The sequence below is a fragment of the Salvelinus namaycush genome, chromosome 19 (genome assembly GCF_016432855.1).
Source record: "Salvelinus namaycush isolate Seneca chromosome 19, SaNama_1.0, whole genome shotgun sequence".
NCBI classification, from domain to species: domain Eukaryota; kingdom Metazoa; phylum Chordata; class Actinopteri; order Salmoniformes; family Salmonidae; genus Salvelinus; species Salvelinus namaycush.
Window position 1 is genome coordinate 42,819,247 of NC_052325.1, and position 72,089 is coordinate 42,891,335.

Genomic DNA, 72,089 nt, shown 5'->3' on the forward strand with positions numbered 1-72,089 from the left:
CCATCTCGGCCCAGGGAATGTATCTCGCCCACTCCCCTGGCCGGTCCTGGCAATAGGACCGCAGAAACCTACCCACCTCCTGGTTCACTCTCTCCACCTGCCCATTACTCTCGGGGTGAAAACCGGAAGTCAAGCTGACCGTGACCCCCAGACGCTCCATGAACGCCCTCCATACTCGGGACGTGAACTGGGGGCCCCGATCAGAAACGATGTCCTCCGGCACCCCGTAGTGCCGGAAGACGTGAGTGAATAAGGCCTCCGCAGTCTGTAGGGCAGTAGGGATACCGGGCAACGGGAGGAGACGGCAGGACTTAGAAAACCGATCCACAATTACCAGAACCGTAGTGTTTCCCTGAGAAGGGGGAAGATCGGTCAGGAAGTCCACGGACAGATGAGACCATGGCCGTTGTGGAACGGGGAGGGGTTGCAACTTCCCTCTAGGAAGGTGCCTAGGAGCCTTACTCTGAGCGCATACCGAACAGGAGGAGACATAAACCCTAACGTCCCGAGCTAAGGTAGGCCACCAATACCTTCCCCGAAGGCTCCCCACTGTCCTCGTCACCCCAGGGTGACCCGAGGAGGGTAGGACATGAGCCCACCGAATCAGTCGGTCCCGAACACCAAGCGGTACGTACTTACGGCCCGCCGGGCACTGAGGAGGCGCGGGTTCCGCCCGTAACGCCCGCTCGATGTCCGAGTCCACCTCCCATACCACTGGCGCTATCAGCCTCGAGGCGGGGATGATGGGAGTGGGCTCGGTGGTCCTATCCTCCGTGTCGTAAAGGCGAGACAGTGCGTCAGCCTTTACGTTTTGGGAACCGGGTCTGTAGGACAACGTGAACCTAAACCGGGTGAAAAACATGGCCCACCTTGCCTGACGCGGGTTCAGTCTCCGAGCTGCCCGAATATACTCCAGATTCTGGTGGTCGGTCCAGATGAGAAAAGGGTGCTTCGCCCCCTCAAGCCAGTGTCTCCACACCTTCAGAGCCCTGACCACCGCTAACAACTCCCGATCCCCCACATCATAGTTATGCTCCGCTGCACTGAGCTTACTAGAGAAGAAAGCGCAGGGGCGGAGTTTTGGTGGCGTACCCGAGCGCTGTGATAGCACGGCACCCACCCCAGCCTCGGACGCGTCCACCTCCACTATGAATGCTAAAGAGGGATCCGGATGCGCCAACACGGGAGCATCCGTGAACAGAGCCTTCAACCTGTTGAAAGCTCCGTCCGCCGCCGCTGACCACCGCAACCGCACCGGGCCCCCCTTTAGCAGTGAGGTAATGGGAGCCGCTACCTGACCAAAACCCCGGATAAATCTCCGGTAGTAGTTGGCAAAACCCAAAAACCGCTGCACCTCTTTCACCGTGGTTGGAGTCGGCCAATTACGCACGGCCTTTATGCGGTCACTCTCCACCACCACCCCCGAGGTGGAAATGCGATAACCCAGGAAGGAGACGGCTTGTTTGGAGAACACACACTTCTCAGCCTTGACGTATAGGTCATGCTCCAGCAGTCTGCCAAGCACTTTGCGCACCAGAGATACATGCGCGGCTTGAGTAGTTGAGTAGATCAGAATGTCATCGATATACACAACTACCCCCTGCACGTGCAGGTCCCTGAGAATGTCGTCTACAAAGGATTGGAAAACAGCTGGAGCATTCTTTAACCCATACGGCATGACGCAGTACTCATAGTGGCCCGATGTGGTACTAAATGCGGTTTTCCACTCGTCTCCTTTCCGAATATGCACCAGACTGTACGCGCTCCTGAGGTCCAGTTTTGTAAAGAACTGCGCTCCGTGAAATGATTCCACCGCCGAAGCGATGAGAGGTAGTGGGTAACTAAACCCCACTGTGATGGCATTTAGACCTCTATAATCAATACACGGACGCAAACCTCCCTCCTTCTTCTTCACAAAAAAGAAACTCGAGGAGACGGGTGAGATGGAGGGCCGAATGTACCCCTGTCCCAGAGACTCCGCGACATATGTCTCCATAGCCAACGTCTCCTCTTGGGACAAAGGGTACACGTGACTCTTGGGAAGCGCAGCGTTAACCTGGAGATCTATCGCACAATCCCTACCCGGTCGATGTGGTGGTAATTTCGTCGCTTTCTTTTTACAGAAAGCGATTGCCAAATCGGCATACTCGGGGGGAATGCGCACCGTGGAACCCTGGTCTGGACTCTCCACCGACGTGGCACCAATGGAAACTCCCAGACACCTTCCAGAACACTCCTCTGACCACCCCTGGAGAACCCCCTGTCTCCACGAAATACTGGGATTGTGCCGGGCCAACCAGGGAATACCCAGCACCATTGGAAACGCAGGCGAATCAATAATAAAGAGACTGATACGTTCCCTATGATTCCCCTGCGTCACCATGTCCAGGGGAACTGTGGCCTCCCTGACCAACCCTGACCCTAATGGCCGGCTATCTAGGGAGTGCACGGGAAAGGGAGAATCTATCGGCACAAGCGGAACGCCCAACTCTCGGGCGAGTCCGCGATCCATAAAGTTCCCAGCTGCACCTGAATCGACTAGTGCCCTATGCTGGGAAGAGGGGGAAAAATCAAGGAAAAAAATTGATACAAACATGTGACCGACAGGGGGTTCTGAGTGAGTTTGGTGCTGACTCACCTGGGGTGATCGAGAAGCGTTCCGCCTGACATCTCGACTCCCAGACAGACCCCCCCAGCACCGATCGGCCGTGTGTCCTCTCCGACCACAGCTGGTGCAGGGGAGGCCTCCTCCTCCGATACCCCTAGGCGCGGCCCCTCCCAACTCCATCGGGATGGGAGCCGGGGCGCTGGGTGGTGGAACGCACAGGACCCTCTCCGAACGCCCGCGGGCAGCCAGCAGATTGTCCAGTCGGATGGACATGTCGATAAGCTCATCCAAAGACAGAGCGATGTCCCGACACGCTAGCTCCCTGCGGACGTCCTCCCGGAGACTACACCGGTAGTGGTCAATAAGGGCCCTGTCGTTCCACCCTGATCCCGCGGCCAAGGTCCGGAACTCCAGCGCGAAATCCTGTGCGCTCCTCTTCTCCTGCCTGAGATGAAATAGTCTCTCACCCGCCGCTCGGCCCTCTGGGGGGTGGTCAAACACGGCACGAAAACGACGGGTAAACTCCGGGTAGTGCTCCTTCGCTGAGTCCGGGCCATTCCAGACTGCGTTGGCCCACTCCAGAGCACGACCCGTTAGGCAGGAGACGAGGACACTCACCCTCTCCGCTCCCGAGGGAGTGGGGCGAACAGTGGCCAGGTATAGCTCCAGCTGGAGTAAGAACCCCTGGCACCCTGCCGCCGCTCCATCATAATCCCTCGGGAGCGTAAGACGGAGCGCGCTGGAGCCGGGGGATGGAGAGTCCTGAGGAAGGGGAGCCGAAGGTGGAGAGAGGAGCCCACTCCTCTCCCATCGCTCCATTCTCTCCATCATCTGGTCCATGGCTGATCCGATCCGATGGAGGACGGTGGTGTGGTGGAGAACCCGTTCCTCCATCGATGGGAGAGGGTTGGCTGCTGCTCCTGCTGACTCCATTTTCTAGGTGCGGGATTCTGTAACGCTCTGAGTGTCGGGAGGTGCGAAGTCAGACGCAGGAACAGCAGAGCTTCAATATGTTGAGTCTTTTAATACTCAACTTGCAAACACAATGTCCAACACGGACGTACTGGGTGTCACACACAACGGTCCAACGACACGAGAAACAAACCCAGTCCACAATAATAACATCCACTCCCGAAATCCAAAAGCCACAATGAAACAATCCCGCACAAAGAAGCGTACGGGCTGGCTGACTAATAAAGCCACACTAATTAACAATTAACTGAACACAGGTGATACAAATAAACACATAAGGAGGGGGAGGAAAAAGAGTCAGTGGCAGCTAGTAGGCCGGTGACGACGACCGCCGAGCGCCACCCGAACGGGAAGGAGAGCCTGCCTCGGTTGAAGTCGTGACAGGAGGGCAGCTCATGACTGGAGGGCAGCTCATGACTGGAGGGCAGCTCATGACTGGAGGGCAGCTCATGACTGGAGGGCAGCTCATGACTGAAGGGCAGCTCATGACTGAAGGGCAGCTCATGACTGTAGGGCAGCTCATGACTGTAGGGCAGCTCATGACTGTCTGGCGGTTCTGGCAGCTCCTGACTGGCTGGCGGCTCTGGCAGCTCCTGACTGGCTGGCGGCTCTGGCAGCTCCTGACTGGCTGGCGGCTCTGGCAGCTCCTGACTGGCTGGCGGCTCTGGCAGCTTCTGACTGGCTGGCGGCTCTGGCAGCTTCTGACTGGATGGCGGCTCTGGCAGCTCCTGACTGGCTGGCGGCTCTGGCAGCTCCTGACTGACGGACGGCTCTAGCGGCTCCTGACTGACGGACGGCTCTAATGGCTCGGGACAGACGGGCGGCTCTAATGGCTCGTGGCAGACGGATGGCTCAGAAGGCGCTGGGCAGACGGATGGCTCAGAAGGCGCTGGGCAGACGGATGGCTCAGACGGCGCTGGACAGACGGATGGCTCAGACGGTGCTGGGCAGACGAGCAGTGCAGGCGGTGTTGAGCAGACAGCCGACTCTGACCTGCTGAGGCGCACAGTAGGCCTGGTGCGTGGTGCCGGAACTGGTGGTACCGGACTGGAGACACGCACCTCAAGGCTAGTGCGGGGAGCAGGAACAGGGCACACTGGACTCTCGATGCGCACTATAGGACTGGTGCGTGGTACCGGAACTGGAGGTACCGGGCTGAGGGCACGCACCTCAGGGCGAGTGCGGGGAGAAGGAACAGTGCGTACAGGGCTCTGGAGACGCACAGGAGGCTTGATGCGTGGTGCCGAAACTGGAGGCACTGAGCTTGAGACACGCACCACAGGGAGAGTGCGTGGAGGAGGAACAGGGCTCTGGAGAGGCACTGGAAGCCTGGTGCGTGGTGTAGGCACTGGTGGTACTGAGCTGGGGCGGGAAGGTGGCGCCGGATATACCGGACCGTGTAGGCGTACTGGCTCCCTTGAGCACTGAACCTGCCCAACCTTACCTGGTTGTATGCTCCCCGTCGCCTGACCAGTGCGGGGAGGTGGAATAACCCGCACCGGGCTATGTAGGCGAACCGGGGACACCATGCGTAAGGCTGGTGCCATGTAAGCCGGCCCAAGGAGACGTACTGGTGGCCAGATATGTAGAGCCGGCTTCATGGCACTTGGCTCAATGCTCAATCTAGCCCTACCAGTGCGGGGAGGTGGAATAACCCGCACCGGGCTATGCACACGTACAGGAGACACCGTGCGCTCTACTGCGTAACACGGTGTCTGCCCGTACTCCCGCTCTCCACGGTTAGCCTGGGAAGTGGGCGCAGGTCTCCTACCTGCCCTAGACCCACTACCTCTTAGCCCCCCCCCAAGAAATTTTTGGGTTGTACTTGCGGGCTTTTCGGGCTTCCGTGCTAGACGCGTCCCCTCATAACGCCGGTTCCTCTCTCCGGTTTCCTCCGCTCTCCGAGCTGCCTCCAGCTGTTCCCATGGGCGGCGATTCACATCAACTTTAGCCCATGGTCCTTTTCCTTCCATGATTTCCTCCCAAGACCAGAAATCCTGCTTCGTGCGCTGTCCGTTAACCCGCTGCTTGATCCGGGTTTGGTGGGTGGTTCTGTAACGATCGTCGTCATATTCCTCCTCCTCGGATGAGGAGGAGCATGGATCAGACCAACACGCAGCGAGATATGTGGACATAATGATTTATTAGACAAACGACAAAACACAAAATAACACTTTAGAAAAACAAAATAACAAAACGAACTAAACAGACCTAAACTTACGAACTTACATGAAACGAAGAACACACGAACAGGAACAGACAAACCGAAAACAGTCCCGTGTGGTAACATGTACTGACACGGAAGACAACCACCCACCACAAACAATGTGAAACAACCTACCTTAATATGACTCTCAATCAGAGGAAACGCCAAACACCTGCCTCTAATTGAGAGCCATACCAGGCAACCCATTAACCCAACATAGAAAACACATAACATAGACTACCCACCCAAAACTCACGCCCTGACCAATTAAACACATACCAAACAACAGAAAACAGGTCAGGAACGTGACAGCCACTCCTCTCCCATCGATCCATCCTCTCCATCATTTGGTCCATCGCTGACCCAATTCTGTGGAGAACACTGGTGTGATGGAGGACCCTCTCCTCGATCGATGGGAGAGGAGACGCGGCTGCTCCTGCTGATTCCATTTGGTGGTGCGGGATTCTGTCACGCGGGACTAGGTGGGTGAAAGAATCAGACGCAGAGAGAGAGCCGCTTGGGAAAAATATTCCTTTTTACTACTTCACAAAAAATGATAAGCCCGAACATACAGGGCGCAGAGAAACACTTGCAAAACCCAAAACACACGCACGTAACCAAAAGACAATCCCGCACAAAACAAGGGCGGGTCAAACTCCTAAATATAGGGAAGCTCAATTACGAAACCAAAAAAACCACAGGTGCAACTAATCAGACAAAACAAACAGACAAACGAAAAAGGGATCGGTGGCGGCTAGTAGGACGGTGACGACGACCGCCGAGCACCGCCCGAACAGGCAGGGGAGCCAACTTCGGCGGAAGTCGTGACATTCATTCCTTTCTCCAGCGCTGTCAGCAGTTTAATAAAATATGTTTCGCTGTGAAAACATGTTGCTATCTATGTTCCCAAACAGATTTCACTTGGTTTCCCATATTAAACACTGGGTAGCTGCAGGAACAGGTTTGTAGAGCCCATGGCATACAGAGTTTGGGCAGAATATCACCTGTCATGAAATAACCAGAGTAGCCTACCCTCTATGAGTGAAATGAACCGGTAGGAAAGTGGCCTCCACCCGCTATTCGAGTGCGTACAGATGACATGTCTTTTTCCCCTGCCTCTGTTCCTGCCCATTCGATAATAGGCCAATTCTAAATCTAAACTATTGTTACATATTAGTAAAGACCAGATTAAATTGAGAATAGTCTGACGGGTGAAAATATGATCACTTGATGAGAGAACAGCTGTGCAGCCTGAGGAAAGGAACAGAGCCCATATATGTTTTGATTTCTAAGACATTCTAAGGTGTGTATCATTCACAACTAAAGTTGTCAAATAACTCTAAATCTAGCATATAGGACCTGTTTGAAATGATCACTTTTATGCTCAACATAGCCACTTCATATGCACACTCTTGCTCCGGAATGAGAAAAATATCCTTTCTATTTCATTCAGCAAAGTTCAATTATATTCTTCTTACTATAAAATCATATAATATAAAATAATGGCACAGGACTTATAAGCATATCTTGTCTGCTAATTGAACAAGCCTACAGCCTATGGCATGGCGCATAGCCAGATAACATACAGTTGGCCAACTAATACTGTTCTTCTGAAATACATTTTCTTCATGTCATGTTTTTTTTCTGCCTAAAATAAATAATGTATTTAATGCAATACTGTATATTAAATAGATTTATTTGAAAAACATTTTTTAAATGTAGGTGTTCCAAATGTTCACATCAGCATCTTTTGCGCGGCTTAGAGATGCTAAAGGTGTTTATGTTAATTAATGGTCAATTACCGTGAGACCGGCAGGCTGTTGCATGACAATAACCCAAAAACTGTCTGACAAAATTTCACTGCCACAGCCCTAGGTCACACCAGACACTGACTGGTTTTCTGATCCATGCCCATACTCTGTTACCCGGTCATGTGAAATCTATAGATTAGTCCCTAACACATTTATTTTAATTGGCTGATTTCCTTATATAAACTGTAACTCAGTAAAATCTTTGAATTTGTTGCATGTTGAGTTTATAGTGTAGCTTTAATAGAATAGCAGGCTACCTTAGTGAGGATGGTGTGGTATACTGAGCCACTTCTCTTTGTCTTCCTCCCTCTCCCCCCTCTTCCCCCCTTTCTCTGTCTGTCTGTTTGTCTCTCTCTCTCTCTCTCTCTCTCTCTCTTTCTCTCACAGTACCTTCTCTCTCATTTCTCTCTGTATGGCTCCTAAAAGTTCTGTCTCTACCTCTATCTCTATCTCATGGAACCTTCTCTCTCATTTCTCTCTATCTCTCTCTCCCTCTTTCTGTCATCTCAGTGATGGACAGTTGTATCGATCCAAATGACCTCTGTGCCCGTCGAACTTCATTGTCTAATGACAGTCCCAATCCCTGTGTCACTGCCCTGCAGACAGTAACAATTAAAGAGGCCATCAATACTGTTTCCATTTGAGTCAAGTCACAGCGCATGTATGTTTAGGCACATTGTTTATTGCATATGACCTCTGTGCTCTTATGTGAACATTGTATGTATAGTGCATTGATTGAATTCTGGCCATCGTTCTTATATTCCAAACTCAATTACAGCAGGCTTTGGGGGTCAATTCAAATTGAAGTCAGAAATTAAATGAACATTGGCTTTAAGTAATAATGTGCATATACAGATCAGTGACATCAGTAAAAATTGCTTAGTATACTGTATGGGTTACAAAGAATGCAGCTAAACACATAATCGGCCATTGCAGATCTTTTATCCCAAGTAACCTATGAGCTAGATTACGTAACTCTGCATGTACAGTGGGGCAAAAAAGTATTTAGTCAGCCACCAATTGTGCAAGTTCTCCCACTTAAAAAGATGAGAGAGGCCTGTAATTTTCATCATAGGTACACTTCAACTATGACAGACAAAATGAGAAAAAAAAATCCAGAAAATCACATTGTAGGATTTTTAATGAATTTATTTGCAAATTATGGTGGAAAATAAGTATGTCATAGTTGAAGTGTACCTATGATGAAAATTACAGGCCTCTCTCATCTTTTTAAGTGGGAGAACTTGCACAATTGGTGGCTGACTAAATACTTTTTTGCCCACTGTACCTTTACTCCGGTTTGAGAAACACTGACCGAGGAAACATTTCTTAATGACTAACATTATGAAAATGTATGACATCGAGAGCTCCATCCAGATAAGCCCAGTAACATTCAAGTCCCCAAAAAATTATTCTTGAAATGGCTTTCGTCGGTGGAAGGAGAGGAGGACCAATGCGCAGCGTGGTACGTATCCATATTTATTTGAATACTTTTCAATATTGAACAAAACAATAAACAGACGAAAACCAACGAAGCGACAGTCCCGCACTAGTGAACACAGACAAACCAGGAACACACGAACAGGAACAATCACTCACAAAACACACTACAAAACAGGCTACCTAAATATGGTTCCCAATCAGAGACAATGACTAACACCTGCCTCTGATTGAGAACCATATCAGGCCAAACAAGAAACCCCACATAGAAACAGAAAACAGACTGCCCACCCCAACTCACGCCCTGACCATACTAAAACAAAGAAAAACCAAAATAACTATGGTCAGAACGTGACACTTCTGTCACAGCAATAATGCACATGTATACACATTCAACAAATCAACGTTAACTGTGTCAAAGAAAAGCGATTCAGCTGTATAGGAAATAAATACGGATGTAACGATAGAACCGATGCGGCGATTCACATATTTCTTGTTGTTGCTCATATTACTTCCTGTCTACGTTCCTTTTGACAACTGATGCCTCCTCTCCTTCAGTGTCAAACTAAGCATGTAACCTTCTGAACGGGGAAAACAGTAGATTTGATTTAGATTGCTCAGGTTCACCATCAACAGTAGTTTTGGAAGTTTTGCGTTAAACTATCAGTGTATATGGTCATTTTTACATGTACAGGGTAAAGCTGATAATTTCTCAACAAGGAATCACTTTGCGAGGCACACTGCATGGTCAAAGCAGGAGGAAAAAGAAAATCTTGTGCTATGCAGTATATTCATTGGCTATGTCATAGCTAATTTGTAAACAATAAATATTGATACGTTACTAGCTCAAACGCTTAATCTTCTAAAATGACAAGTTAATAAGTGGGTCATGATGATTTCTGAACCAAAGTGGGCCAACAAAAACAGGCTGCATTGCCGCCCCCTCCGCCTCCCAATCTCATAATGGTAGTGGGGTGGTAGATGCCTAGTCTCCCTTGTGGCTCAGATTAGGTGCCTATAGTACGTAGTATACCCCATAGGCATGCATAGTTTACTTATTTACATACTGACGCATGCACGCACACACGCACACATGCACACACAGTCAGCTCAGACAGATCCAGCCCAGCCCATGAGCTCCATCAGCAGCAGATCTTAATTTAGAACAATGAATGTCTTCATGCAACTAATGTGAGTGCATCGAATCTTATCGCATCGAACCAAATCACATCGATTCGTTCTCTAATCAAACTGAATTGCACCGAATTGTTACAAACTAAAACTTATCATTCCTTTAACGTATCAGAGCCAAGTATCTAGATGCATATCAAACCATCTTGAAAGGGAAAGATGCACATCCCTAGAAATGAAGTGTCTTTATTCCACAGGAAGAATGTTTTTTTTAGTACTGTCCTGTAATTCGACAAGGTTCAATGTTGATTGGCTAGGATAAGTGGTCCCATGTGGCTCAGGTTGTAGAGCAAGGCACTTGCAATGCCATGGTTGTGGGCTCGATTCCCAAGGTGCAACGAGTGCGCTGAGAGCCGGGGAGCAAGTTCAGGGAGTGAGTATTTTAATAAAATAAAAAAACTAAATACAAAACAAGAAACACAAACAACGCACTGACATGACACTGGAACAGAAACAATGACGCCTGGGGAAGGAACCAAAGGGAGTGACATATATAGGGCAGGTAATCAAGGAGGTGATGGAGTCCAGGTGAGTCTGAAGATGCTCAGGTGCGCGTAAAGATGGTGACAGGTGTGCGCCATAACGAGCAGCCTGGTGACCTAGAGGCCGGACGTGTGACACACGGGGGACCAGTACGAATGAAAATGTATGCACTCATTACTGTAAGTCGATTTGGATAAGAGTGTCTGCTAAATGATTAAAATGTCAATCATTTAGATTAACTTCTTCATAAATGTCACTCATCTGGCCATTTAGCGCTAATGATATGTGAAATGTTATAATCACAGACCCTATGAGACTCAACTGCTCCTGTAATGTGTCCCAAATGAAACTCTTTTCCCTTTATAGTGCAATACTTTTGACTTGGGTCCATTCAAAAGTAGTGGACTACAGTATAAAGGGAATAGGATGCCATTTAGAACGCATCCTTAGCAGCAGCATTGACCACAATGCAAAACAAGGCAGAGAAAGCTTGAGTTTACACGGTCAATTCTGTGCCAAATTAACTTTATCAATGAGAGCTGGCAAGTCCATAAGGAGAACAGTATCATGCCAAGATTTAGGTAGGTCGCTTAGACCAAGATGTGAGACAAAAACACTTTGGAGATTATGCTCTTGATCCATGCCTCACACATCTCTTTTTAGCCTTCCCACGGCACGTATAGCAAGCAAATCCCTTTCCAAACCAAAAAACTGCAGGGATTATCTTGTCATCACGGCTTTTTGGGTGCTCTGTCTTTTTCCTTTTTGTCAAAGTATTTTTAAACATGACATGTTGGAACCAACATGCACATTCTATGCACATAAAAAACCCTGCATCTCCATCCGATATCTGCCTACAACAGTGTGCTCGTATTTCTCGCTCCCCTATGTATTTTGTTCTTTTTGCACTTGTCAACAACTGCCTGTCTATTCTCCCTTTGAGTCATCCTCTCTTCATCTCCTCTTCAATCCCTATTGTTGAGGGATGGCTCCTATTGGAAAGACAAACTCCACAGTGGATATCTGTTAACACAAGTGGTTTTACATAATGCTACGTGCACTTCAATGGCAAATCGTCCAGGCTATGATACCACTGCTCTTTTCTAGTGTTGTCATGAGAGGCTAATGTGGTTTAAAAATCACTCCAACGGCCCCATGGGAGCCACTTATGCACCCGATGAGAGACAATGCTGCTTTTAATGTGCGGGGAGTCCAGTCACGACAGCTAAATGAGACCCTCGTGGGAAGCGGACGTAAATAATGGCTGATATTAGTGTAGGGTCATGTTAAACATCTGTAATGCCTTAACGTCGGTTCGATTGTTGCCCTTACTTTGCGCATACAAGTGGTTACCCTAGTATTGTTCTGTAATTGGCAGGTTTACAATACATTTGAATGAATTATGCAATGATGTCGCGTTAATCAGTGTACCATGGCAGTGTGTCAATGAGATGGCTTGCATGCCATCATAGCATGGAAACTATTGGATAGTAATTTGTAACTGGGAATGGGACCATCATTGTGCTAGCATGTGTTGGGCTAGCTTTGAGTCATATTAGCTTGGAACTCTATGGGTTATACTGCAGGTTACTGCTAACACTGGACTTTTGGCTGGGTCAGATAGATTCATGTCCTGTCCACTTCTGGCCAAGAGGTTTTGTTTCTGTCTGTGTCATAGAGAGAAGGCTTTGATGGGAGAGAGCCAGAAGAAGGGGGCTGCTGATTAATAGAAAACTCTGTGTGTGTGTGTGTGTGTGTGTGTGTGTGTGTGTGTGTGTGTGTGTGTGTGTGTGTGTGTGTGTGTGTGTGTATGTATGTGTGTGTGTGTGTATGTGCAGCCAAATGCTGGAGGTCAGGACCGGTTGAATCGCTGCTACCTCAATCCCTCAACCTTGGAAACCCTTGCACTTGATAGGTCCACCTAGCAGGTCTCAGCCAGAAGGGTTTATCACCTCGAAGGTGCCATCTTACAGAGGAGAAGCGAGAAACACACCCAGAAGACACCAATGCGAAGCTGATCATGCCATCCGACTCCCAATATACCTGTCCCGTGTGCGACAGAGCGTGCGGCTCCTGCATCGGCCTCCACAGCCACATGAAGTGCACTGGCACCACAGCCATAAGCGCTGACCCACCCCTATCCCCATCCACAAGAGGAGCATCATCATCATCATCATCATAATTTTTGATGGACAGCCAAGGTGGTGTGTGTGTGCGCGTGTGCAGACAAACATACAGACAGAGTGCTCCGACAAACCGGCAGACAGACAAACATATAAAGGCCCTCTTGTTTATGAGCTCTTGGCAGTGATGTGGCTGCTTACTGGCAAAGGGCCTCTATCTGATGTTAAAGGCCCGCAGAGGATCTTGTTTTAGGTGGTGGTTGTCATGGCGACTCCCTGGTTTCCAAAGGGGCCCTGGTTTACCACGGCAGGGGAATTACTTAGTCTGTCAAACAGCAGAGACTCGCAGGACGCAGTCCTCAATTTAAATATAGTTAAAGATGGTTTGTTTCTATAAATATTTTGTAATATACAGTCATATTACTTACCCAATCAACAGAGACAATCACTGTATCTCCTGGTAGTGGATGGATGCTATGGCCTTTCTGACATATTCAGCCCATTCATGTGAATATTGGCATGAGCTTTTCCTGCATGTCAACATTAAGGGGTTCAAATTTGAACCTCGTTTACTGCAGAAAAGAACAGAACTTAGCATACTCACTTTAACGCGTTTTAGATGGCCCCTAATACAGCTTTGTGTATGGATTAAGACTCATCACTAACAGCCTCTCTGGCAAGGGGAGACAGTCTTTTTCCCTTTACTTGAGGCCTCTCTTACTCTTAGCCCATTGCTCCACTCTGTCCATCCCCTCATACCGCTTGACCTCCCTCTCCCTCTGTTTATCTGCTATTCGATACGCTTCCCAATCATTTCCATGAGGATTTCATTTCACTGGTCCACGCTCTAGTTAGAAAATCATATTGGATTACAATCTGTGCTCCTTCCCTGTCTGCATCAGCCTGTGGTAAAGTTATTATGGAATATCTCTCATGCTGGTGTTGTGGTTGAGTAGCTGTCCAATGAAGTTAAATCGAACTCATGCATGATGTCACTCAGCCTTCTGTTTTTATTTTTTCCTCCTCATCATTCCAGTCCCTTGATATCATGATGTGTTTTTTCCATTTGTCGTTTTACAGGTTGGACAAGGCGGAGTTCACTGAACGGTGTGGAAACTTGTAGACTTGGAGGGCCTGTGATATGACTGGATCATCTCCTGATCTGCCTATGAGGTCCCAGAGGGCCTTGGTGAGTCACTCTGACACAGGGACATAGAGCTAAGTCCTCAGTGATTGAGCTCAAAGTCACCTCTGTGTGCAAGGATAGCACCAGTTGGAGGATACACGACAGCAGTAATCCCATGGTAGTAGTCCTAAGTGGGATCCATCAATAAATAAATCAAATGGTTTCTATAGCATCCTCCTCTGGCTGTACCAGGTAGAAGGTTTGGAGTACATATTCTATATAACACTCTGCACCAGGGAAACACAAACACAGGGGTACGAAAGGAGCAATGCATTATTTTCATCTGTCCTTCTCCGGCTCCCCTCAAGAGTACAGGGTCAGTCACCTGTGTCTTGCTCATGTCAAGGTTGCCCCTCTCTCCCTTCCTCCCCGTACTGCCCTCGAAATAGCACAGAATACATACACAGTACACTGAACAGCTAATTGCACTCCTGACGCATGCGTTGCCGGAGCAAATTCGATTTGTGTCCACTGATAAAGACCAAACTGTGTCGACCGACCTGCGTTCAGTGTAGGTATGCATAGAATGATAGCCTGACAGGCTATTTTCCCAAGACCGCATTTATGAGCCAGTTTGAAAAGTCATCAGTGAAAAGTAATCAAACTGAAGTTGTGGCCTTACAGTGGGAAAGAGTACTGGAGTGCACTGGCACGGCATGTCTTTATCAATGTGTGGGGTTGAGCGAAGACATTGGAAATAGATCTCAGCCACTGTCCTTAATACGTCTCTGAAAGGATCACTGATCTACAGTAATAGAGCTGCATGGGTGTAAGCAAGGTTCCCATTATATGACTTACTTATATCCGATTATGTTTTAAATGTACCCAATTGTTTCTCCAGTCAGTGGTCTAATGATGAAGGACGGAAGGATGTGTCTCTCATGTGGGTTGCTTTCTGTCGCATTCGTTTAGCTTTTGCAAATCTCAAGTGGCTTTGAATAATATACTGCTTTGAATAGACTCTGCGTTTCAGATGTCCTCACAAACCTGCATGTAATGCTACAGTGGCATCAGATTTACTCAGTGAAAATCAGTACCTGGGAATGTCCTTGATGAGAATGCAGTGTGAATGCATAGTCATGGTCATTCAATGAATTAAACTGTGTTTATCATTGCAAGGTAAAAGGCATTCAAGTACATTATTTCCCCTCTTGTAAAAAACATATATTTACCTCAAGAAACTCACAGTTACTAGTATTGATTGAGCAGGACCTACCACAACACACTGTAGCCAAGTAGCAAGAGTGAAATCTCGAGATGATCTTGAGACAAAAGTAACCCATTCTCTTTTGAGGACTTACCTGACCCACCCCAACGTACGTAGCTACCAGTTCTAGACTGTCACTGTACCCTGCCTCAACGGTCTCAATTTAAAGGCAGTTCTTGGAAAGTAATTTTGAATGCAGTTTTTGACAATTGAGAGGTCATGTCCGGTTTGTGTTTGTGCTGCTTGAGAGTCCCGGCAGAATTCCCCCTCTGTTGAATTATTGAGAGGAAGGCCTGGCCCATCCATCACAACAGAGCAATGCTCTGAGACTCCTGTCATAATCCTGACTGGAATGTCGCAGGAAGGCGTGGTGGGATTGGGGTGGCAGGGAAGAAGGAGTGGGACGCTCTCAGTGAAAGGGTGGAGGATGAGGAGAAGGGTTGTGTGTCACCTCTGTGCTCATTGATAGGTCATTGGAGAGCTGTTTTGCCTGCTCGTCTTGTCTCGTCTCTCTCTCCCTCTCATTGGACATCTCTGAACTGACTGTGACATGACTGGCAGCAATATGGATTAAATTATTCCGTGACAATGGAGTGATCATTTCAAAAGTAACAAAGGTCAGTCGATGCGATCACTCATGTGATCTTCACCACTAGTGTACCGTCATCGTGACTATTGGCTTGAAGACAACAACAAACCCAACCCAACTCAACCCCCAGCCACCAACCACAACACATCACTGCACTTTAAAACATTTCTCAATTATTATCCACGCCCGCGGACTTGTCAGTCATTGAGAATTCATAATGTTTGTAACTAACGGAGCGCGATGCACTGAGCAGCATATCTCATGTGAAAATCCGGTGACTAAATGAAATTGGCTATTGGCAGGGTTAGCCATGTGTTCCTGTATTGTTTGTTAGCACAGAACCCCCATGTGTTTTCCATACAGGGAAGCAGGTTTTGGAAGGAGAGGGGGAGGGGTTCTCCTCAGTATTATGTCTCCCTACACACACGCATGGACGCACATGAATGCACGCACACGCACATATGCACACACACATGCACATGCCCCTCCTGTTCCAAATTAACTACAGCGTCTCATTAATAGTAGCAGCTGAACTGTGCAAATCGCCGTGTCGGTGCACCGTGGCCCATTTTTGTCCCAATTAGTGGTACAATTCGCCATTTTGCACCTTAAATTGCCTCCCAGCGAGGCCTCTCGGGAAAGGAACTGTTGGGGTGTGGAAGAGCTTCTTATGAGTGCGGAGGCCTCAAGACAGCGACAGCTTTGAGCTGGTTGACCCCTACAAGATCAAGGTGACGTCTCATCAAAAACGTCCGGTTTAGTCCAGTTCTTGTGCATGTTCTCAATAGTTTTTTCGGGGGGGGGGGGGGGGGGGGGGGGGGGGGGGGGGGGGGGTGGGGGGGGGGGGGGGGGGGGGGGGGGGGTCACATACACCGGATAGGTGCAGTGAAATGTGTGGTTTTACAGGGTCAGGCATAGTAGTACGGCGCCCCTGGAGCAAATTAAGGTTAAGTGCCTTGATCAAAGGCACATCGCTCTGTCGGTTCAGGTACTTGAACCACCGACCTTTCGGCTACTGGCCCAACACTCTAACCGATGATGATAATGATTTGGGTAATATTCAATTTGATCTAATTTGAAATCTGCTCCTGTTAAATATCTCAACTTGATTTGTATTCACCAAAGGTGTAGAGAGCACTGAGCTTAGCAAAATAATATTTTGTTATTTACATGATGCAATTTTATTTTTCATTATCCAATAAATGACATTGTCAAGCCTTCTCCCACTCTCCCTCTCTGGCGCTCGGGGGCGCCAGGCTGCCCTTCATTACGCACACCTATCATGATCATTACACGCATCTGCGCTCATTGGACTCACCTGGACTTCTTCACGTTGTTGATTGCCCCATTATCTGTCTGTTCCTCCAGACGCTGTTCTTGTTTCGTTATACGTCCGTTGTTTCATTAAATGTTCACTCCCTGTACTTGCTTCTCGTCTCCAGCATCAGTCCTTACAGAATGCTGACCTGCCTATTTGAAGCATCAGGGAGTTCTTGTTTTTGTTTCCGGTAGTGATGTTGGGTCCGGGTGCCGCCGCCGATGGAACCTGGGGTGCCTCAGATGGCTCGTCGGGCTTCCACGCCTTAGCTGGCTCGAGAAGTTTCCTTGCCTCGGTTGGCTCCCATCCCACGTCATGCCTCAGCCGGATCATCAGGCTCCCATGACTCAGCCGGCTCATCGGGCTTCTACGCTTCAGTCGGTTAGTCCAGCGCCCATGCCTCAAGGGAGCCAGGCTGCCCTTCATTACGCACACCTGTCACCATCATTACGTGCATCTGAGCTCATTGAACTCACCTGGACTCCTTCACGTTGTTGATTGCCCCTCTATATCTGTCTGTTCCTCAGTTTTGTTCCCCGTGTCAGCGTTATTGTCGTAATGCCGTTTTGTCCCCCCCCCCCCCGTCCAGACGCTGTTCTTGTTTGTTATATGTCCGTTGTTTCATTAAATGTTCACTCTCTGTACTTGCTTCTCGTCCTCCAGCACCTGTCCTTACAAACAATAAACACAGATAGGACAACGACGATGTCATAGAAGAGACTTATAGTGATACTCATAGCAAGTAAAAACTCATGGGAGCCTAAGGATCCATTTTGTTTGTTTTAATGGCATTCACCATGTGAACCTTCCGGACATCTCTGCTGCCCTTTTTAAACTTATACCATGGCATGTTACTGTGTCAACTTGACAGCCAAAGTGGTTTTAACAGAATAAGCACCAGCAGCATTTCATCAAATTTTGATCAACATAAGAAACCACATCAGGATCTACGAGATCTTCATTTGGATCTTGATCCAAAACCTCTGAGAGTTGTATTGATTAACATGTGGTTGGTTGTCAGCCAGAGCAGCCAGATCTGGAGTAATGGATTAGCCATGCAGTTGAAAGTTAATGACTGGCTCAGGCTATCTTCACATCTTGACGGTTCTAATGAGCCTGTAAATTTCATGGGAGCCTGTGTTCCAAAGCCAAGAACATGGGTGCCATTGTGCATCTGTGGTGTGTTGTCTTCTTGCGCCTAACAGGAAGCCTCCTTGCCTCTTTCCGTCACGTCTTGTGGGATGCTGTCTCTTCACAAGGGGACTTGTCCCGCGGGGCACCTCAACTGTGGAGGATGGAGATGGTGGCAGATAGAGTAGCTGAGTTAGACAAAGGGAATGTTTGACCTTGATATAGGAAGGTCGTGTGACGCCAGAACACAGCGCTCTGAGTCACAGTCCGTAACAGAGAGCCGTGAGGGTGTTTTAACAGCACCATGCCTCGAGTCCCTTCTTCCTGTTTCATCATCAGGAGCTGTCAGTCACACACAGAGAGAGAGAGAGAGGGAGAGATACAGATACAGAGAGAGCGAAAGAGAGTGAGAGAGAAAGAAAGCGAAAGAGAGAGAGAGAGTGCAATTTCCCTTGTGAGAGGCACTCTTTGGGTCAACCATAAACTACTACTGAATTTTTCAGACACCTGCAACTTCCTTCCAACATAGTCATGAAGCAAAACCCTTTTGGAGAGGGAGATGGTTTTCTTTTTTACAGGGGTGAATCAATTCAGAAAGCTATTACATAAAACATTGTTTCTTATCTTTCTCCGCAGGCTCTTGAACTTTTTCCTGTCTCTCTAACCCACTCCAAACCATCAACACTGGTCATTTGAGTCTTATTTTTCTGTGTCATTTGGTGATGTTTTCCTCAGATGTTATCTGAAGGGGACTGCTTCAAACTGCTGGGAAGAAAATGATCTGTGCACATGACACGAGGAGTGAGGAGAGAAACTTCTTCAGCCGGTCTTATTACCTGGAGGTATGTGACAGAGTTGGAGAGATAGCTAAGGCTTTACAATAAGGTTACATGAATTGGCACGCAGTACTTAGTTAACCAATTAGTCACACACACACATCAAGGACAGAACTGCATACATTTAAAATTAAAATACACACTTTTATACACTTACGCTTAACATTCCATTTCTCAATACCACTTTGCTCTACTGAGGCAGGCCCTGATACTGTAATATCACTGCACCAATGTCTTTAAAAATAACCTGAGAGATTCTCACAGCATCAGTTAGTCAGTGAGCTGACCAGAGTATCATATCAATTGGAGCACGACCAAAATCCTTTCTCTACTGAAGCTTTGCTTATAATTGCTGAATAAATTATGAATCAAATAAAATCAAATAAATATATAATACATAGACAAAGCAGTATAGTAGTATGTGACTTGGTCTTCACCAATCCAATGTGACAGTGAACTAACCTTTTGAACTTGTCATTCTATTCACTATCAAGTATGTGCAAAATGGCAATTTTTTGCTGTGTTTTACAGTTGAATAAACCTCTCGCAGTTTGCACAGTGTGATGGATGTTTCAGATCAATCGGATTGTCAATATTGGCCACTGAGTGATAGGCCATTTAGTTAAACACTGCACTATGGGTCAACTCTTGGCTACGTTCATGTAATGCTGACATAGTTTGTTGATTTTATGAAAGGAAAATTCAACATGGTGCTCTATTGTAATACATGGTAGTCCAATATAGCATACCATATTTGTTTTTATTTACATAGTAGAATACATCTGCTTTTATAACCAACTTTATTTTGGACCATTCTTCAGTGGCTTCCTAATCCATCCTTGTTTTCTGATGGCATAAGCCTAATTCACAAATCATGATCATAACCATAACTCCTAATCAGTATTCCTGTGCATTTTCCCCACAGTTAATCTAAAAAGGCAACTTGTTGCATTGCTCAAGCATATTGCTATGTTATGGGATTATTTGTGCTGAGGCCAGCACTTTGTCAATATCTACATGACAAATATCATCTGTCCATGGCAACCTTCATTTACAGTGTTTTACTTCATGATGGGAAAATCTCATCTCATGTTTGGCTCCCTGCCTGGGAAGAAGCAGTGAAGAAGGCTAGTGATATATCTATGGAGGACAGAAATCTTTTGTCCTGAAAGACACCCGTTTATGTGGGTTTGGGACATGGTTGGCCACAGAAGGAGAGGAGGACGGAGAAAGAGGAGTGTGGTTGAGATGAGGAGTGAAAAACAGGGGGTTGTTTTGGGGTCTTCATCTTCAAGTTGTTTTTTCAACACGTGGGGGCAAATGAGGAGATATGGAGTAGTGGGAGGGGGAAGGATGTCAGGGCTGTTATCATGATGAAGGGTCTGTGTGTGACTGAGATAAATGTTTATTCTGCTAGTATACACAATGTTCCATTCCATTCATCTAGTTAAGTGTTTTACAGCTCCTTTGCACCTGTTAATTCCATTGTGAAAGTAATAACAATATGGAAAAAAATCTACTCCCTCATAGACTTTGGATCTGAGCTCTATTCTGGTGCAGTAGATCATCTACGTGTAACCAATTTCTCTTTGGTTGCAGACACAAACATGTAATAGATTTAGCACATCGTGCCGTTGCCTTTCTATACAAACCTCTCAACATGGTTGCAGCACCTTTACTGAAGCTATTCCTAGTGTTTTGCTCTCTTTACTCTCAGAGGAGAGCAGACCTTTTTGCCTAGAAACAACTACGAGTAGATGTGTTTTCCCCATTGCAGTAAAAATAGTATTCCATCAATTATATAGTGTGTTTCCGCAACATTTTTTTCTTCCTTTTGAACTCGGTGCTCTCTCTCCCCTCCCCCCGTCCCTTTTTATCTCTCCCAGTCCTCGGTTCTCTGATAAACACTATTTTCCACCCCCTTGCAAGTCCCTGCGATAAGTTTATTGCGGTTTCACAGTCATGATTGCCTACCCTGGAAGCATGTGTTTCAGACATAAGGAAGTAGATGACGGCAAACGTTTTACTTTTAAACGCTGACAAAACAGAGATGCTAATTCTAGGTCCCAAGAAACAAAGGGATCTGCTGTTTGATCTGATGATTAATCTCAACGGTTGTACAGTCGTCTCAAATACAACTGAAGGACCTCGGCGTAGTCTGTACCCTGAACTAATCCATGCTTTTGTCACTTCAAAATTAGACTTACGCAATGCTGTACTCTCTGGCTACCCAGACAAGGCACTAAATAAACTTCAGCTAGTGCTAAATATGGCTGCAAGAATCTTGACTAGAACCCCAAATATATCATTTTGATCATATTACTCCAGCGCTGGCCTCTCTACAATGGCTTTCTGTTAAGGCTAGGGCTGATTTCAAGGTTTTACTGCTAACCTACAAAGCTTTCTACTATAGAGCTACATTTTTTGGTTGTGGTCTGCCGATCCTTGTGAGAGACGCAGACTCGGTCTCAACCTTTATTTCTTTACTGAAGACTATCTTCAGTAAGTCCTATGATTGAGTGTAGTCTGGGCCAGGGGTGCGAATGTGAATGGCAAGGCACTGGAGTTTATAAACCACCCTTACTTTCTCTGCCTGGCCGGCACCCTTCTCTCCACTGGGATTTTCTGCCTCTGACCCTATTACAGGGGCTGAGTCACTGGCTTGCTAGTGCTCTCCCATAACGTCCCTACATCTTGCCAAGCTTTTTTAGCTATACTCGACTTGAGTGGGTTGAGTCACTGACTTGACCTTCCTGTCCGGTTTTGCACCCCCTCGGGCTCGTGCGGTGGGGGAGATCTTTGTGGGTTATACTCCGTCTTGTCTCAGGGTAGTAAGTTGGGGGTCTGTTGAGATACCTGTGGTGGTGTGGGGGCTGTGCTTTGGCAAAGTGGGTGGGGTTATATCCTGTCTGGTTGGCTCTGTCTTGGGGTATTGTCAGACGGGGATACAGCCCCCCCCCCAAGTCTCCAGTATCTATGCTGCAATATGTGCCAGGGGGCTAGTGTCAGTCTGTCCTATCTGGTGTAATTCTCCTGTCTTATCTGGCGTCTGGCGTTCTCTCTCTCTCTCTCTCTGTCTCTCTCTATCTCTCTGTTCTCTCTGTTCTCTCTGTTCTCTCTGTTCTCTCTGTTCTCTCTCTCGCTGTTCTGCCTGCAGCTATGGAACTAACCGGTTCACAGGACTTACCTTATGGTTCCTCTCTAGGTTTCTTTGTAGTTTCCTGCCTTTCTAGGGAGGTTTTCATAGCCACCATGCTTCTACTGTACAACGGAATTGCTTGCTCTTTGCGGTTTTAGGCTGGGTTTCTGTATAAGCACTTTGTGACATCTGCTGATGTAAAAAAGGGCTTTATACATATATACGATTGATTGATGAAGCATGTACTTTTTGGATCAAAGCAAGAAATAATCTATCTGTGATTGTCCTAAAAACAAATCAATGCCACAAATGTATCTGATGGCTGGATGGTAATAATGAATGAATAAATAATAAAACATTTAAAAATCCTATCATACACAGAATCCACATTCTGGTGCCTTGACCTTTGTCCTTTCCCTGACCTAAGTTTGACCTCCCCCAAACATGAAACACCAGCTGCACTCCTGGTAATCATTAGTCTCCATAGTCAATTTATGTTAGCATTGAAGCTAACTAGCTAATTGTGGTATTTACGAGATAGCATGTATTCTGCTGTGTAATTAGCCTTCACAGGGGGGCTCTCTTTGTACAGACCTCAGTGTGTCACATCAAAGAACCATGCACACTTCGTGACAATCGTCCAGGTATGGTTCACTCAGAGTTTTTTTACAAGCTTTGTAGTGCATGGCTAATGGCTAATCCCATTGAAGCATGCCATTGTAAGGATGTTCTCATTGACCTTTTCATGAAATCTTCTTTGATAATGAGGTACTGTAGGTCCCTTAACCTTTACAGGAGAATTGGACAGGAAAGTGGATTGTGGCTTACACGCTTTGTAGAAAATATTCTCTGGCTTTAAGTAATAAGCAGTGGTAGAGGAAGTTGTTTAAATGTCACGTTTAAGATGTAAATGGTCATGGGACTTGCTATACAGTATCGTTAATCCAGAGTAATTCCTATCATCATACAGAAAGACACTGTAGGTATGCTAAATCAATGACAAACTATGTTTATAGATGCAAGTGTGTGACTGTGACTCCGTCATCCTCACTAATTATCTTCTGTAGGCTTGTAAGGCTCTGACAAAAGCCAGGGTTTGGCTTGTGGTTGTAAATGCTTGGTCTGAGAGAGAGTGAGAGAGAAAGAGAGAGAGAGAAGGAGAAAAACCAGGACGATGAAAAATACTGTAAGAGATGGACTGACAGGAATGGAGGGACCAACACGCCGAGGGGAGGACGGAGAGAGAAAAAGAGAGTCAGCGATGGAAAAGTCCCCCCAAAAGGAATGGAGTGATAAAGAAGATAATGGAAGTGAGAATGGGAAAGAGCTGCCTGCTTCACCTACTGCAGTAGCAGTGTGATCCGTACACCAAGGGCACTATCATAACCGACTCCATAAATCAAAGTGACCTGGATTATGACACACGTGCGCACGCAAAGCAATTAAGAGACCGGAGCCTGGTTTGGGAAAAAAGAGAGGGAGAACAGACACTGTGTCTGTGCAAATAAAGTAATGGACAGAGAGAATATGGTGAGGGAGAGGGAGGGAGGGTTTCATATTGAATTCCATTTCATGGAAAACCTATTCTATTTCAGTTGGTTTCCTTTTCTGAGAACTTCCAGCTGGTCTGAATCGTCTTCTTTTTCTGAGAACAATTAACCCACACTGCCCAATCTACAATACAGAGATGTTGCATAGCAATCAGGTCAAATGTTACAGCACATCAATTGGACCACAAACTAACCAATCCATCTTCAACATCCTGAACTTAAAGATGAAATCCGAAATAGGGGAAACAACGCCACAGGCCGCCCCCACCACGCTGTTATTGTTTTTGCTGAGGAGCGTGGCACGGCATGGTAAAACAAATTGCGCGCATGCAATGATGTCCAAGGGGAGAAGACAGTGTTTGTTGTTTGCAATAACTTATTTGTTGTTGTATCGCAAACGGACATGGCTGTTTCACCATTAAGGATTCCAGCTTTTTAACCTCAACCGCTCCACTTCATCTTATAGTTATAGACTTCAACTTAACCTCCACTCCATCCCTTCCTCTTCAGTGACCGTATCTTGACCTCAATCGCAACCACTTCTCCGGAGTGGCTCTGTTCCTTGGCGTAGCATTGGACGGTTTCCAGTTGCCAATAGACAAAAGCCAATGGCCAGGCCTTACTCATTCCACCTACGGCATCTGCTCTGACCTCTTCCGCAGCATGCCAAGGTGACAGATGGCGTGGTCAGCTGGTCTTAGATAAATGCCTGGCACCTCTGCCAACCTGCACCACCATTCAACTATCCCTTGCCGTGGCACCGTGGCACTCATACTGTCTTAGAGAAATAATAACCAGATGGGTAAAAAACAAAAGCAGACATTGAATATCCCTTTGATCATGGTGAAGTTAATAATTACACTTTGGATGGTGTATCAATACACCCAGTCACTACAATGTTACAGGCGCCCTTCCTAACTCAGTTGACGGAGAGGAAGGAAACCGCTCAGGGATTTCACCATGAGGCCTATGGTGATTTTAAAACAGTTACAGGGTGTATGGCTGTGATAGGAGATAACTGAGGATGGATCAACAACATTGTAGTTACTCTACAATACTAACATAAATGACAGAGTGATCCATGTACAGAATAAAACATTCCAAAACATCCATCCTGTTTGCAACAAGACACTGAAGTAATACTGCAAAAAATGTGGCAAAAAAATTACTTTTTGTCCTGAATACAAAGCGTTATATTTAGGGCAAATCCAACACAACACATCACTGAGTACCACTCTTCATATTTTAAGCATGGTGGTAGCTGCATCATGTTATGGGTACGCTTGTCATCGGCAAGGGCTAGGGAGTTTTTTGTTTATAAAAAGAAACGGAATAGAGCTAAGCACAGGCAACACCCTAGAGAAAAACCTGGCTCAGTCATCTTTACAACAGACACTGGGTGATAAATTCACCTTTCAGCAGGACAATTACCTAAAACGCAAGGCCAAATATACTCTACACTGGAGTTGCTTACCAAGACAACATTGATGTTCCTGAGTGGCCTATTTACTATCTATGGCAAGACTTGAAAATGGCTGTCTAGGAATGATCAACAACCAACTTGAGACAGCTTGAAGAATATTTCTTTATTTTTCTCCCCAATTGGTAGTTAGTCTTGTCCCATCACTGCAACTCCCGTACATACTCGGGAGAGGCGAACTTCGAGAGCCATGCGTCCTCCGAAACACGACCTTGACAAGCCACACTGCTTCTTGACACACTGCTCGCCGGAAGCCAGCCGCACCAATGTGTTGAAGGAAACACCGTACAACGTACACGACCGTGTCAGCGTGCATGCTCCCGGCCCGCCACTGGAGCTGCTAGAGCGCAATGGGACAAGGACATCCCGGCCGGCCAAACCCTCCCCTAACCCGGACAACACTGAGCCAATTGTGTGCCGCCTCATGGGTCTCCTGGTCGCGGCCGTCTGCGGGATCAATCATGGGTCTGTAGTGATGCCTCAAGTACTGCGATGCAGTGCCCTAGACTGCTGCGCCACTCGGGAGGCCAGTTTGAATAATTTTCTCAAGAATCATAAACAAATGTTGTACAATCCAAATGTGCAAAGCTCTTAGAGACTTACCCAGAAAGACTCCCAGGTGTAATCACTGGAAAAGGGGATTCTAACATGTATTTACTCCGAGGGATTGAATACCTATCTAATCAAGATAAATGAGTGTTCTATTTTCCATATATCTTTTCCTTCCACTTTGACATTAGAGTATTTTGTCTAGATCATTGACAAAAAATTACAATTCAATTCATTTTAATCCCAATTTGTAACACAACACAATTTATAAAAGGTCTTACAACTTAAAAAAAAATACTTTCTGAAAACACTGTACTTGAATAAAGGAAAAACCCGCACTCCCTGAAATATTCTTTACGTTTGAATGTATTTTTTTAGCAGCAAAGGTCAGGACAAACGGACCCGTTTCGGCGGCAGCCTTTTGTCAGCTTTTGGAAAATAGACATTCACCCATATTTACAGATGACGTCACATTGCAGTACTGCTTCTTTCTTTTTTCACATTCATTATTTACATACATCATTTACATAAATGTTTTACTATTTTCCACAAGAGCTCCAGAATAAAAATATTAACAAACAAATAAATGTGCACCTGTTGCTCACAGGAATGATGTTTCAATCCCCACTGGGGTCTTACACATCTTCTCCTCTGTGCGTCCTCTCTCCCAAGGAGTTGAGCAAGGAGAAATGGTGCGGAAAAGACTGACTCAGTTCCCACAGGGGTGGAAATGTTGTCAAATTGAACTTTTGCGTTGATTGCAAAATAGCTTCACTCTTCTTTGCAATTTCTCTTCACTCTGCACCAAGTGAAATTGTTTGTCTTATTCCACTGTTGCCAAACCCCTCTAGACCCCCAGGATACTGCTCATTTCTAAGGCAAGGCTAAGAACGTGACGTGTCTGTAAAGGTCGTCTTGTGGTGAATGAGCGGACCAAGGCGCAGCGGGTGATGAATACATAATGAATATTTATTAACAGAACGACGAAACACGAAAACTCTTTAACAAACTACAAAACAAATAAACGACGTAGACTGACCTAAAACATGAGAACTTACAAATACACGAAGAACGCACGAACAGGTACAGACTACAAACAAACGCTACAGTCCCGTGTGGTACGAACATACATACAGACACGGAAGACAGTCACCCAACAAACCAACAGTGTGACACAGCCTACCTATATATGATTCTCAATCAGAGGAAATGAATAACACCTGTCCCTGATTGAGAACCATATAAGGCTAACAGACAATGAACCTAAACATAGAAACACATAACATAGAATGCCCACCCCAACTCACGCCCTGACCAACTAAACACATACAAAAACAAGAGAAAACAGGTCAGGAACGTGACAGTGTCTTGAGCAGATAAAACTATGGCGGGGACAATGGGCCATCCTCAATATGAAGATGTCTACCGTACACCAACAATAGATTCCCATATTACCCAAGTAAATCCCTCTGACATTACAGCTTACCCCTGTTCTAAATGATGTTCCATCCTGAAGCATATGTCACTGTAGACATATGAACTGCAATCAAACCTTTTATCGTTGCACTGTGAAAAGATTAAATCAGTAGACATAGAGTAAATACAAGGTTCGATATCATAATCCAATATGTCAAGCGTGAAATCCTGATGACCGTGTCACACATGCTACATGTACGCTTGCTCTCGATGGAGCGTTACCATGGCTATCAATGAGGGGCTGCTGCTAAATGTTGGGGTTGTGGGAAACTGCCCAGCCAAAGGAAGGTCAGTGGATTGGCTGTTAATTATCGCAGTGAGCTCAATGGAAACCTTGTGGGCCCCGAGGTGGGTGCCAAACAACAAAAATGCATCAGTCCACGTTGAAGGTGGACGCAATCGGCGAGTGAGAGACGAGCAGCTTTCTCACGTCCACGGGTAGTAGCCCTCGGAGAGCTGTGGGAGTACTGTGTGGGCATAGCCTAGCTATTTTCGTCCATCTTCATATTGTATTCAACCCATTTGTTATGGCAAGCCTAAATATGTTCAGGAGTAAAAATGTGCTTAACAAGTCACATAATAAGTTGCATGGACTCACTCTGTGTGCAATATTAGTGTTTAACATTTTTATTTATTTATTTATTTCACCTTTATTTAACCAGGTAGGCAAGTTGAGAACACGTTCTCATTTACAATTGCGACCTGGCCAAGATAAAGCAAAGCAGTTCGACACATACAACAACACATAGTTACACATGGAGTAAAACAAACATACAGTCAATAATACAGTGAAAAATAAGTCTATATACAATGTGAGTAAGTGAGGTGAGATAAGGGAGGTAAAAGTAAAAAAAAGGCCATGGTGGCGAAGTAAATACAATATAGCAAGTAAAAACACTGGAATGGTTGGTTTGCAGTGGAAGAATGTGCAAAGTAGAGATAGAAATAATGGGGTGCAAAGGAGCAAAATAAATAAATAAATACAGTAGGTAAAGAGGTAGTTGTTTGGGCTAAATTATAGATGGGCTATGTACAGGTGCAGTAATCTATGAGCTGCTCTGACAGCTGGTGCTTAAAGCTAGTGAGGTAGATAAGTGTTTCCAGTTTCAGAGATTTTTGTAGTTCGTTCCAGTCATTGGCAGCAGAGAACTGGAAGGAGAACTGGAAGGAGAACATGCTTTTTGAATGACTACCTCATCTCAGTACCCCACACATACAATTCTCTGTAAGGTCCCTCAGTCGAGCAGTGAATTTTAATCACAGATGCTGACGTCGAATATCCCTTTGAGCATGGTGCAGTTATTAATTACACTTTTGATGGTGCATCAATACACCCAGTCACTACAAAGATACAGACGTCCTTCCTAACTCAGTTTCCGGAGAGTTTAATGGCTGTCATAGGAACAAACTGAGGATGGATCAACAACATTGTAGTTGCTCCACAATACTAACCTAATTGACAGAGTGAAAAGAGGGAAGCCTGTACAGAATAAACATATTCCAGAGCATGCATCCTGTTTGGAAGAAGGCACTAAAGTAATCCTGAACAAAATGTGGCAAAGCAATTCACTTTTTGTCCTGAATACAAAGTGCTATGTTTGGGGCAAATCCAATACAACACATTACTGAGTATCACTCTCCATATTTTCAAGCATAATGGTGGCTGAATCATGTTATGAGCATGCTTGTAATCGTTAAGGACTGAATGGAGCTAAGCACAGGCAAAATCCTAGAGGAAAACCTGGTTCAGTCTGCTTTCCTCCAGACACGGGGAGATGAATCCTCTTTTCAGTAGGACAATAACCTAAAACACAAGGCCAAATCTACACTGGAGTTGCTTACCAAGGAGACAGTGAATATTCCTGAGTGGCCGAGTTACAGTTTTGACTTAAATCTACTTGAAAATATATGGCAAGACCTGAAAACAACCAATTTGAGAGAGTTTAAAGAATTTTGAAAATAATAATTGGAAAATATTGCACAATGCAGGTGTGGAAAGCTATGTACCAAGCTGAAACAGCATCTAAAGCAACAAGGATCATAGCTTAATAGTTGCGTGTGTGTGTGTGTGTGTGTGTGTGTGTGTGTGTGTGTGTATTCCAAGGCAGACCATAATAATAATGTATTCCTGTTTAGTGCACCAATCAGGAGTTTCTGGTTCATACTGTACATACCATTTGTGGCTTGGACTTGTAACGCAAGCAGGGACTAAGCAGCAGGAGACCGATTTTGGTTGATATTTTAATGATGCTCTTCGAAATTGAAAACCATTGGGTATTTCCGCTAAACATTCCCAATAGTCCAAAGCAGAATACATCTATTGACTTGCTCTAACTAGTATTGGTCTAAGGGCTAAAAAGGTCTCTTCCCTCACGCCCTGTGGATTATAAGCAGGATGCTGACATAACTAGTAATTACAATAAACTGGAAACTTGATTTCCCTCCAAGTTGGTTGTTGATTTCTGCTAATACTGCAAAGCCTTGTGGGATGATTCTGGTGTATCTATTTCATGTTGTGGCAGCTTTGACCATATGATCTAAAGAGATGCAGAGCATGTCATGTTAGCTTAGTTCTGATTCTACGGGTCACCGGTGGTGGTGGCATGCGATAGAGCCATCAGAACAGCCTTAAGATGGATGTTTCATTCCGTCTCACTTCTCAAGCCACAAATTGTTTGTCTCTACCCTGGGAAAGTGTTGAGTAATTGCTTCATTCTCAAACATCCAGGCAGGTGGTAATTCCCCCTGTTCGATTCCAGAGGGGCTGTTGACTTCAAATGGAATATAGGTGTAAAGGTTTTCTTCCAGGGGTGAAGGAGAGGACCAAAATGCAGCGTAGCCAGTGCTCAACATGTTTAATTAAACAATAACCATGAACACTTAACAAATAACAAAATAACAAACCGTGAAAACCGAGACAGTCCTATCTGGTGCAGAACAAACACTGAGACAGGAAACAAACACCCACAAAATCCCAACACAAAACAAGCCTCCTATATATGAGTCTCAATCAGAGACAACGACTACCATCTGTCTCTGATTGAGAACCCACACTAGGCTGACATAGAAACAGACAAACTAGACACACAACATAGAATTCCCACCCAGCTCACGTCCTGACCAACTAAACACATACAAAACAACAGAAAACAGGTCAGGAACGTGACAGAACCCCCCCCTCAAGGTGCGAACTCCGGGCGCACCCCTAAAACTCAAGGGGAGGGTCTGGGTGGGCATCTGTCCGCGGTGGCGGCTCCGGCGGTGGACGAGGGCACCACTCCACCATTGTCTTTGTCCACCTCCTTAGCGTCCCTTGAGTGGCGACCCTCGCCCCCGACCATGGTCCAGGAACCTTCACCAACTCCCCTCTACAATAGAGGAGACAACTCAGGACAGAGAGGTAGTTCAGGACAAAGAGGTAGCTCAGGACAGAGAGGTAGCCCAGGACAGAGAGGTAGCCCAGGACAGAGAGGTAACTCCGGACTAGTGGCAGCTCCGGACTGAGTGGCAGCTCCGGACTGAGTGGCAGCTCATGACTGGAGGGCAGCTCATGACTGGAGGGCAGCTCATGACTGGAGGGCAGCTCATGACTGGAGGGCAGCTCATGACTGGAGGGCAGCTCATGACTGAAGGGCAGCTCATGACTGAAGGGCAGCTCATGACTGAAGGGCAGCTCATGACTGAAGGGCAGCTCATGACTGTAGGGCAGCTCATGACTGTAGGGCAGCTCATGACTGTAGGGCAGCTCTGGCAGCTCCTGACTGGCTGGCGTCTCTGGCAGCTCCTGACTGGCTGGCGTCTCTGGCAGCTCCTGACTGGCTGGCGTCTCTGGCAGCTCCTGACTGGCTGGCGTCTCTGGCAGCTCCTGACTGGCTGGCGTCTCTGGCAGCTCCTGACTGGCTGGCGTCTCTGGCAGCTCCTGACTGGCTGGCGTCTCTGGCAGCTCCTGACTGGCTGGCGGCTCTGGCAGCTCCTGACTGGCTGGCGGCTCTGGCGGCTCCTGACTGACGGACGGCTCTAGCGGCTCCTGACTGACGGACGGCTCTAATGGCTCGGGACAGACGGGCGGCTCTAATGGCTCGTGGCAGACGGATGACTCAGATGGCGCTGGGCAGACGGATGGCTCAGACGGCGCTGGGCAGACGGATGGCTCAGACGGCGCTGGGCAGACGGATGGCTCAGACGGCGCTGGGCAGACGGATGGCTCAGACGGCGCTGGGCAGACGGATGGCTCAGACGGCGCTGGGCAGACGGATGGCTCAGACGGCGCTGGGCAGACGGATGGCTCAGACGGCGCTGGGCAGACGGATGGCTCAGACGGCGCTGGGCAGACGGGCAGTTCAGGCACCGCTGGGCAGACGGGCAGTTCAGGCACCGCTGGGCAGACGGCAGACTCTGGCTGGCTGAGACGCACTATAGGCCTGATGCGTGGTGCCGGAACTGGAGGTACCGGGCTGAGGGCACGCACCTCAGGGCGAGTGCGGGGAGGAGGAACAGGGCTCTGGCGATGCACTGGAAGCCTGGTGCGTGGTGTAGGCACTGGTGGTACTGGGCTGGGGCGGGAAGGTGGCGCCGGATATACCGGACCGTGAAGGAGGACACGCGCTCTTGAGCACCGAGCCTCTCCAACCTTACCAGGTTGAATGGTCCCCGTAGCCCTGCCAGTGCGGCGAGGTGGAACAACCCGCACTGGGCTATGCAGGCGAACCGGGGACACCACCTGTAAGGCTGGTGCCATGTACGCCGGCCCGAGGAGACGTACTGGAGGCCAGATACGTTGGGCCGGCTTCATGACATCCAGCTCGATGCCCAACCTAGCCCTCCCAGTGCGGCAAGGTGGAATAGCCCGCACTGGGCTAAGCACGCGTACTGGGGACACCGTGCGCTTTACCGCATAACACGGTGTCTGACCAGTACGACGCCCTCTCACTCCACGGTAAGCCCGGGGAGTTGGCTCAGGTATCCAACCCGGCTTCGCCACACTCCCCTTTAGCCCCCCCCCCAAGAAATTTTTGGGTGAGCCTCTCGGGCTTCCAGCCTCTCTTACGTGCTGCCTCCCCAATCCACCGCTCCTGGGCTGTGGCTGCCTCCTTCTCCCGAGAGCGGCGATTCTCTCCAACCCTTCCCCAGGGTCCTTTTCCGTCCATGATCTCCCAAGACCATTCCTCCTGTGTCCAGTAGTCCTGTGTACTGGGCCGCTGCTGCTCCCCGTTGCTACGCTGCTTGGTCCGGGTTTGGTGGGTGTTTCTGTAAAGGTTTTCTTCCAGGGGTGAAGGAGAGGACCAAAATTCAGCGTAGCCAGTGCTCAACATGTTTAATTAAACAATAACCATGAACACTTAACAAATAACAAAATAACAAACCGTGAAAACCGAGACAGTCCTATCTGGTGCAGAACAAACACTGAGACAGGAAACAAACACCCACAAAATCCCAACACAAAACAAGCCTCCTATATATGAGTCTCAATCAGAGACAACGACTACCATCTGTCTCTGATTGAGAACCCACACTAGGCTGACATAGAAACAGACAAACTAGACACACAACATAGACTTCCCACCCAGCTCACGTCCTGACCAACTAAACACATACAAAACAACAGAAAACAGGTCAGGAACGTGACAATAGGCTCTGGGTTAAATCTTCACTGTGTATTCAGACATCATTCTGTCTCCTCCAATGAGCTTGGAGAGTCTAAAATGCTCTCATGCATTTGATCTTATTTTTTTTCTTGAGATGGAGAGGAGCCACTGATACTGCAGTAGACCAAAATCACATATGAGACAATTTAAGCTGGAGATCTGTTGCCTTCCATACACTATGTATTTATATGACAAATCTCAATTAACCCGTTTTGGGGTCTGCTATCACTAAATATAAAGTGTATTTTGTTAGAAAGGATAAGAGGCAATCCTCCACTCTCCTTTTTCTCAGCCCAGTGTTATCAGTCTAGATCATATAGAATTGGATTGACCAAAGATTATCCCAAGCTGTCCAGTGGGCAACACTTACCACGTGGTTGTAAACTGTCTTTCTGTTTTAGAAGACGTCATACTGATTGTAACCAACCGGCCTCTCTTACAACCAGGTGAAGACATAATTATTTTCCTTGACGACATCAAACCATCATGGGAAAGACATCACATCTTGGTTGATTTACTGGTTGCTAAAAATACATCAACAAACATCCTTATACAACGAAACCATGATGTCATAGAAGAGGCCATTGCAACCAGTTTTGCCCGCTGGGTATAGAGCGTTCACATCAGTGCTCTAAGTGGAGGCCACCTCCTCCCCGTTTCCTCGGTGACAAATTACACTCAGGCTTGATTTGTCATGCCTTGTTGCTGGTGATGGTGGCTCCAGTCAGGTGGAATCCTCCCAGGACGAGTCACCAATCCCATTAGTTTCTGGCTTTAACACTCAGTCAGACCGGTGAAAAAGGATGACTAATGCGTGGCAACTTCCTTCTCTGCGGGACGGTAAAACAAAGATTGTATTCTGCTGAGAGGATGGGAAGAAAATCCTCTTACATTAGAGTCAGCATTACAGAGGAAACCAGGTTGGCAGGGGGTTTCAGTAGACAGTACCCACCAACTAAACGTTAAGTGAACTGTATACAATGCCCTGCTAAATTTAGCTAGTGTGGCGGGACAGGGCCTACATGCTGAGGAACATAATAGCATATTTACAAACAATGTGACAGAGTCTTTTGTGTCATGTTACATACGCATAGTAAGTGTAGCATAATGCGATATGGTGAGTCTCGCAGAGCATCACAGCCTGTCGGTCACACATCACCTGAGGTAAAACAGTGAGCCACATGGTAAACAAACCCCAGCTGAACCTTGGGCTGTTGTGACACAGGAGCACTGGAGCTGAAAATGTGAGGCCGGTTCTTGACGACACACATTGTGTGTAAGACCATCAACCATGAACTGCCAGATTCCTACATTTATGTTGTTGTTTTCAAAGCGACTGTGCGATTCTCTATTACTATTATCTTGTCCAATCACTCCACGGATTCTCTCTCTCTCTCTCTCTCTCTCCATGTTTTATTGCTGGTGTCACCTCAGAGTTCCCCCACTCTCGCTGTAATCGATTGGAGGGTGAGGGACCCTTGCAGAGTTGTTTTTGTTATGATGTGGTTGTAAGCTCTGTATCTTGTTGGACTGTTTCCATTGACTTTCCTATTGGGAGGCAAAAAAGAGCTCTTTGAGTGGTTTCCCAGCGGAGTGGAGCAGGCAGAAATGCTTAGCCTGGCACCTCTCTATGTGATTTGCATGCATGCTGTGTGTTCCACTGCAGGTCTGCGGTCTTTGGTTTTTAAAGCTCCATGAAGTCTTTTTAATTGTATTTTTATGTCTAATAAATAACTGTGTGTATTTAAAAAAAATATATCTCCAAAATAAAATATTTATTTCTCTAAGCCTCCTTGGGCCACTGAAATGCTCAGTCCAACTGTGTGGGCATGGGGATACAAATGTTAATATATTTGCATATACAGCCCTGACTGGCTGATAGAATCATCTAGAGTCCACCCCCCCCCCCCCCCCCCCCCACCCCTTCAAAAAACAACAAAGGCACATGGTATTCAAAATGTCTGTTGGAGCTGGAATTGGATCATTCAAGCGATGAACTTCCACGGGTGTGTAGGCTACTTTGTTTTGTCACCAAAACAAAAAGCATAAATAATGCTTTAATTTGCTATATCATTTTTTTTACTGTTTCAAATAGGTCATCCGGATTATTAAGTGGGTCACCAGAAGATGCAGAAGATGCAGGACCAGAACAGCCTGTTTGCATTGTGGACCATCCTGGCCTATACCCTGTTTGCCATCTATTCCTTGCAGAATGCCATGATTACCTACAGGGTAACTATATGGTATAATCTTCAGTATCATCACAAAGTCTATTTCATCATTTTATGACACTGGAGATTATAACTTATAATAAAATGTCTAATGGCTGAACCATGCCCTTTGACAGACTTATTAGGAAATATCAATGGACAGGGGGTGGTTACTCGTCTATCTGTGATTGTCTGTATGACCAATAGAAGACATTAGTAGTTATTACAGGTATCTGGCCTATAGGAGCTTTGTCAGTTGGTGCTGGGGATATCTGGGCAGTAAGAACAGTGATGCTGCAACCTGCGTAGTCCATCACATCTACCAGGGGCCTCATTTATAAACCGCGCGTACATACAAAATATACCCCAAAATGTGCGTGCGGCAGTTTTAACGCAAACTTGACATGTACACTTTAGACCAAGCAGATGCACATCTTCTAGTGGTTGAAGTATTGTATTGCACGCAGGCAAGAAGGCCATAGTGTTTTGTGGAAATGGGGGATATGATGGCACGCTTATTCATAAAAAATAACAAGATGCAGCCATTTGCCATTGGTTAGAAGAGGGAAAATCAAGTGTGTTTTATTTTCGGACTCTAAAATAATAATTTGACGTAGGAATCTATTTCCTATTTATTTTATTTTTCATAACCATTGCAGAATAAATTCAGCACCTTTTCTGGCTGTGATGGGTTCATATTCTGAAGTAGCCATTGTGATAGAAAAAGTACATATTTTCCTGATTTGTTGGATATTTGACGATTATATACTTAACTAAACAGTAAGACATCTCTGTTCTATTAAATGTCTGTGTGAACTGAGAGGAGCCTAAAAACCCACAGCTGGAGGCGGCGCTGGTGAGCAGCAACATGTGAAGACGCGTTTTCTCGGTGCTCCGATCCAGGGTGAACAAATCGAACCCAATTTACTAATCTGCCTTTTTGTTTGGACATTTTTGGCCTTTTAATCGTAAAATGTCACGACAACAATGGTCGCGGGCCACAAAGGAGCAGGCCTCTGCTGAAGCCTCGGGCTCATCTGACCTGGACTCCCCCCGACCTAGCCATGGTGATGGCAGCTATCATTAAATCTGAACTGACTGTGCTGGCTAAGGTGGAGTCACTATCCACTGAGCTATGCGCACAAATAACTATTCTCGCCACTGAGGTCAACATAAAGATCGACTCCTTAACGAAGACTTGGCGAGACATGACACCCGTCTGAATAGCCTGGAAGATGCCGCAAATATTTACTCAGATAAAGTGGTGACATCATCAGATGTCGTCAAACTCACTTCCAAGGTTGAGGACCTCGAGAACAGACAGCGCTGGGGAACGGTCACATTTTTGGCCTACCCTGTCCATAGCTAAGCCTCGATTAAGCCCCCACCCTTGACCGTGTGCACAGAAGCATACAGTCCACACCGAAGACTGGGGAGCCGCCCAGACCCATCACCTACGATGGCCAGAATATTTGCATTTACCCGGACTACACGGCGGCAGTCATGAAGTAGAGGTCAGCCTTCAACGAGGTGAGGGGGCTCCTACACCGCTGTCTGGACGCCAAGTTCGGCATTCTTTACCCAGCTGTACTGAAGATCACTACTCCCTCCGGCGAGCAGAAGACATTCTTAGACCCAACCAAGGCCAAAGAATACATTGTCGCGCACCTACATCCACAGGAGGACAGGCGACATAATACTAACTAGCCATTGTGGGCTCATACTATGACCCTGCACTAGCCGTGCTGACGCGACCAAGGATCAACTAGTGAATTCATATCTTGATTAGAAATGTGACTCCACCCTGCTGTCATTATTATTATTATTCATCCAGTAACTTAACGTTATGAACAATGATGGTATAGGGTAACATGTTCTCACAAGGACAATATAGTTTGAATAGTATTTTATTTACAGTATATGGCACAATTAGCTATTACCAACTAGCTGCGTCTGTACAGCCACAGTGCTAGGTGGCGCGGTAATAATTAGCCTAGTCGCTACCTAAGGCTAGCCACTGAGCTCTCTTTCCATGCCTTAATAGGATACCCTACTAACATACTGTGAGCATGTTTAATACATATCAGTTTATACTCCCAATGGATCATGTGTATTATTCTTTACTATTTGACTGGTTGGTCCGATCTGTTGCTTGGTGGCAGATGGTACGGGTTTGCAGGTTGTATAGCCGAGCGAACACTGCAGGACGGGTATTAATTACCAAGCGTTTGCCAGCCAATTTTCGGTGTTCTGGCTTGTTAAGATGTTCAACAGACGGTTACATTTATACAAATGTTGATTTTTACTGGGTTTGTTTTCCTATTTACTTATTTAATTAAATGTTTTCAGAGTATATGTGTGTATATATATATTTATGTTTTAAGTAATCCCAAGTGGATGGGGTTGGTCAGGGGGGGGGCATACCTATACATCCTTTTTTTTAAATATTGTTTTACTATCCTTCAAACATGCATATTGCATAAAATACCTTAGATAACTGAGGTGGTTCCCTCCGGAATCCCTTAGCAGGTTTTTTTTCTTTATATTTTATTACTCTGACCTTTCAGCACACTGGTTTTGTGTCTGTGACTATCATTAAATGTGAAGACTGCTATTTTATCCAATTCTTTATGTGTAATTATTATTACGTGATTAAACTAATCATGTAAACTTTAATTAACTAGGAAGTCGGGGCACTACGGGAAAATGTTTATAGAGTCTCTATTTCCCGAATCGACTTCAGATATTTTCATATCTAATCAAAACAGTCGCTTATTAATGAATTGTACCTCATCAGTTCTCATTACTGAACGTCGCAAACCCTTGGATATCTGCATGAACTCTAGCCTCCATAATAATCCCTGTGTTTCCTATCTCTCTGTGCCAGTTCGTCTTATATGTTTTCAGGTCAACCAGCGTGTTTTCCCGTGCTCCGGTTTTCTATTCGCTTTTTCCTGGTTTTGACCCTTGCCTCTTTTTCTGGATTCTCTAACCGTCTGCCTGACCCTTCTGCCTGCCCTGACGTCGAGCCACTCTTTACCTCTTGGACTCAGAATCTGGTTTTGACATTTGCCGGTCCAAGACCATTCTCTTGCCTACTCCTTTTGGATTATAAATAAACTACAAAGACTCTAACCATCTGCCTCCTGCGTATGCATCTGGGTCTCGCCTTGCGCCTTTATAGTACGAACTGGCCATGACAGACCTAGCAGACTTGGACCAGCTCCGCCACGCTGTCTCCCTGCAGGGAGCCACTATTGGGAGACATGTGGAGCTGTTACAGGACGTTCTGGAAGGGCTCCGTTCCTTGACAGAACGCCACGGCCAAGGGTTTAAGGAGATTATGGAGAAAATCAGGGAGTTAGCTCAGAGGCTGCCTGCTACCTCTGAGAAACCCCAACCACCCAGTAATTTTTTCCCTATTAGTAGTGAGCTTGTATAGCCTACCCCGGCTCCCCGAGAACCCCGCTTACCTCCTCCGGAGCAATATTCTGGGGATCCTGGTACCTGCCGGGGTTTTCTTTCTCAGTGCTTTCATATTTTTGAGCTACAGCCATCTTCGTTTCCTTCAGACCGATCTAAGATAGCGTATGTTATTATGCTAATGTAGGGAAGGGCGCTCTCCTGGGCTACGGCAGTTTGGGAACAACAATCCGCCATTTGTTGTCATCTGGAGGATTTCAAGGCAGAATTGAGGAAGGTATTCGATTTGCCGGTATCCGGAAGAAATGCGGCCAGTAAACTTCTTGAATTACGTTAAAACTCCCGTAGTGTGGCAGACTACGCAGTTGATTTTCGCACGTTGGCTGCTGAGTTTGCCTGGAATCCGGAGTCTCTCTTTTTGATACTTTTCTTCACAGATTATCTGAGGTGGTAAAAGATGAGCTAGCTGCTCGGGAACTACCGGTGGACCTCGACTCCCTCATCGACCTCACCATTAGAAGTGATGGACGCCTAAGGGAACGCAGGAGTGAGAGGAGATCGGGTCTCGAGCACACTCGTTCATCCACAGTGGCTCGCTCACCTCTGAGGGAACCCGGAAGTCCCAGAGGATGGTTTTTCCGAGAGGATCCGAAGCCACCCGAGCTCCCTCGAGAACATCGACGACGGGTGAGTCGGATAACCCAGAACCTATGCAACTGGAAAGAGCTAGATTATCGCCTAGGGAATGTTCGCATAGGCTAAGCTCCAACAGTTGTCTGTATTGCGGTGCTGCGGGGCATTTCATTGCTACCTGTCCAGTGAGGAGACCTAGATCCCACCTTTTGCTGTTATTCTGCTGTGGGGAGACCAGTCAAAGTCTTTTCGGGTGCTCATTGACTCTGGGGCTGATGAGAGTTTCATAGACGCTACCCTGGTATCTGAACTAGGTATTCCCACTCAACCCTTTTCCGTTCCCATGGATGCCAGAGCACTGGACGGCCGTTCCATTGGCAGAGTCACGCACGGCACAGTTCCAATGACTCTGCGGATATCTGGTAACCACAGTGAGTCAATACAGCTGCTTGTCATTGAGTCTCCTCACATCCCTGTGGTTTTGGGATTTTCTTGGCTCCAGAAGCAAAATCTCAATATTGACTGGATCACAGGTTCAATCCTGGGTTGGAGCCCGTTCTGTCACTTACACTGCCTAAAGGCGGTGCAGCCTTCCCCTAAACGTCTGCCTGCTGGGTTAAGTTCGGCCTCGGATCTCTCTGCTGTTCCCACAAAGTTTCATGACCTCCGGGAGGTTTTCAGTAAAGCTCGTGCTACCTCCCTTCCTCCACATCGTCTTTACGATTGTGCTATTGACCTCCTCCCGGGCACCACACCGCCTCAAGACCGGATATATTCCCTGTCTGGTCCTGGAATCAAAGCCATGGAGGAGTACATTGATAACCCTCTGGCAGCTGGAAGCATTCGCCCTTCGGTCTCTCCTGCCGGCGCAGGGTTCTTCTTTGTGGGAGAGAAGGACAAGACCCTGCTTCCATGTATTGATTACCGGGGTCTCAATGACATCACAGTCAAGAACCGGTACCCGCTACCACTCCTCTCCTCGGCTTTTGAACCTCTCCAGGGGGCAACCATCTTTTCTAAACTGGACCTCCAGAATGCCTACCACCTTGTTCGGGTACGCAAAGGAGAAGAGTGGAAGACTGCTTTCAATACAGCAAGTGGACACTATGAGTGCCTGGTCATGCCGTTTGGACTCACTAACGCTCCTGCTGTCTTCCAGGCTCTGGTTAACTTCTCTAGGGTAGGGGGCAGCATTCTGAATTTTGGATGAAAAGCATGCCCAAATTAAACTGCCTGCTTCTCGGGCCCAGAAGATATGACATGCATATAACTGGTAGATATGGATAGAAAACTCTAAAGTTTGCAAAACTGTTAAAATAGTGTCTGTGAGTATAACAGAACTGATTTGGCAGGCAAAAACCAGAGAAAAATCCATTCGGGAAGTAGTTTTTGTTGTTGTTGGTTTTCTAGTTTTCTATTCAATGCCATTACAGTATCCATTGACTTAGGACTCAAATTGCAGTTCCTATGCCTTCCACTAGATGTCAACAGTCTTTAGACATTGTTTCAGGCTTGTATTCTGAAAAATGAGGAAGTAAGTGTCACGTTCCTGACCTGTTTTCCTTTGTCATGTATTTGTTTTAGTTGGTCAGGGCGTGAGTTGGGTGGGTTGGTCTAGGTTTGATTTTCTATGTTGGGATTTTGTGTTCGGCCTGGTATGATTCTCAATCAGAGACAGGTGTCAATCGTTGTCCCTGATTGAGAATCATACTAAGGCAGCCTGGGTTTCACTTGTGTTTTGTGGGTGTTTGTTCGTGTGGAGGTTTTGTTGCCACACAGGACGGTTTCGGTTTTGTCACGTTGGTTGTTTTTGTATTTTGAAGTGTTTTGTTGATTTTCATTAAAAGAATGAACACTAACCACTCTGCGTTTTGGTCCACACCTTCTGTCAGCGAGGACAGCCGTAACAGAAACACCCACCACAAGAGGACCAAGCGGAGTGGAGAAGGGCAGCGACAGCAGCAGAGACAGACAGAGGAATGGACATGGGAAGACGTCTTGAACGGCAAGGGTTGCTACACATGGGAGGAGATCCTGGCTGGAAAGGATCGCCTCCCATGGGAACAGCTGGAGGCAGCGAGGAGAGCAGAGGCAACCGGAGAGAGGAACCGGAGGTATGAGGGTACGCGGCTAGCACGGAAGCCCGAGAGGCTCACCCAAACATTTCTTGGGGGGGGGCTAAAGGGGAGTGTGGCGAAGCCGGGTTGGATACCTGAGCCAACTCCCCGGGCTTACCGTGGAGTGAGAGGGCGTCGTACTGGTCAGACACCGTGTTATGCGGTGGAGCGCACGGTGTCCCCAGTACGCGTGCTTAGCCCAGTGCGGGCTATTCCACCTTGCCGCACTGGGAGGGCTAGGTTGGGCATCGAGCCGGGTGCCATGAAGCCGGCCCAACATATCTGGCCTCCAGTACGTCTCCTCGGGCCGGCGTACATGGCACCAGCCTTACAGGTGGTGTCCCCGGTTCGCCTGCATAGCCCAGTGCGGGCTATTCCACCTCGCCGCACTGGCAGGGCTACGGGGACCATTCAACCTGGTAGGGTTGGGGAGGCTCGGTGCTCAAGAGCGCGTGTCCTCCTTCACGGTCCGGTATATCCGGCGCCACCTTCCCACCCCAGCCCAGTACCATCAGTGCCAACACCACGCACCAGGCTTCCAGTGCGTTTCCAGAGCCCTGTTCCTCCTCCACGCACTCTCCCTGTGGTGCGTGTCTCCAGCCCAGTGCCTCCAGTTCCGGCACCACGCACCAGGCCTACTGTGCGCCTCAGCAGGTCAGAGTCGGCCGTCTGCCCAACGCCGCCTGCGCTGCTTGCCTGCTCAGCGCTGCCTGAACTGTCTGCCTGCCCAGCGTGGTCTGAACTGTCTGCCTGCCCAGCGCTGCCCGTCTGTCCCGAGCCTTCAGAGCCGTCCAGCCAGGACCAGCCAGAGCCGTCCAGCCAGGACCAGCCAGAGCCATCCAGCCAGGACCAGCCAGAGCCGTCCAGCCAGGACCAGCCAGAGCCGTCCAGCCAGGACCAGCCAGAGCCAGCCAGCCAGGAGCTGCCAGCCAGCCAGGATCCGCCAGAGCCTTCCGCCAGCCAGGATCCGCCAGAGCCTTCCGCCAGCCAGGATCCGCCAGAGCCTTCCGCCAGCCAGGATCCGCCAGAGCCTTCCGCCAGCCAGGATCCGCCAGAGCCTTCCGCCAGCCAGGATCCGCCCCTCAGTCAGGTGCTACCCCTCAGTCAGGTGCTACCCCTCAGTCAGGTGCTACCCCTCAGTCAGGTGCTACCCCTCAGTCTGTTACTGCCCTTTGAAATAGTGGGATTGACATGGAGGGTGAATATTGGGAGGAGGCCACGGAAGCGGGGGTTGACTATGGTGGGGTGGGGACCACGACCAGCGCCAGAGCCGCCACCGTGGACAGACGCCCACCCAGACCCTCCCCTAGACTTTGTGCTGGTGCGCCCGGAGTTCGCACCTTAAGGGGGGGGTTCTGTCACGTTCCTGACCTGTTTTCCTTTGTCATGTATTTGTTTTAGTTGGTCAGGGCGTGAGTTGGGTGGGTTGGTCTAGGTTTGAATTTCTATGTTGGGATTTTGTGTTCGGCCTGGTATGATTCTCAATCAGAGACAGGTGTCAATCGTTGTCCCTGATTGAGAATCATACTAAGGCAGCCTGGGTTTCACTTGGGTGTTTTGTGTGGGTTTTGTGGGTGTTTGTTCCTGTGGAGGTTTTGTTGCCACACAGGACGGTTTCGGTTTTGTCACGTTGGTTGTTTTTGTATTTTGAAGTGTTTTGTTGATTTTCATTAAAAGAATGAACACTAACCACTCTGCGTTTTGGTCCACACCTTCTGTCAGCGAGGACAGCCGTAACAGTAAGAGCAGTCTGAATGAGTGGACCCTAAAGTGTCACAGAGCTTTTTCATGCGCGAGACCGAGAGAGTGCCTATCTTGTTTACCTTTCATATTGACAACGTTATTGTCCGGTTGAAATATTATCGATTATTTAGGCTAAAAACAACCTGAGGATTGAATATAAACATCGTTTGACATGTTTCTATGAACTTTACGGATACAATTTGGATTTTTTTGTCTGCCTGTTTTGACTGCGTTTGAGCCTGTGGATTACTAAAGAAAACGCGAACAAAACTGAGGTTTTTGGATATAAAGAGACTTTATCGAACAAAAGGAACATGTATTGAGTAAATGAATGTCTGCTGAGTGCAACCATATGAAGATCATCAAAGGTAAGGGATTAATTTTATCTATATTTCTGACTTGTGTATCTCTTCTACTTGGCTGGTTACTGTTTGTAATGATTTGTCTGCTGGGCTATGTTCTCAAATAATCGTAAGGTATGCTTTCGCCGTAAAGCATTTTTTAAATCTGACACCGTGGTTGGATTCACAAGAAGTTAATCTTTAAACCTATGTAAAATATGTTTTGTTTTCTGAATTTTTAGAATTAGTATTTCTGTATTTGAATTTGGCGCCCAGCAGTTTCACTGGCTGTTGAAGAGGTGGGACGCTAACGTCTCACGTACCCAAGAGAGGTTAACGATGTGCTCCGGGACATGTTGAATCGGTTTGTTTTTGTATGCCTCGATAACATCCTGGTTTTCTCCCATTCTGCCCAGGAACACGTTCTCCATGTGCGACAAGTTCTTCAGCGCCTTCTGGAGAACCAGTTGTTTGTTAAAGCAGAGAAGTGTGAGTTCCACCGCTCCAAAATCACTTTTCTGGGATACATCATCTCTGATGGGAATGTTCAGATGGATCTGGGGAAAGTGAGAGCGGTGGTGGATTGGCCCCAACCCACGTGCAGGGTGCAGCTACAGCGGTTTCTTGGGTTTGCTCATTTTTACCGCCATTTCATTCGGAGCAACAGCAACCTGGTGGCTCCCCTCTCTGCACTCCCCTCTCCCAAGGTACTGTTCACAAGGTCCCCAGCAGCAAACAAGGCATTTGTGGATTTGAAGCAATGATTCACCACTGCCCCCATCCTCATCCAACCGGATCCGACCCGTCAGTTTGTGGTGGAGGTTGATGCTTCCGACGTGGGAGTAGGGGCCGTTCTTTCCCAGCGGTCCATCCAGGACCAAAAGCGTCATCCCTGTGCCTTCATGTCCCATCGTCTCAACTCGGAGGAGAGGAACTATGACGTTGGCAACCGGGAACTCCTAGCAGTAAAGATGGCCCTGGAGGAGTGGAGGCATTGGCTGGAAGGGGCAGAACATCCATTTTTGGTTTGGACGACCACAAGAATTTGGAATATCTCCGCACAGCCAATTGCCTTAACTCTAGGCAGGCCCGGTGAGCTCTGTTATTCACTAGGTTTAATTTCACCATCTTATAGCGCCCAGGGTCCAAAAATGTGAAGCCGTCTGGCCTTTCCCGCCTGTACAGTTCCGTTGTCACATCCTCAGAATCAGAGACCATTCTCCCTGCCTCATATTTGGCGGCTGCGGTTGTCTGGGGTATTGAGGCTCTGGTTCGCAAAGCACAACGTTCCCAGCCGGACCCTGAGGGAGGCCCGGCTAACCGGATGTTCATTCCTGATTCGGTCCAGTCCCATGTCCTGGAATGGGCTCACTCCTCCAGGCTTACCTGTCATCCTGGTGCTTGTCGTACCCTGGCTTTCCTCCAACAGCGCTTTTGGTGGCCCACCATGGCTCCTGATGTCTCGGCCTTCGTCGCCGCATGCATGGTGTGTGCCCAAAGCAAGACTCTGTGGCAAGCTCCGGTCTGGTCTCCTTCAGCCACTTCCTGTTCCTCATCGCCTCTGGTCCCATATTTCCCTGGATTTTGTCACTGGGCTTCCTCCGTCAGATGGCAACACCACCATCCTGACGATGGTTGACAGGTTCTCCAATGCCGCCCATTTCATCCCTCTTCCTAAATTATCTTCCGCCAAGGAGACGGCCCAGCTCATGGTGCAGCACGTCTTCCAAATCCATGGACTCCCGGTCGACATTGTCTCAGATCGGGGTCCTCAGTTTTCATCCCGATTCTGGAAGGCGTTCTGCACCCGTATCTGGTCATCGGCCAGCCTGTCCTCCGCATTTCATCCCCAGTCCAACGGCCAGTTGGAGCGAGCTAATCAAGATATGGAGATGGCACTCCGGTGTCTTGTTGCCAGTAAAATCACCACCTGGAGTCAGCAACTGATCTGGGTGGAATATGCCAGGAACACTCTCCCCTGCTCGGCTACTGGACTATCCCCCTTCGAATGCTCCATGGGATATCAGCCCCCGCTCTTCCTAGAGCAAGAAGCGGAGGTCAACATTCAGCCCAGTTGTTCGTCTGTCGTTGTCGGCGTACCTGGAAAAGAGCTTGGGCGGCTCTTCTCAAGACAAACTCCAGGTATCATCGACAAGCGGACCGTCCCCGGACCCCAGCTCCCCGCTACCGCATTGGGCAGAAGGTATGGCTTTCCACTCGGGATCTGCCCCTTCGGGTAGAGTCCCGCAAGCTGTCTCTTCTTTTCCCATCTCCAGAGTCCTGAGTTCCACTGCTGTCCATCTTGTGTTACCACGTACCCTCCGTATTCTCCCTACTTTTCATGTGTCCATGATTAAGCCCTTGTCTCACAGTCCTCTGTCTTCCGTTTGTCATCGATGGCCGGCCGGCATATATGGTGAGACGCCTCCTGAGGTTTCGACCATTGGGCAGGGGTTTCCAGTACCTGGTTGACTGGGAGGGTTATGGTCTGGAGGAGAGGTGCTAGGTTCCTGCTAAAGACATCCTGGACCCGGCCCTCATTGGCGATTTTCAACTCCGACACCCCGGTCAGCCAGGTATGCGCCCAGGTAGGACGCCAGGTGGCATCCCTAGAGAGGGGGGAGGAGGGTACTGTCACACCCTGATCTGTTTCACCTGTTCTTGTGATTGTCTCCACCTCCTCCAGATGTCGTTTATTTCCCCCAGTGTATTTATCCTTGTGATTCCTGTCTCTCTGTGCCAGTTCGTCTTGTATGTTTTCAAGTCAACCAGCGTGTTTTCCCGTGCTCCTGTTTTCTATTCTCTTTTTCTAGTCTTCCTGGTTTTGACCCTTGCCTGTTTTTTTCTGGACTCCTTACCCGCCTGCCTGACCCTTCTGCCTGCCCTGACATCGAGCCTGTCTGCCACTCTTTACCTCTTGGACTCAGAATCTGGTTTTGACCTTTTGCCAGTCCATGATCATTCTCTTGCAAGACTAACCATCTGCCTCCTATGTCTGCATCTGGGTCTCGCCTTGTGCCTTTATACTTACGTTATTTCCAGCTGCAGACTAGTAATTCTACGTCTAGGATTTGCTCTTATTCTGTTGTGATCGACAGTATCAGAGTTTAACCATTTCCAGCCGTGTAGCCAACAGTATGCGCTGTCTAGTCTCATGGCCCTATAGAGTTGTAGTTCTTAACCATTTCAACATGTAGCGTCAGCTCCATGTTTCCTAGACTAATGTAAATTTCGTCAGGAGTGGGTTTTTATACACTTCTGAGAAAAGGGCTGTCATGACGCCGACGTAATGTCTATGCTCACTTGGGCGTGGCCACTAATATGGTTAACTTTATATGAAAACTCATATTTTCTCATTTAGAAGGTTAACATCACATTACATCTTTTCACTAATTGTTTCATGTTTAATCACATACGCTTCACAATATTTATATGTAAACCCCATAATTAAGAAGTGTACACAACCAAAGACACAGTAATGAGTGTTTCCTGTCCTTCATGAGATCACCAAATGAAACACGCTCGTCATGACTGTCCCTTAAGTGTCCACGGACCACTCCCACATTCTCAAAAATATAAATATTGTTTCATTATTCAAACTTTTGATATCCAAGGGTCTCTCTGCGTTCCGCAGTTTACATTCCAATCTCAAACACTACAGAACATAGTTGCAACGTATTTTATGACTGCCATAAAACAGCCGAGAGAGCACGCTGTAGAGCGGACTCACTGTAACCTGATCCTTCAGATCATCACAGGAGAGTTATGACACTGGCCATGTGATCGTACTAATTTTAATGTCTGATTACTATGACTATGCCTAATTCACATACTCTAGGCTCCACATGCTTTATCAGCTGGAACATGAAAGGAATTAACCAGGTGGTCAACCGTAGCCGAGTGTATACTCATCTTAAGTCCTTAAGTCCGGACATTGTTTTTCTCCAAGAGACCCATCTCCAGTCCAGCGACCAGCGACCATGATAAACTAAAGAGAGGATGGGTAGACCAAATATTTCACTCCAACTTTGGTGCTAAGGCCAGAGGGGCAGCCATCCTTATCAGAAAAGGCACCCCGTTTGTCTCCTCCAAAGTAATTTCAGATACTAATGGCAGATATATTATAGTGATAGGGAAATTGTTTAGCACACAGGTTATTCTGGCTAACCTCTATGGTCCTAATTGGGATGACGCTCAGTTCTTCTCTGACCTCATAACAACACTTCCCGACCTTCCCAACTCTCATCATTTGATATTGGGCGGAGATTTCAATTGTGTATTGCATCCAAGTCTAGACAGATCCAGACCGAAGCCCAACAATGTAATTTCAAAATCAGGCGCAGTAATCAACTCATTTCTAGAATCCTGTAATTTGTTTGATCCATAGAGGAGCAATCCCACTGCTAAACAGTACTCCTTTTTTCTCTCCAGTCCACCGCTTAAACTCTAGGATTTACTTTTTCCTGCCGGACAATAGAATTCTTCCTTTTGTAACTAATAGCCAATATCCCAGCTTTGTTATCTCAGACCATAGCCCTGTCCAGCTAGATATCCGCTTCCCAGCCAGTACTGTGTCACAACGCGCGTGGCAACTTGACCCACTATTACTATCCTGTAATGCCTTTAAAAAATACATATCAACTCACATTGATGTCTTTTTACAGATCAACTGCACCCCTGACGTGTCTCACTCTACTGTGTGGGAGTCGTTAAAAGTATATCTAAGGGGACAAATCATTTCAAACAAAGCATATGACAACAAACAACGCACCAAACACTTATTGGAGCTATCTCAACTCATTCTAGATGTGGACAACAGATATGCCTCTTATCCATCTCCGGAACTCTACAAAGAGAGACGGCTACACCGATCGAAATTTGACAATCTTTCCACCAAACAAACGGAGCAGCTTCTGTTTAAGTCGAGGCAAAAATTTTATGAACACGGAGAGAAAGCTGGCAAGTTGTTATCTCACCAGCTTGGACAATCCGCTGCTAACAGCATCATATCTGAAATCTGTGTTGCAGCTGGTTTAACTTCTACCAATCCCAAAGAAATCAACAATCAATTTAAGCAATTCTACTGTGCTCTTTACTTGTCAGATGATTTTCCTGACACATCTCGTATGCAGGCATTTTTAGACAATCTGGACATCCCCTGTCTCAATTCAGATGAGCAAACCAACATGGATGCCTCAATAAATGATGATGAAGCTACTCTGGCAATCCAGTCCATGCAGAGCCGTAAAGCTCCTGGGCCTGTTGGCTTCCTAATTGAATTTTATTAAGCATTCTCCTCTAAATTATCCCCTATCCTCAGCTCAATGTAGAATGACATCATTTCTAGTCAGAAAATGCCACAGACACTTACCCAGGCAACTATTTCGGTTTTGCTTAAAAAAGACAAGAATCCCCTTATCTGTGGCTCATACTGCCCTATAAGCCTTTTGTGCTGCGATTATAAAATTCTCACTAAGGTCCTCTCGCTCCATTTAGAGACAGTGATGTCTAATATAATTAACTCTGACCAAACCGGATTTATCTCAGGTAGGCATTTTTTCTATAATATGTGCCGGCTATTTCCTCTTCTTTATTCTGCCCACTCAACTCTACAGCCAGAGGTTGTCATCTCTCTTGATGCTGAAAAAGCTTTCAAATCGGGTTGAGTGGGAATATCTATTTAGAGTACTAGAGAGATTTGGGTTTGGCCCGTCATTCCTTTCCTGGATTAAGATTTTGTACTCGTCCCCAGTGGCTTCTGTTCGCACCTACATTGTTATCTCCAGCTACTTACCTTTGCCAAAAAACATTTCCCTTCATTTCCATTCAAGCCTACTAAGTGTCCAGTCGAGAGGTGCTTAGATCTTAACCCTTATCTGAAGGGCACAATCTCCAGATTATACGACATAATACAGACAATTAATCCGCCTTCCTTTGCAAATACAAAATCTGCTTTCAAGTGTGACAGTTCCATTTAGAATAAACAACAATTCACATAGTACTGTAGAAACGGTGTTCTGTTCATTTAACAATGTGCAAATATTATACCTTCCTGTCTTATTAGTAATCACCTTTTGTCCCTTCTGAGGTATTTGCCAATGCCTGATGGGCATGGCAGCGTAGGCCCCTCTCATCACAGATACAGTGCATTCGGAAAGTTCAGACCCCTTGACTTTTTCCACATTTTGTTAATTTAAGTTACAGCCTTATTCTAAAATGGATGAAATTAATTTTTCCCCTCATCAATCTACACACAATACCGCATAATGTGTCACCGCATGGCACTGACTGGTTGGCATTACTCACTCAGGCCCAGGAATAGTCCATTAGCACATTGGAAGGGGGAACCTCCTATTAACATGCAACACACACATATACACACAGCACTGATTACATTATCAATGGTGGTTAGGCCCATTCCAGGACAGATAGTCTTTCGACCATTGACCAGATCAAATGTGACCAACCTCAATTGAAGTGTCCTCCATTACTCTGAAGCTGGACTGGTGTCTGACCACTGCTTCAGACTTCTGTAACAGCTCTTGATATGGTAGGGGGGTTCCCACGATGCTAATGAACAACATATCCACTAGGTTTTGTACGTAGTTTGTGAATTAAATAAAATATCATTACTCAATAAACATATGGCGAGAAGTAATTTATATACTGAATAGATTCAGGCCGGTGACGCTGTAGCTGTTACTATGACGCTGACACCCCCGAAAGCTGAAAAACAAAAACCCGTTTAAGCCAATATGGAGTAAACTGGCAAGCTAGCTAACTTACCTAGCTAATCAAAACAAAAAAACAAATTAAAATTGGCTAGCTACCTTTCTTTGCCAGTTTGTTAGCTAGGTAGCTAGCTTTCAGCTGACTGGTGTTAGCTAGCTACAGAGGCCACATGTAGCTGCTGAATTTTGGACAAGCAACCTAACTTTAGCTAGCTACCTAGCTAATCAAATATTTTTTTTTGATTAACAGCTTGAATACCACCATATAGCTAGCTATCTACAATAGCCTAGGTTTGTTTGCATACACTTCTTATGACTGGCAGCCTGGTGCAAACAGCTGTGTTGTTGCCAAGCAACCAACCTGGTTTTAGAAGTCTAAGCTTCAGCTAAAATGGATGTTAGCATTGTCAGACAAAAAGGTACCACATCGTTGGCTCGTAATGGACAGACATGAGCACGTGAGAGCGTTCAGCCCCTACAAAGTTATTCAGCCCGCAAGAGGGCAAGTCTAATGGTCACTTTCTGGACACTGTAGACTCGTTCTTATCCGACGCCTAGATATTGCGCTAGTTCTGGGCAAAAACTTGTCTGACGGTAATGGACGGATGGGTCATGACGAGATTGGTGTCATATTGATTTAGATACAATGGGAGGGAGATTTGAATTTAACATTGACCTTCAATCAATCCCTGTATATTGTGGGGGCAAATACAGATGATCTGGAATTTTCATCACAGAAATATTTCTCATAAAAACTAGAAGAGAAGCAGACAATCTCTTGTTCACCCTTAACCAGGTAAGACTGGCATGCATGTTGTTGATGTTAGTTCTGCATGGGCAGTTAACCTTTTACTGCATTGTGCTAAATCAGGGTCACGCAGTGTTTCTTGGAAGTCTTAAACAAATCTACTTTGAAACAAAAGTATACACCTCACATACATGGTTATGGGCTTAAAAAAAGAAGACAACTGTACCAGGTCAGATAAAGAGTTGTATTTGAGTTTGCATCCCAATATTACACATTATATACATCACAGAAGACTGAAATATAACAGAACTGTTTGACATAGAAACACCAGATTTTCTGGGTGTTTCACAATTTCAGGGTGTTATTTTGACCTCAAAATGTGGAAATATAATTTTAAAAACACGAGTGAAAAAAATCACTGCACTGTCCCTTTAAGGAACAAACTGAAATTCAATTAAAAGCTTCAAAATGTAACTTTTTGCAAGACCCGACAAGGACCCGACAACATTTGCATAGGAAGCAAGTCTAAGAAGCGGTAGATCTGTTTTATTTGCTCTATTTCTATGCTCCACGTTTTTAAGTTTCGTTTTTGCATCTTTTACTTTCGGTTTTGTACACCAGCTTCAAACAGCTGAAAACACAATATTTGTGGTTTTGGAAAATATATTTCACAGCAGTGTAGATGGTACAATGATTCTCTACACTATACTTGTTTTGTCACATAAAATGAAATTAAGCGACTATTAGAATTTTTGCAACCAGGAAATGGCAAAGCGATATCTTCATAGAGCATCTTTAAGTGGTCTGTTATTTACGATGGAAATGTGTAATTCATGAGATCGGGTTCATTTCCTCAATTGACTGCTGTCTCATGTACAGTGGAGTCAAATTGCTGCTGGGTGACTTGTTGCATTAACCACTGTAGGACAGAAGTCCAATACATTGACTGAGCTTTACTTAGTGGTTGAATGCATGGCATTCCCTGTGTTCAAAATTCATTAATTCCCTCCCTTTCCAGCTGCTTCGCTTCTTGTCCATTTGACAACACCACAGTATACGAGAGGGAAACAACTGAATGCGGATGAGGGCTGCCACATTTAACAAATGTATTGTTTTTAATCTGTTTACCACACATCAGCGGAGAGAAATGAGCCTCTCATGTCGAGTCTATCAATCAAAGTAATGGATATGAGGAAATCTGCCCTGAGAAACTCAGCAATACAACCCCACACCTTTCATTCACTCAAAGACAGCTGCTGCTCCCTCTAATGATAAAAGACAAGTATGGGCCACTAGGGGAGGCCTGGGTCTTGTTCAGTAGGGCACACCGTGGAAAAATGTTTTGAAGCAGAAAAGGAAAATGTGCATTTCTTATTGGACACTTCCTGGTAGAACCTCCCTGTTTCACTTTGTTTCAAAGCGTTTCCTAATGTTTTTGAGATTACTGAACACTCCCCAAGTGAAACAGGGACCCTTCGGGACCCTCCGAGAGAGATAATGAGAGCTGCACTCTGCCATTGGCGCCGCACAATGGGGCATGATGATTTTGATAAAAGGACACAAACAGACAGGTCTCAACTCAAGGGAAAACAATTGAGACTGTCCTTCATTGAGAGAGCTCTGTCCTCCCTACTGTTTACCCACTGACACGCCACACCGTCAAGGACTCACGCATTGCTAATTACAAAAGCAATCCCATCTGCGTTCCAGGAATAGACTGCCGGATCCCTGACACTTCATTTTCCCAAAGTCACGGAGATGCTGGTGTATTGATCCGAAGCTGTCTCCCATCCCACCTCCCTTCAAGCACCAACGGAGAGAGTGATCCGAAGGATCTGCCTCCTCAACAGCCTACAACAGAATTCTTGTAAATGATCCGAACCACTGACATTTGCTCCTAATGTTTCTTTGTTTAGATATAGATGGATATAGACATTTAGCAGACGCTTTAATCCAGGGCGACTTGCAGAACTGTTGACATTGACAGTGACGCATGTAGTACAACCCAACTATGGTGTTGCCAGCATCACACTCTCACTGAGTCATTGGAACCACAAAAAAAAACTTCATAAGGTGTCTTATTCAAAATAGCTAAATATGGTCAATGTTCCCATGCTGTGTATTCATTCCACTTCCAGATTAGCCGCCAACGAGTGTGTTGTGTTATCCCAGCGCCTAGTTCTTCCAGCTAACAACAAACATTCCCACAACTTTAGAGAACGTTCCCTTAAGAGTCTTATTAGGTCATTAACTAATGTTTTCATGGGAATGCTCCTGTGATGTACAAGGAACCATTCCCTTCATTTCAAATAGAACTTAACAGGAACATGGTTACCATGTTCTCAGAATTTAAGATATTAACCCTTTGACACGTACGAGCACACGAGTGTGATCATTCTACAGTGATCCCTGCAGCGTACGTTCAAACTGGTGTGATTAGAAAACTTTATTGGAACGTATTGTTACGATTGACGCAACAGTCCGCGTTTGAGCTGGTCACACTGTTTTTTTCACAGAAACATTTTGCACAAACACAGTCTTTACAACAAACATGGCTCCACAATAGCCGGCAAATAGCTTAGCATTAGCTTTCCATAATCAGTACAATCTTCAAAACAGTATTTTACACACACCATATGTGTCCATTAGAATCTATGCAAGAATCGGAATGCTTGATTTTTGTCACCAGTACTAAAACGTGAATAAACATGTAAATAAATAAGACATGGAATTTTTATTTGGACACCTGAATGTTCTTGCAATGTTCTCATGAAACATGTCTAGAACATTAATATCTTAAGTTCTGAGAACATGATAACCATGTTATGGGTCATTTATTTTTGACATTAAGTGTCACGATCGTCTTCTTGATAAAGAGAGGACCAAGGCGCAGCGCGTGAAAAATACATCTTCTTTAATGAAGGAAAACAACAAAACTTACAAAATGAACAAAACAAACGATCGTGAAGCTAAACAGAACTAAGTGCAAACATGCAACATAGACTAGACATAGACACACAAAGACAACCCACCCCAACTCACGCCCTGACCAACTAAATAAATAAAAGAAAAAGGAACAATAGGTCAGGAACGTGACATATCCCCGCCTTAAGGTGCGAACTCCGGGCGCACCAGCATATAGTCTAGGGGAGGGTCTGGGTGGGCGTCTGTCCACGGTGGCGGCTCTGGCACTGGTCGTGGTCCCCACCCCACCATAGTCACTACCCGCTTTCGTAGCCTCCTCCAAATGACCACCCTCCACATTAACCCCACTGGATTAAGGGGCAGCACCGGACTAAGGGGCAGCACCGGACTGAGGGGCAGCACCGGACTGAGGGGCAGCACCGGACTGAGGGGCAGCACCGGACTGAGGGGCAACACCGGACTGAGGGGCAGCACCGGACTGAGGGGCAGCACCGGACTGAGGGGCAGCACCGGACTGAGGGGCAGCACCGGACTGAATGGCAGATCCTGGCTGGCTGGCTCTGGCGGATCCTGGCTGGCTGGCGGATCCTGGCTGGCTGGCTCTGGCGGATCCTGGCTGGACGGCTCTGGCGGATCCTGGCTGGACGGCTCTGGCGGATCCTGGCTGGACGGCTCTGGCGGATCCTGGCTGGACGGCTCTGGCGGATCCTGGCTGGACGGCTCATGGCTGGCTGACGGATCTGGCTGCTCATGGCTGGCTGACGGATCTGGCTGCTCATGGCTGGCTGACGGATCTGGCTGCTCATGGCTGGCTGACGGATCTGGCTGCTCATGGCTGGCTGACGGATCTGGCTGCTCATGGCTGGCTGACGGATCTGGCTGCTCATGGCTGGCTGACGGCTCTGGCTGATCCTGTCTGGCGGAAGGCTCTGGCTGATCCTGTCTGGCGGAAGGCTCTGGCTGATCCTGTCTGGCGGAAGGCTCTGGCTGATCCTGTCTGGCGGAAGGCTCTGGCTGATCCTGTCTGGCGGAAGGCTCTGGCTGATCCTGTCTGGCGGAAGGCTCTGGCTGATCCTGTCTGGCGGAAGGCTCTAGCGGCTCCTGTCTGGCGGAAGGCTCTAGCGGCTCCTGTCTGGCGGACGGCTCTGAAGGCTCATGGCAGACGGGCGGCTTTGCAGGCTCAGTACAGACGGGCGGCTTTGAATACTCAGTACAGACGGGCAGTTCATGCGGCGCTTGGCAGACGGACAGTTCAGACGGCGTTGGGCAGACAGGCAGTTCAGGCGCCGTTGGGCAGACGGGCAGTTCAAGCGCCGTTGGGCAGACGGGCAGTTCAGGCGCCGTTGGGCAGACGGGCAGTTCAGGCGCCGTTGGGCAGACGGGCAGTTCAGGCGCCGTTGGGCAGACGGCAGACTCTGGCCGGCTGAGACGCACTGTAGGCCTGGTGCGTGGTGCCGGAACTGGAGGTACCGGGCTGAGGACACGCATCTCAGGGCTAGTGCGGGGAGAAGGAACAGGGCATGCTGGACCCTGGGAACGCACATTAGGCCTAGTGCGTGGTGCCGGAACTGGTGGTACCGGGCTGAGGACACGCATCTCAGGGCTAGTGCGGGGAGCAGCAACAGGACGCACAGGACTCTGGGGACACACAGGAGGCTTGGTGCGTGGTGTAGGCACTGGTGGTAAAAGGCTGGAGACACGCACCATAGAGCTAGTGCGTGGAGGAGGCACAGGGCTCTGAAGACGCACTGGAAGCCTGGTGCGTGGTGTAGGCACTGGTGGTACTGGGCTGGAGCGGGGAGGTGGCGCCGGAAATACCGGACCGTGCAGGCGTACTGGCTCCCTTGAGCACTGAGCCTGTCCAACCTTACCTGGTTGTATGCTCCCCGTCGCCCGACCAGTGCGGGGAGGTGGAATAACCCGCACCGGGCTATGTAGGCGAACCGGGGACACCATGCGTAAGGCTGGTGCCATGTAAGCCGGCCCGAGGAGACGCACTGGTGGCCAGATGCGTTGGGCCGGCTTCATGACATCCGGCTCAACGCTCAATCTAGCCCGGCCGATACGTGGAGCTGGAATGTACCGAACCGGGCTATGCACGCGTACAGGAGACACCATGCGCTCTACTGCGTAACACGGTGTCTGCCCGTACTCTCGCTCTCCACGGTAAGTACAGGGAGTAGGCGCAGGTCTCCTACTTGACTTCGCCACACTCCCTTTAAGGCCCCCCCCCAAGAAATGTTTGGGTTGTACTCACGGGCTTCCAGCCTTGCTTCCGTGCTGCCTCCTCATATCGCCTCCTCTCGGCTTTAGCTGCCTCCAGCTCTTCACGAGGGAGGCGATATTCTCCCGGTTGTGCCCAAGGTCCCTTACCATCCAGTATCTCCTCCCATGTCCATGAATCCTGTGTAGGTGGGTCCTGTTGCCGCTTGACACGCCGCTTGGTCCTAGATTGGTGGGTAATTCTGTCACTATCGTCTTCTTGATAAAGAGAGGACCAAGGCGCAGCGCGTGAAAAATACATCTTCTTTAATGAAGGAAAACAACAAAACTTACAAAATGAACAAAACAAACGATCGTGAAGCTAAACAGAACTAAGTGCAAACATGCAACATAGACTAGACATAGACACACAAAGACAACCCACCCCAACTCACGCCCTGACCAACTAAATAAATAAAAGAAAAAGGAACAATAGGTCAGGAACGTGACATTAAGGGAATGGTCTCTAGGAAACCAGCTCAAATACTGACTGTTGCGTTAATCGTAACACGCTCCAATAAAGTGTTCTAATCACACCGGTTTGAACGTACGCTGCAGGGAACGCTGTAGAATGATCACACCTGTGTGCTCGTACGCCTCAAAGGGTTAATATCTTAAATTCTGAGAACATGGTAACCATTTTCTGGGTAAGTTCTATTTGACATTAAGGGGAATGGTCTCTTGGAAACATTCCTTGCACATCACAGTAACATTCCCATGAAAACGTTATTTAATGACTTAATGAGACTCTGAAGGGAACGTTTTCTAAAGTTGTGGGAATGTTTGTTGTTCGCTGGGTTTTGGGCTAAGCTGTAGCTTTAGCAATGTCTTTAAAAAGTAGGAATGCACACAAACACAAATTAATTATTAGTAAGGAAAACAACAACGAGGGCAATACAGCCACCAGCTGGAAAATGTGCCAGGGGAAAAAGTTTGGTTAGGTTCTGACTGGAGATGTGCAAATGTCTGCGTACTTGACTTAGGTTTATATAAATGATAGGTGTGTACAATCCTGTTACTCTGGTTGTGTAAGTTGCTGTTTTCACATAACTCTTTACCTAATTCACAACATCTCGTGTTCTTACCCCCACCCTCTGTGCCCTGAAACTTGCAAGTTCGGAACGAGGTATCTTTGTTCCGAACAAAGTCTCTCCTTATCCTCTATTCTAAGAACAAACAGTTCTTAGTACTCGCAGGAGAACATAGAGGACTGAGAATATTTGGCCACCTCATTCAGTAAATATCGGTTGGTTTGACACATTGAGACAGTTGTAGTGGATTAAGAAAATGTATCAGGGTTGGGCTATATAAGGCAAGCCGCAACTCAGAATCATTGGGCTCACAACGAATCACCTATGGGTGGTTCGTTGACCAGCTCCATTATTTAAATAATTAATCAATATCAAATAAAGATTGATTGTTTGAAGAAATGACAAAGTCTCTCTCACTTGATTAGAATTTCCATGACAATCTTGAACCCAGGCCACCAGCACAATGACAAATGCCCTAACCACTGTCCCAATAAGGGATATCTCTAGACTCTAGAGCATGTGCCTATTGGGCCAGTATAGTTAGGCCCTATCCCCGCCTCCCTATGCACTTGTGATAGGTGTAAGGCTGTAAGCAATAGGGTGAATGCACTTTCAAGTCAATCTCAGCTCTTGTTAAAAGTAAAATCAAGAAAAAACCTTTCTTGATCATAGGGATTCAGGAGTATCGTTAAAACAGGTTAACATGCCCCACCAACATTAGACAACTATACTGAAAGACCTTAAATTGCTGAAATAAGTAAATCAAATCAATGATGAAAATAGATTAACCGATACATGACACGGAGGCGAGGCAGGATGATTGGCGTACTTTGAACCAAGAGTTTGTGAGTTCAAATCCCAGGTCAGGACGGTTGAATAATCAGTGGTGTAAATACTTAACTAAAAATACTTTAAAGTAGTACTTAAGTCATTTTTTGGGGTATCTGTACTTTACTATTTATATTTTTGACAACTTCTACTTTTACTTCACTATATTCCCCCCAAAAATGAGGTACTTTTTGACTCCATACATTTTCGCTGACACACATTTTCGCTCACAACAAAAAGTGTTTGTTACATTTTGAATGCTTAGCAGGACAGGGAAATGGTCCAATTCATGCACTTATCAAGAGAACATCCCTGGTCATCAATACTGCCTCTGATCTGGCGGACTCACTGAACACACATGCGTCATTTGTACATTTCTGAGTGTTGGTGTGTTCCCCTGGCTAGCCATGAAACAGGTCAACATTCACAAAGCCGCGGGGCCAGACGGATTACCAGGACGTGTGCTCCAGGCATGTGCTGACCAACTGGCAGGTGTCTTCACTGACATTTTCAACATGTCCTTGAATGAGTCTCTAATACCAGCATGTTTCAAGCAGACCACCATAGTCCCTGTGCCCAAGAACACTAAGGCAACCTGCCTAAATGACTACAGACCTGTAGCACTCACTGTTACGTTCCCCAGTTTCTGTGTTGTAGTTTGTATTTGAGTGTGTGTGTTTCAGAAGATGGCTTCCTGAAATTCTCCCCAAGCAGCTGATTGGTCGGCCCCAATTGATGATTGGTGAGCTGACCCCGCCCCCTTGTCAAGATACAGCTGTCTCTAATTACCATTGCCACCTGAAGCTATAAAAGCCAGTGTTCTGTTGTTCAGGAGAGAGAGATGATAGGCAGGCTGAGATCATTGCAGGCTGAGATCATTGCAGGCTGAGATCATTGCAGGCTGAGATCATTGCAGGCTGAGATCATTGCAGGCTGAGATCATTGCAGGCTGAGATCATTGCTGGAGAGATTGAATGTGATATATATCATTGCTGAGAGAGGAGGTTGATGGCTGAGGGTTATAGCATGTTGGTCGTTGGTATGTACTGTATTAGTTGTTGCTGGGAGCAGTTGGTATGTTCTGTGTGAGATTGTTACTCAGAGCTTATTTGATGTCCTTTGTTTCTTAGTTTGTTTGAGATATTGTTTGATATTCTGTTTAATTTGTTCCCAGGGGGGAAGGGGAAGGCACCTAGGGAGTACTTAGGCAAGAGGCCTGCGGGAAATACAAATACCCGTAGTATATTCACTGTCTAGGCACACTAGGTAAGACCTGGGCGGACCACCCCCTGTATTTTGGTTAGGGCACCAGGTGGTGCTAAGTTAGGTAAGTAGTGGGTAGGCAGGTTAGATAGGAGAGGGGGAGGCTTTGACATTTACTTTCTTTGCTTTGGTTCTGTCCAGACCCTTTTCCCCATATTACCGTTTAAAGGAATAAAGTCCTAGTAAACGGTCAATTCTGCTTTTGTGTCATCCTTACTCGCACCTACAGCCCATACCTCTTTCACTTCACGGGGAGTTGAGTTGCAGCAGGGTGTTGCGTTCCCTCTTCACAGAGGCGTGCGTAACACTCACGTCTGTAGCCATGAAGTGCTTTGAAAGGCTGGTAATGGCTCACATCAACACCATTATCCCAGAAACCCTAGACCCACTCCAATTTGTATACTGCCCAAACAGATCCACAGATGACGCAATCTCTATTGCACTCCACACTGTCCTTTCCCACCTGGACAAAAGGAACACCTACGTCAGAATGCTTTTCATTGACTACAGCTCAGCATTCAACACCATAGTGCCCTCAAAGCTCATCACTAAGCTAAGGATCCTGGGACAAAACATCTCCCTCTGCAACTGGATCCTGGATTTCCTGACGGGCCGCCCCCAGGTGTTGAGGGTAGGTAGCAACACATCTGCCATGCTGATCCTCAACACTGGAGCCTCTCAAGGGTGCTTGCTCAGTCCCCTCCTGCACTCCCTGTTCACCCACGACTGTGTGGCCAGACACGACTCAACCGCCCACAACCGTAAGGCTCTCCAGAGGGTAGTGAGGTCTGCACAACGCATCACCGGGGGCAAACTACCTGCCCTCCAGGACACCTACACCACCCGATGTCACAGGAAGGCCATAAAGATCATCAAGGACAACAACCACCCGAGCCACTGCCTGTTCACCCCGCTATCATTCAGAAGGCGAGGTCAGTACAGGTGCATCAAAGCTGGGACCGAGACACTGAAAAACAACTTCTATCTCAAGGCCATCAGACTGTTAAACAGCCACCACTAACATTTAGTGGCTGCTGCCAACATACTGACTCAACTCCAGCCACTTTAATAATGGGAATTGATGGAAATGTATGTAAAAATGTATCACTAGCCACTTTAAACAATGCCACATAATATAATGTTTACATACCCTACATTACTCATATGTATATACTGTACTCTATATCATCTACTGCATCTTGCCATCTTTATGTAATACATGTATCACTAGCCACTTTAAACTATGCCACTTTATGTTTATATACCCTACATTACTCATCTCATATGTATATACTGTACTCTATACCATCTACTGCATCTTGTCTATGCCGTTCTGTACCATCACTCATTCATATATCTTTATGTACATATTCTTTATCCCTTTACACTTGTGTGTATAAGGTAGTAGTTGTGGAATTGTTAGGTTAGATTACTCGTTGGTTATTACTGCATTGTCGGAACTAGAAGCACAAGCATTTCGCTACACTCGCATTAACATCTGCTAACCATGTGTATGTGACAAATAACATTTGATTTGATTAAGTTTGCAGACGACACAACAGTGGTAGGCCTGATCACCGACAATGACGAGACAGCCTATAGGGAGGAGGTCAGAGACCTGGCCGGGTGGTGCCAGAATAACAACCTGTCCCTCAACGTACAGGAAAAGGAAGACCGAGCACACCCCCATTCTCATCAACGGGGCTGTAGTGGAGCAGGTTGAGAGCTTCAAGTTCCTTGGTGTCCACATCAACAACAAACTAGAATGATGCAAACACACCAAGACAGTCGTGAAGAGGGCAAAGCCTATTCCCCCTCAGGAAACTAAAAAGATTTGGCCTGGGTCCTCAGATCCTCAAAAGGTTCTACAGCTGCAACATCGAGAGCATCCTGACTGGTTGCATCACTGCCTGGTACGGCACCTGCTCGGCCTCCGACAGCAAGGCACTACAGAGGGTAGTGCGTACGGCCCAGTACATCACTGGGGCTAAGCTGCCTGCCATCCAGGACCTCTACACCAGGCGGTGTCAGAGGAAGGCCCTAATAATTGTCAAAGACCCCAGCCACCCCAGTCATAGACTGTTCTCTCTACTAACGCATGGCAACTGGTACTGGAGTGCCAAGTCTAGGACCAAAAGGCTTCTCAACAGATTTTACCCCCAAGCCATAAGACTCCTGAACAGGTAATCAAATGGCTACCTGGACTATCTGCATTGTGTCCCCCCCCAACCCTTATTTTACTCTACTGCTACTCTCTGTTTATCAAATATGCATTGTCACTTTAACCATAACTACATGTACATACTACCTCAATTAGCTCGACTAACCGGTGCCTGTATATAGCCTCGCTACTGTTATTTTTCACTAACTTTTTACTGTTGTTTTTTATTTCTTTGCTTATCTATTGTACACCTAATATCTATGTTTTACTTTTTAAAAAAATGTTTGTTTTGGCCTGTAAGTAAGCATTTCACTTTAAGGCCTACACCTGTTGTATTCGGCGCACGTGACAAATACATTTTGATTTGATTTGTGTATGTTTGGTGGGACGTTGATGGAATATTCTCCTAACCCCCAGAAAACTGGACATATGAATGTTCTTGCAACGTTCTCAAGAAACGAGTCTAGAACATTAATATCTTAAATTCTGAGAACATGGCAACCACATTCTGGGTATGTTCTGCTGGGAATTAAGGGAATGTTCTCCCAACTCTAATGCCAAAACATGCTAAAAAATGTTCTCAGAAGGTTTCTGCTAACATGGATATAATGTTCCCCTAACTAATGGAAAACTGGACACTCAAACATTAGGGGAACATTACGGTTAACATTACAAAAACGTTCTCTCGCCCTAGAATTGTTAGCTGGGCTGTTGGCTATGACAAACTAGGGAGATTGATGGCAATTCCTCACTTTCATTTTTCAGGCGTTCTGTTTTATGTAACCATTCCACTCCGTAGCGCTCGGTTGTACATACATGAATTTGAGGCTTAACGTTGAGAATGTGAATTACTCTCTCACATCAAAACCAAAGCTGATATATATTACATTTGAGCAAGTCATTCCAAAGAGATTATGTTCCAAGAGTGGACTTTGAACAGAACACCAACGTCTATTAATCTAAGTGCCACCCTACCTCTTGAATAGATGTTTGAAGAAAAACAGAGGCTTACCCAGCACATGTACAGACCAAGCTGCATGGATATACAGGGCCTGAAGGCACCATATGGTCTATCCTGTCACCTTGAAGCAGAGGCGATTCCTACACAACCCACTGGGCATGCACAGGTTGAATCAACGTTGTTTCCACATCGTTTTAATGAAATGATGTTGAACCAACGTGGAATAGATGTTGAATTTACATCTGTGCCCACTGTCCACACTGTATGAGACATAGGCAAAAACCACAAACATCCTCTCCCATTACTCCTCAGATCAGAAGATGTTCCCATGCCAGGGCCTAGGGTCAATCAGTGTCATGCCCGTCACTCCGGGCTGATGTTGAGTCAACGAGGGTGCATTCAGTGCACTCGCTCTGCCAGCTTAATGACACTACGCCAGCACATAGCCAAAATATATGGCGACACCCATATCTTTAATCCATATAATTGTCGCACTCATAACGAAACATCCAAGTGTCATAATGATACTTCTCCAGTTGAACACTCTGTGAATTGGACTTGATAGACTTCAGTAGTCTACTACCGTTAGTTATATTTGCATAAGAGACGGAGTAGATTGTGAAAAAGACACGAACTAGCATTGTTGACTTTCATATTCCTTGTCTGCTCTCCCCGAAGTAGTACTCATCCGCTCCTCCATTAACCAGAATTCTGAAAGGAGGCGTCTCGCTTTACAGAAGCCCATTGTGAGTCTCAGGTAAATAGAGAAAGCTTTGCGGTGTTGAAGTGCTATTATTGCAAAGACCATTTCTATTCACTGTCATACATTGAGTGATTTACTGTCTTTTTCTTTCACTCCTTCTCTTTTTCTTTCCACCAATTTCCACAGGCACTTAATGAGAGACAATTGGAGCTTCTGTCCACAGCAAAACAGAAATGCATTGTCCCCCTTCCAATAATTACGACAAGCGATACCTCTCAAGTGCATTTCCTTGTGCACCTTATATGTATATACTGTATTCCAGTCATGGCTCATCATCCTCTAAAACTACTGTTGTGCACACCTTTTATATTCCTATACTATCGTACTGTCTATACACCATTATATATATACAGAGCATTCGTAAAGTATTCAGACCCCCTGACTTCATCCACATTTTGTTATGTTACAGCTTTATTCTAAAATATGATTACATGTTTTTTCTCTCATCGATCTACACACAATACCCCATACTGACAAAGAAAAACTGGTTTTTAGAAATTTTTGCAAATGTATTAAAAATACAAAACTGAAATATTACATTTTCATAAGTGTTCAGACCCTTTACTCAGTACTTTGTTGACGCACCTTCGGCAGCGATGACAGCCTCAAGTCTTCTTGGCTATGACGCTACAAGCTTGGCACACCTGTATTTGGGAAGTTTCTCCCATTCTTCTCTGCAGATCCACTCAAGCTCTGTCAGGTTGGATGGGGAGCGTCGCTGCACAGCTATTTTCAGGTCTCTCCAGAGATGTTTGATCAGGTTCAAGACCAGGCTCTGGCTGGGCCACTCAAGGACATTCAGAGACTTGTCCCAAAGCCACTCATGCATTGTCTTGGCCATGTGCTTAGGGTTATTGTCCTGTTTGAAGGTGAACCTTCGCCCCAGTCTTCGCTCTGGAGCAGGTTTTCATCAAGGATCTCTCTGTACTTTGCTCTGTTCATCTTTCCCTCGATTCTGACTAGTCTCCCAGTCTCCGCCACTGAAAAATATCCCCACAGCATGATGCTGCCACCACCATGCTTCATCATAGGGATGGTGCCAGGTTTCTTCCAGACGTGGCGCTTGGCATACAGGCCAAAGAATTGAATCTTGGTTTCATCAGACCAGAGATTATTGTTTCTCATGGTCTGAGAGTCCTTTAGGTGCCTTTTGGCAAACTCCAAGTGGGCTGTGATGTGCTTTTACTGAGGAGTGGCTTCCGTCTGGCCACTCTACCAGATTGATTGGCTGTCCTTCTGGAAAGTTCTTCCAAGAGGAACTCTGAGGCTCTGTCAGAGTGACCATCGGGTTTCAAGGTCACCTCCCTGATCAAGGCCCTTCGCCCCGGGTTGCTCAGTTTGGCCGGGCGGCCAGCTCTAGGAAGAGTTTTGGTGGTTCCAAACTTCTTCCATTTAAGAATAATGGAGTCCACTGTGTTCTTGGGGACCTTCAATGCAGCAGACATTTTTTTGTACCCTTCCCCACATCTGTGCCTCGACACAATCCTTTAGAGTCCTTTAGGTGCCTTTTGGCAAACTCCAAGTGGGCTGTGATGTGCTTTTACTGAGGAGTGGCTTCCGTCTGGCCACTCTACCATAAAGGCCTGATTGGCTGTCCTTCTGGAAAGTTCTTCCAAGAGGAACTCTGAGGCTCTGTCAGAGTGACCATCGGGTTTCAAGGTCACCTCCCTGATCAAGGCCCTTCGCCCCGGGTAGCTCAGTTTGGCCGGGCGGCCAGCTCTAGGAAGAGTTTTGGTGGTTCCAAACTTCTTCCATTTAAGAATAATGGAGTCCACTGTGTTCTTGGGGACCTTCAATGCAGCAGACATTTTTTTGTACCCTTCCCCACATCTGTGCCTCGACACAATCCTCTCTCGGGGCTCTACAGACAATTCCTTCGACCTCATGGCTTGGTTTTTGCTCTGACATGCACTGTCAACTGAGGGACCTTTATATAGAAAGGTGTGTGCCTTTCCAAATCACGTCCAATCAATTGAATTTACCACAGGTGGGCTCAATCAAGTTGTAGAAACATCTCAATGGAAACAGGTGCACCTGAGCTTCATTTCGAGTCTCATAGCAAAGGGTCTGAATACTTACAGTTGAAGTCGGAAGTTTACATACACCTTAGCAAAATACATTTAAACTCAGTTTTTTCACAATCCTGACATTTAATCACAGTAAAAACTCCCTGTTTTAGGTCAGCTAGGATCAATACTTTATTATAATAATGTGAAATGTCAGAATACATACACTTATGTTGGAGTCATTAAAACTCGTTTTTCAACAACTCCACAAATTTCTTGTTAACAAACTATAGTTTTGGCAAGTCAGTTAGGACATCTACTTTGTGCATGACACAAGTAATTTTCCCAATAATTGTTTACAGACATATTATTTCACTGTATCACAATTCCAGTGGGTCAGAAGTTTACATATACTAAGTTGACTGTGCCTGTAAACAGCTTGGAAAATTCCAGAAAATGATGTCATGGCTTTAGAAGCTTCTGATAGGCTAATTGACAACATTTGAGTCATTTGGAGGTGTACCTGTGGATGTATATCAAGGCTTACCTTCAAACTTCAAACTTGTTGACATCATGGGAAAATCAAAAGAAATCTAACAAACAACAAATAAATTGTAGACCTCCACAAGTCTGGTTCATCATTGGGAGCAATTTCCAAACGTCTGAAAGTACCACGTTTATCTGTACAAACAATAGTACGCAAGCATAAACACCATGGAACCACGCAGCCGTCATACCACTCAGGAAGGAGACGCGTTCTGTCTCCTAGAGATGAACGTACTTTGGTGTGAAAAATGCAAATCAATCCCAGAACAACAGCAAAGAACATTGTGAAGATGCTGGACGAAACAGGTACAAAAGTATCTATATCCACAGTAAAATGAGTCCTATATCGACATAACCTGAAAGGCCGCTCAGCGAGGAAGAAGCCACTGCTCCAAAACCACCATAAAAAAAGCCATACTACGGTTTGCAACTGCACATGGGGACAAAGATTGTACTTTTTGGAGAAATGTCCTCTGCTCTGATGAAACAAAAATAGAACTGTTTGGCCATAATGACCATTGTTATGTTTGGAGGAAAAAGGGGGAGGCTTGCAAACCGAAAAACACTATCCCAACCGTGAAGCACGGGGGTGTCACGGACGTTGGAATGAATGAACCAAGGCGCAGCGGGCGTAGAGTTCCACATGTTTTAATAAATGAAACTCACCAAAAACAATACAGAACAAACGAAACGTGAAGTAAATGCAGTGTTCACAGGCACTACACAAAAACAAGATTCCACAAACAACAGGTGGGAAAAGGCTTTCTAAATATGATCCCCAATCAGAGACAACGATAGACAGCCGCCTCTGATTGGGAACCATACCAGGCCAACATAGAAAACGAAAAACTAGAATGCCCACCCTAATCATACCCTGACCTAACCAAATAGAGATAGATCCTTTTATTTAAGGTCAGGGCGTGACAGTCCCCCCCCCTGACTCTATAGGGGAGGGTCCGGGTGGGCATCCAGCCTCGGTGGCGGCTCCGGTGCGGGACGTCGACCCCGCTCCGCTCGCGGATCCGCCAGCTTAGGTGGCGACTCTGGTGCGGGGATCGTCGCCGGAAGCTCCGGACCGCGGATCGTCGCCAGAAACTCCAGACCGTGGATCGTCACCGGGGACTCCGGACCGTAGATCGTCGCCGGAAGCTCCGGACCGTGGATCGTCGCCGGAGGAACCGGACCGTGGATCGTCGCCGGAAGCTCCGGACCGTGGATCATCACCGGGGACTCCGGACCGTAGATCGTCACCGGAGGAACCGGACCGTAGATCGTCGCCGGGGACTCCAGACCGTAGATCGTCGCCGGGGACTCCGGATTGGGAACCCTCGCTGACGGCTCCGAACTGGGAACCGTTGCTGGAGGCTCCGGACTGGGAACCGTCTCTGGATTCTCCGGGCCATGGATCATCACTGGAGGCTCTGGGCCATAGATCCTCACTGGAGGTCTGGAGCGTAAAGCTGGCACAACGCGTCCTGGACAAATGACCACCTTCGCACGGCAAGTGCGGGGAGCTGGCACAGGACGCACTGGGCTGAGAAGGCGCACTGGGGACACAGTGCGTAGAGCCGGCACAGGATGTACTGGACCCTGGAGGCGTACTGGAGACCAGGATCGCTGAGCCGGCACAACCCGTCCTGGACAGATACCCACTTTAGCACGACAAGTGAGGGGAGCTGGCACAGAACGCACCGGGCTGTGGAGGAGCACTGGAGACACGGTGCGTAGAACTGGAAAACATGGTACCTGAACGGTGACCAACTCCACACGGTGAGTACAGGGAGTTGGTTCTGGTTCCCACCTTGGCTCCGCCAACCACCCCATGTGCTCCCCCCCCAAAAAAAAATGTTGAGGCTGCCTCTCGGGCTTCCGTCGTGGCCGCGAACCCCGGTGTCGTCGTTGTTGCTCCTTCGCTGCTTCCGCCTGCTTCCCCGGCAGGCTTTCGTGTCTTGCCAAGACTTCCTCCCAAGTCCAGGATATTCTCTCCTCGACCTCCTCCAAAGACCAGGATGCCATCTCCTCCCGGGCACGCTGCTTGGTCCAGTTGTGGTGGGATCTTCTGTCACGGACATTGGAATGAATGGACCAAGGCGCAGCGTGCGTAGAGTTCCACATGTTTTAATAAATGAAACTCACCAAAAACAATACAGAACAAACGAAAAGTGAAGTAAATGCTGTGTTCACAGGCACTACACAAAAACAAGATCCCACAAACAACTGGTGGTAAATGGCTGCCTAAATATGATCCCCAATCAGAGAAAATGATAGACAGCTGCCTCTGATTGGGAACCATACCAGGCCAACATAGAAAACGAAAAACTAGAATGCCCACCCTAATCACACCCTGACCTAACCAAATAGAGAAATAAAAGGATCTCTAAGGTCAGGGTGTGACAGGGGGTGACAGCATCATGTTGTGGGGGTGCTTTGCTGCAGGAGGGACTGGTGCACTTCACAAATAGATGGCATTATGAGGCAGGAAAATTATGTGGATATATTGAAGCAACATCTCAGGACATCAGTCAGGAAGTTACAGCTTGGTTGCAAATGGGTCTTCCAAATGGACAATGACCCCAGGCATACTTCCAAAGTTGTGGCAAAATGGCTTAAGGACACAAAGTCAAGGTATTGGAGTGGCCATCACAAAGCCCTGACCTCAATCATATAGAACATTTGGGGGCAGAACTGAAACAGTGTGTGCGAGCAAGGAGGCCTACAAACCTGACTCAGTTACACCAGCTCTGTAGGGAGGAATGGGCCAAAATTCACCCAACTCATTGTGGAACCGTTTGACCCAAGTTAAACAATTTAAAGGCATTGCTACCAAATACTAATTGAATGTATGTAAACTTCTGACCCACTGGGAATGTGATGAAAGAAATAAAAGCTGAAATAAATCATTCTTTCTAATATTATTTTGACATTTCACATTCTTAAAATAAAGTGGTGATCCTAACTGACCTAAGACAGGGAATTTTTACTAGGATTAAATGTCAGGAATTGTGAAAAACTGATTAAATGTATGTTACCTTCCGACTTCAACTGTATATTCCGGACTCTGACATTGCTTGTTCTGATATTTCTTAATTTCTTTCTTTTTACTTTTTGGATTATGTGCATATTGTTTTGTATTACTACACTCTTAGAAAAAAAAGATGCTATCTAGAATCTAAAAGGGTTCTTTGGCTGTCCCCATAGGAGAACCCTTTGAAGGATCGTTTTTGGTTCAAGGTAAAACCCTTTTGGGTTCCAGGTAAAACCCTTTCCACAGAGGGTTCTACACATGGAACTGTGTACACGTTGGGGTGCCAACCGGGTGTAATTGAGACTATACAGCCCAAGGCCTACTACAAGAATTCAGCACAGAGACAATTAGCAGGAGCATAATTTACCAGTGCAATGCCAAGGCCAGTGTCACTGGAAAATCTGAGTAACGTACAGCACCAATCAAAAGTTTGGACACACCTACTCATTCAATGGTTTTTCTTTATTTTTTTTACTATTTTCTACATTATAGAATAATAGTGAAGACATCAAAACTATGAAATAACACATATGGAATCATGTAGTAACCAAAAAAAAGTTAAACAAATCAAAATATATTTTGTATTTTAGATTCTTCGAAGTAACCACCATTTGCCTTGATGACAGCCTTGCACGCGCTTGGCATTCTCTCAACCAGCTTCACCTGGAATGTTTTTCCAACAGTCTTCTAGGACTTCCCACATATGCTGAGCACTTGTTGACTGCTTTTCCTTCACTCTGCCGTCCAACTCATCCCAAACCATCTCAATTGGGTTGAGGTCGGGTGATTGTGGAGGCCAGGTCATCTGATGCAGCACTCCATCACTTTCCTTCTTAGTCAAATAGCCCTTACACAGCCTGGAGGTGTGTTACGTCACTGTCTTGTTGAAAGACAAAGGATAGTCCCACTAAGCGCAAACCAGATGGGATGGCGTATCGCTGCAGAATGCTGTGGTAGCCATGCTGGTTAAGTGTGCCTTGAATTCTGAATAAATCACAGACAGTGTCACCAGCAAAGCACCCCACATCATCACACCTCCTCCTCCATGCTTCACGGTGGGAACCACACATGCGGAGATCATCTGTTCACCTACATCCCGTAAATCATAGTGAGCCTGAAGTTCTTACTTGTTTCCACAACACAGAGTCAGGCAGAGCCCATCCCAAATGAGTTTTATCCCCTGTAAGAATCCCAATAACCCTTCAGAGAGAGGCTGCTATAAAATAACGTCATGAATAAATGAAGACCTTGATGCTAAGGTAGGGGAGGGGGTTGGCAGCCTGGCCTGGAACATGGAAAGTTAGTGGTCGTTTTCCTAGAAGCGTAGCATCTGGTTTTAAATAACTAATAGAATTCAGGAAGAGTTTATGTAACTTTACAAGAAGGCCTTTGTCTATTCAGCAAAATAGTATTTCCCAGAGAGCAAAGATTTCCTCAGTTCAAGAGAAATGCATATGGTCATGATATGCGATGCACATTGTTAATTTGGGGGAATATCAAACTTTACTACGTGAGTCTCAACAGATCATCTATCAATGGTCCAGGATGAGCAGGATATTGAGAGAATCTCACAAGTCATGGTGCATCTAAAAGGATACTACATAATATCAAAACGGGTGTACAGTGAACAAACACCCCCTTACCACATCCCTACTGTATGACCTAAGTAACCTATGACCACAGTACACAATGCACAGAGGACCATAAAGTTGTAGGTACCCTCATTTGCACGTGTTATAAGTTCCAGCTATGTTTATTTTCTTCTCCCATCTAGTTTGAATATCTGGCTTTGAGCACAGTGTTTATCTAACATTCAGCTCAGAGTCTCACACCAAACTAAAAGTCAATACTGTTCCCTCCTCCACGTGCAAATTGCAAATCCAGTACGGCTCAGTTTAATCTCGCTGGAAGATGAATCGATGCTCTCTGAAGACATTATTTTATTAAACATGAAATGGAAATTGAATAATATCCTCTCAAAGTCATGCCACCCCAGCGCAGCTGCCTGATATTTGCGGTTTCTTTTTCTTGCCTTCTTTGGATAAAGAATTATTGTCTCAGAACACAGATCCTAAGCCCACAGGAGTGCAGCTAGATCTGTAAGGCTGTGTTTACACAGGCAGCCCAATTCTGATATTTCTTATACTATTCCGATTTTTTCACTACAGATATTTTTCAAAGCTGATCTGAATGGTCAAAAGACCAATTAGTGAAAAAAATATCAGAATTGGGTTGCCTGTCTAAATGCAGCCTCGGTGATCGAATGGACCCTTAATTGACATTGGAATTAGTGCTCACAAGTCTTATGGCTTTACTTATCTCTACTCTTCTCTTAATCAAAAAAGTCACTTCAATTAGCATTTTACTGAAACTCATTTCCATTATGGGTGTTGTTTATTCTGCATCAATGAGACACGTGATGCCCAACTTCTATCAATACGTCTCCTAGACCACTGTTACACAACCCACAAGCAAGCATGCAAGTCCCTCCCTCGTTCCCCCTTTGGCGAATCAGATCATGACTCTATACTCCTGCTTCCTGTTTACAAACAGAAGCTCAACAGGAAGTACCCGTGACGCAACCCATAGAAAAATTGCCCTCCGAAGCTGCAGGACTGCTTTGCTAGCGCTGACTGGAATATGTTCTGGGACTCTGCTGATAGCATCGACAAGCTAACCACTTCAGTCACCGGTTTCATCAGGAAATGCATTGCCAACGTTGTCCCCACAGTGAAGGTTTGCTCCTTCCCCAATCAAAAGCCCTGGATTACCAATAAGGAATACGCTAATCTAAAGGACAGATCTACCGCACACAGGGCTATCGCAGCCAACCCAGAGGACATGAACGCGTACGAGAAGTACCGCTACGACCTCCACAGAGGCATCAAAACAGGCAGAAAGACAATATAGGAACAAGGTGGAATCCTATTACACCGGCTCTGACGCTCGCTGCATGTGGCAGGGGCTTCAGTCCATTACAGATTACAAAGGAAGACCTAGCTGTGATCTGCCCAACAATGCCTTTCTACCAGACTAACTCAATGCATTTTATGCAGGCTTCGACAAAAACAACACAGAGCCATGCATGAGGGTGCCACCGTCCCAGGGGACTGGTGATCTCGCTCTCCAAGGCTGACATGATTAAGGCTTTTAATCTGGTCAACACTTGCAAGGCTGATTGTGGACTACATGAAATGGTGCACACCCCCATCCACATCGACGGGGCCCAGTGGAGCGGGTCAAGAGCTTCAAGTTCCTCGGTGTCCACATCACATGGTCCTCTCACACCAGCACAGTCGTGAAGAAGGTATGGCAGCGCCTCTTCTCCCTCAGGAGGCTGAAACTATTTGGCCCTTCAGATACTCAGGAACTTTTAGAGCATTCTGACTGGTTGTATCACAGTCTGGTATGGCAACTGCACCACCCTCGACC